This window comes from Carassius auratus, unplaced genomic scaffold (genome assembly GCF_003368295.1).
Source record: "Carassius auratus strain Wakin unplaced genomic scaffold, ASM336829v1 scaf_tig00217901, whole genome shotgun sequence".
NCBI classification, from domain to species: domain Eukaryota; kingdom Metazoa; phylum Chordata; class Actinopteri; order Cypriniformes; family Cyprinidae; genus Carassius; species Carassius auratus.
Genome location: NW_020529299.1, coordinates 1 through 61,626, shown reverse-complemented (window position 1 = coordinate 61,626; position 61,626 = coordinate 1). Strand labels below are relative to the sequence as shown.

Below are 61,626 nucleotides of genomic sequence, written 5' to 3'. Positions count from 1 at the left end.
TATTGTAAAGTGTTACTAAAAAAAAAAAAAAAAAAAAAAAAAAAATATATATATATATATATATATATATATATATATATATATATATATTGTTCTGTGAATGTGATTTTAAAGTCTATATGATTCGGATTAACCCTTTAACTGCCATATCCTTTAAAACCTCACTGCCAGAGGGATATTGTGAATGCATGTGCCCGCTGGGCACAGTTTACCTGATGCCACCGGGGTGGCGATGGCATTGGTGGCTTGAGCCCGCCATCGCTGCTTGCAGCTATATTTATTATTATTATTTTTTTTATTATTTTTTTTTTCCAACGTCTCGGGGGCTTTTGGGGGCCCTTAACGTGCTTAAAAAGTCTTGAAAATTGGCACACAGATTGGAACCTGCGGCCATTAGGGCCGGGCAGAGACTGATACACGGGCGTGGCACAGGGGCTCTACAGCGCCCCCTGGAATATGGAGGGCCATATATCATACATTCTTGCTCGTAGACGTATGAAACTCGGTACACATATAAATCTCATCAATCCAAACAACTTTTGTATTGCATATCATAGGCTCCGCCCAACAGGAAGTTGGCTATTTAAGGTTTAGTATTCAAATTTTTCGTCAAAGTTGTGGGGGCTTTTGGGGTCCTTAACATACTCAAAAACTCTTGAAAATTTGCGCACACTTTGGAATCTGTGGCCTTTAGGAGCCTGCAGAGGCTGGGACCCGGGCGTGGCACAGGGGCTCTACGGCGCCCCCTGGAACACAGTCAGAAATGTTGATGTATAGCTCACACATACTTGCACATATTCATATGAAACTCAGTACACATATAGATCTCATCGTGCCGAACAACTTTCGTTTTGCATGTCATAGGCTCCACCCAACAGGAAGTCAGCTATTTAGAGTTATGTTAAAAGCACATGCTCTGGAATTTGAAATACTTGTCATAGGTTTTTTTCTCGATTGCCGCCAAACTCGGTCAACATGATCTCAGGACACTGGGGATGAAAAATTGCCAGGGGATTTTTGATATCTCGAACGGTTTGCTCGTAGCGAGGCGTTGAATTTATGGCGAGAATTGAGAAACAGGAAGTGTCTAATACCATCCACATACATTTCCTGATTTCAATCAAACTTCATCAGATTATTCGTTGTATGATGTCGATCGCATATATGTGACTATTAGGAGTCAAAGTTATAGCGCCACCAACTGGCAGAAGGAAGTGTGTCATTTTCAAAATGATTTGAATTCAGCATCTTATTATTACTCGATTTGCTTCAAACTTCATCAGAATAATGTTAAAATACAGCCGATATAAATCTGCAAGGAGGATATTGATATCTAAAAAATTGTTGGCGTGGCAACATGTCAAACTGGAATACTTCTCAGGTGATTTTGAGGCAAATAACATACTTAGAATTTCACAAAACTCTGAACACACATCAGTATTTCTGATAGGAACTTAAATTGTGAATGGATTTTGGATAGCTTGAATGGTTTTGCCGTGGTGATTTTTTTAAATGACCTGACAAAGGGAATCATTATTGTATTTTTAAATTGCAGCTTCCAAACACGTCAAAGAATTTTTTCATATAGATGAAAAAGTCATTCTGAGGAAATATGCATAGTTTAACGACTTTACAACACTGTATGGATAACAGAAAATTAAAAAACTGTCAGACATCTCATCTAACTCTGTCCCTCAGTTTGAGTATATGTGCTTCAGACTTCCATTGTATGAGAGAAATAGCGCCCCTACAGGTTCAATTCCCGAACTTTTACTTTCATTTTTAAATCGGTTAAAAATACAAATAAATACTTAGATTTAATTCACACTGACAAGCTAAACCAACATATCTGATTATAACCGGTTCAGGGCTCATGGATAAATTATTTCTGGCCAGAGATACGTGAGAAATAGGAGAGATGAATCACCGCTGTGATCACGAGCGTCTGGAGTAAAGAGCTCAGAGAAAACGAATTTATTCCTGTTTTAAAGCTTTTAAAAATAAATTATTACAGCGATATCACACAATCAACCAATTAGAACACACCAAGAGCTAAATTCAGATGTTTTTGAACTGTTTGTGTGAAAATGAAATATTTGTGGCTGCCTATCTGAAATCACCGCCTCCGATCAGCGCGTACAGTGTCCAGCTCAAAACAAACGAATTTATTCTTGTTTAAGAGCTTTTTTAAATAAAATATTACCACAAATGCACACAATAAACCCACTGTAACACAACAAGAGGTAAATGCAGGTGTTTGTGACCTGTTTAAGTGCGCAAGACTATTTGAAAGCGCGACTGGCAGAATAACATATATCTCTCGAGCTGCAGATTCTGCCTTTCGTCGTACGAACGAACACATCACGGACAAGATTATTTTAAAACACATAATAGCTTGGCGACCATAAACGAAAACAGCCACGTGAACATAAACTGGATCTACTGGATTTGAATATTAAAGTGACCACATTTACCACTTGCTTCTGTCTTCAATTTTAATCTATATAAAAAAGGAAACTCATTCGACTTGGCTGCTTTTTTAATGTGTGCGTATTTATTTATTTACCTTTTTATACATTTTGTACAATTTCATAGTTTGTGTATTACAATTATAAAAACAAAAATGTAGCCACTCACATAGAAATAGCTTAGGCCTTAACCTTTTTCTGACAGTTTTAGGGATTTTTAAAAATCCTAAAAAAAAACTTATTTGTGCTGCAAATAATAATTTCAAACTCATTTGATACTGACCTATGACATCCTGTGACATTATATTTATTTGAATTTACATAATCTCATGTATGTAACAGTAAATCTGTTCAGCTCACAGATCAATACTAAGCTGTAATGCAAGCAGAACTTTCACAAATGCTTATGAGTCATTTAAGGATTTGATAACACTGTAAAATAATGTCTAATTTGTTAACATTAGAAAATGCATTGATAACACTTTATAATAACTGCACTCATTAGTAAATAGTCAGTTCATGCTTTATAAAGCCTTGTCCCAATATTAATAGTCAGTAGTAAGCAGTTTATAAATACAGCTATAAATAGCTTGTCCTTGGTTTATAAGCACATTTATTAAAAAGGAGAGTAAGTTATCTTCCTATGAAAAATAAAATATAAAAATAAACAAACAACAACACAGATTGATACAGAACTCAGAAATTTTATTGTGGATTTATGATAAAATCAGCCTGTAAATGAATTCATACTCCTCCTCATACTACTCCATACTCCTTTTTTAACATGAAGCCATATACTGAAGATGTTAAATTGTGAATGGGTTTAGGATAGCTTAAATGGTGTTGCCATAGAGATTTATTAAAGTAACATAAAAAATACAATAGTTATTTTACTATATCTTTAAAATTTTTCATTCTAACTCTTCATAATTTTTTATATAAGTAGAAGTCCTCATTTGAAGGAAGCACAGTAAGTTTCATAGCTTTATCATTTTCAAGAGCCGGCATAAAATTAAAAATATCATAACTTATAAATCAAGCTTGCAATTCTTAGTACCTATAATGGCCACCAGAGGGAGCTATAGGATTACTTTTAAATAATTATTGTAGAAACAAGTATGATTTAAATCATTTATAGAAATCTTTCAAAAAAAATGAATTGTATATATTTTACTGATAAAATGACCCTCACTTAATTAGAATAACAAGCTGAAGTATTTTGAACTGTATATTAAGAATAATTCTTTATAGGCTTTATGGACAGATAACGTTTTGAGTGACTCTTGAAGGTTCAGCACCACATCCTCTTTTACCACTGTTTAAAGAATTAATCTTACAGAACAGGTGTGAATGAATTTTGGATAGCTTGAATGGTTTTGTCGTGGTGATTTTTTGAAATAATAGTAAAAAAGGAACCAGTAAATGTCTTTTTATTTTTTTAAAGTGCAGCTTCTAAACACTTAAAAAAAAAATGTACACATAGAAGACCAGTCATTCTGAGGCATATTTCCTCAGAATGACTGGTCTCATGACAATAGTTTCATGACTATACAACACTATATGGATGATAGAAAATTAAAAAACTATCATACATCTGATGTCACTCAGTCCCTCTGTCACCGTGGGTAATGTGTGTGTGTGTGTGTGTGTGTGTGTGTGTGTGTTAAGTGAATTAGGTGTGAAACTATCAGTGAGCATTTAGTCTCCAGTGACAACATTTTACAGAACTGCCACTTTCCTGGAGTCTCAGAATTACTCGGTGTCAGGTTCTGAGAGACTTAAGATTCCAAAAAAATGATTTAATTAGAATACCATGAAGTATTGTGAAATACTATATATTAAGGCTTTATATATAGGCTTTATGAACAGATTAGAGAGACTCGTGAAGGACCAGCACCACCTCCTCTTGTTCGATGGTTTGAGGATTAAGATTTAGGAGCTCATTTTTATTCCACCTCCTTTCCTGAAAGTCTGTCTTGCAGAATTGACTAAAAATTAACCTTCACATTATTTCCTAATTATTTTGCAATTCTTTTTGTCAGTTCTTCTTGACCTGTTTTTCTCTTCCAGCTTTCCTGGACTATTGTATAGCACTCATAAATGATTAAATAAAAAATAATGGTAGTTATTAAGATTGATATGGTTTGGAATTGGTAAAATGTGCTTGGAAAAAAATCACAATAAAACAATGTTTTAATGTTTAAGTTTGGAATATTAACTGACATGAATGAATGCTATATAAATATTGTTCATGTTAACATAATGTTTATGAATGGAATCTTATTGTAAAGTGTTACTAAAGTTATATATATATATATATTGTTCTGTGAATGGGATTTTAAAGTCTAGATGATTCGGATTAACCCTTTAACTGCCATATCCTTTAAAACCTCACTGCCAGAGGGATATTGTGAATGCATGTGCCCGCTGGGCACAGTTTACCTGATGCCACCGGGGTGGCGATGGCACTGGTGGCTTGAGCCCGCCATCGCTGCTTGCAGCTATATTTATTATTATTATTATACTTCTCCAAAATTAATCGCATTTTTGAGGGCCTAAACATACTCGAAAAGTCATGAAACTTTGCACACACCTCAGAACTGGCGAAAATTTATGTCTGATGTGGGTTTCAGAAGTGGGTGTGGCAAAATGGCTCAACAGCGCCACCTATACACGTTCAACGGTGTGCGCCTCGAGCTACGTTTCATGTACATGTATGAAAATCGGTATACTCATGTAACTCTCTAATACCTACAAAAAAGTCTCTTGGAGCAAAATCCGAAACCCAACAGGAAGTCGGTTATTTCTAATATTATGAGCAAATTTTGTGTCATTTTTGTCATTTCCATGCGTTGTATTTTAACGAACTCCTCCAAGAGATTCATTCAGATCAACACCAAATTTGGTATGCCTAATCTAAACGCCTTTGCGATGTTAAATTGCGAAGCTTTTGAGTTTTCGTCTAAGGGCGTGTCAGTGGCGGCCTGGCGAATTTCGATGATTTGCCATGAAAAATGAAGTTGCTATAACTCAGACATACAATGTCCAATCTGCCCCAAAACTTCAAATGGTTGATAAGACTCTGAAACTGAATAGATTGACATGCCCATATTCAGTTATATTCATAGCGCCACCTATTGGCAACAGGAAGTGTCATATTTTACGCTGCGAAGAACTACTCCTAGAAATTTTATGACATCAATGTCTTTTTTGTGGTCAGTCTAATCTAAAGGCCTGTACGATGTTAAATTGTGAAGATCTTGAATTTTCGTTAAAGGGCGTGTCCATGGCGTCATGTCAAAGTTCGATGTCTCGCCATGGGAGTAGAAGTTGTTGTAACTCAGGCACAAAATATCAGATCTTGCCCAAACTTCACATGTTTGATAAGAGTACTGACCTGCACACATCTGGAGGCTAATATTCCATTGGGTGTGGCAAAATGGCTCGATAGCGCCACCTATACATTTTCAATGGAGTGCGCCTCGAGCTACATGTCATGTACATGTACGAAAATCGGTAAACATATGTAACACACCAATAGCTACAAAAAAGTATCTTGGTACGAAATCCGAATCCCAACAGGAAGTCAGTTATTTTTAATTTCCCCTGCAAAATTGGTGTTGTTTTGTCATTTTCAGGGGTTGTCATTTTTGTCATTTCCATGCGTTGTATTTTAATGAACTCCTCCTAGAGATCCATTCAGATCAACACCAAATTTGGTATGCCTAATCTAAAGGCCTGTGAGATGTTAAGTTGTGAAAATCTTGAGTTTTCGTTAAAAGGCGTGTCCATGGCGCCGTCACGAAGTTCGATGTCTCGCCATGAAAAAGGAAGTTGCTGTAACTCAGACATACAATGTCCAATCTGCCCCAAACTTCAAATGTTAGATAAGACTCTTGACCTGAACAGATCTACATGCCAATATTCAGTTTTGGTCATAGCGCCACCTATTGGCAACAGGAAGTGACATATTTTACACTGTGACTAACTATTCCTAGACATTTTATGACATCAATGTCTTTTTTGTGGTCAGTCTAATCTACAGACCTGTGTGATGTTTAGTTGTGAAAATCTTGAGTTTTTGTTAAAAGGCGTGTCCATGGCGCCGTGACGAACTTCGATGTCTCGTCATGGGAATAAAAGATGTTATAACTCAGGCATAAAGTGTCCGATCTTGCCCAAACTTCACATGTTTGAAAAGAGTACTGACCTGCACAGATCTGAAGGGTAATATTCCATTGGGTGTGGCAAAATGGCTCGATAGCGCCACCTATACATTTTCAATGGATTGCACCTCGAGCTACATGTCATGTACATGTACGAAAATCGGTAAACATATGTAACACACCAATAGCTACAAAAAAGTCTCTTGGTACGAAATCCGAATCCCAACAGGAAGTCGGTTATTTTTAATTTTCCCTGCAAAATTGGTGTTGTTTTTGTCATTTTCAGGGGTTGTATTTTAACGAACTCCTCCTAGAGATTTATTCAGATAAACACCAAACTTGATCAGTGTAATCTAAAGCCCTTTGCGATGTTAAATTGCGAAGGAATTGAGGTTTTGTTAAAGGGCGTGTCCATGGCGGCCTGGCGAATTTCGATGATTCGCCATGAAAAATGATGGTGCTATAACTCAGACATACAATGTCCAATCTGCCCCAAACTTCACATGTTTGATAAGACTCTTGACCTGAACAGATCTACATGCCAATATTCAGTTATAGTCATAGCGCCACCTATTGGCAACAGGAAGTGACATATTTTACACTGTGACAATCTACTCCTAGAAATTTTATGACATCAATGTCTTTTTTGTGGTCAGTCTAATCTAAAGACCTGTGTGATGTTTAGTTGTGAAGATCTTGAGTTTTTGTTAAAAGGCATGTCCATGGCGCCATGACGAATTTCGATGTCTCTCCATGGGAATAAAAGATGTTATAACTCAGGCATAAAATGTCCGATCTTGCCCAAACTTCACATGTGTGATAAGAGTCCTGGCTTGAACACATCTGAAGGCCAATATTCCATTATAATGATAGCGCCATCTGCTGGCAACAGGAAGATTGGCACACATATGGAATAAACTTTGATATGTTGCACTTATATTTATGAGTTTAAATGCATATTTCTCAACTTTCACCTTTTTACTAAAGCCACACGATGGCGGTGAGCCCGGGTGCGAGGGCCCGTTCATCGCTGCTTGCAGCTTTAATTAGGGCCCGAGCACCGAGGTGCGAGGACCCTCTTGTATCTGCTTTGTTTTTTATTATTATTCTTCTTCTTCTTCTTCTTCTTCTTCTCCCGAATGAATCGCATTTTTGAGGGCTTTAACATGCTCAAAAAGTCATTAAACTTTGCACACTCGTCAAACCTGGTGAAAATTTTCGTCTGATATAGGATTCAGAAGAGGGTGTGGCAAAATGGCTCGACAGCGCCACCTATACCAAGAAAATCAACAGCCTTCCAGCTATGTTTCACGTACATGCACGAAAATTGGCACACATATGTAACACACCAATACCTACAAAAAAGACTCTTGGAGCGAAATTCTAAACCCAACAGGAAGTCGGTTATTTGTAATATTATGAGCATATTTTGTGTAATTTTGGTCATTTCCATGGGTTGTATTTTAACGAACTCCTCCTAGAAAGTTCTTCAAATCAACACCAAATTTGGTATGCCTAATCTAAAGGCCTTTGCGATGTTAAATTGCGAAGATCCTGACTTTTCGTTGATGGGCGTGTCCGTGGCGGCCTGGCGAATTTCGATGATTCGCCATGAAAAATGAAGTTGCTATAACTCACACATACAATGACCAATCTGCCCCAAACTTCACATGTTTGATGAGACTCCGAACCTGAACAGATTGACATGCCCATATTCAGTTATAGTCATAGCGCCACCTATTGGCAACAGGAAGTGACATATTTTACGCTGCGACGAACTACTCCTAGAAATTTTATGACATCAATGTCTTTTTTGTGGTCAGTCTAATCTAAAGGCCTGTGCGATGTTCAGTTGTGAAGATCTTGAGTTTTCGTTAAAAGGCTTGTTCATGGCGCCGCGACGAAGTTCGATGTCTCGCCATGCGAATAAAAGATGTTATAACTCAGGCATAAGATGTCCGATCTTCCCCAAACTTCACATGTGTGATAAGAGTCCAGGCCTGAACAGATCTTCAGGCCAATATTCCACCGGGTGTGGCAGAATGGCTCTATAGCGCCACCTATACACTTTCAACGGAGTGCGCCTCGAGCTATGTTTCACGTACATGTACAAAAATTGGTACACACATGTAACACTCCAATACCTACAAAAAAGTCTGTTGGTACGAAATCCGGATCCCAACAGGAAGTCGGTTATTTTGAATTTTCCCTTCAAAATTGCTGTTGTTTTTGCCATTTTCAGGGGTTGTACTTTAACGAACTCCTCCTAGAGATTTATTCAGATCAACACCAAACTTGGTCAGTGTAATCTAAAGCCCTTTGCGATAATGAATTGCGAAGGACTTGACGTTTCGTTAAAGGGCGGGTCCATGGCGGCCTGACAAATTTCGATGTTTCGCCATGAAAAAGGAAGTTGCTGTAACTCAGACATACAATGTCCAATCTGCCCCAAACTTCACATGTTGGATAAGACTCTTGACCTGAACAGATCTACATGCCAATATTCAGTTATAGTCATAGCGCCACCTATTGGCAACAGGAAGTTACATATTTTACACTGCGACAAACTACTCCTAGAAATTTTATGACATCAATGTCTTTTTTGTGGTCAGTCTAATCTAAAGACCTGTGTGATGTTTAGTTGTGAAGATCTTGAGCTTTTGTTCAAAGGTGTGTCCATGGCGCCGTGATGAAGTTCGATGTCTCGCCATGGGAATAAAAGATGTTATAACTCAGGCATAAAATGTCCGATCTTGCCCAAACTTCACTTGTGTGATAAGGGTCCTGGCCTGAACAGATCTGAAGGCCAATATTCCATCGAGTGTGGCAAAATGGCTCAATAGCGCCACCTATTCCCTTTTCAACGGAGTGCGTATACACTTTAAACGGAGTGCGCCTTGAGCTATGTTTCACGTACATGTACAAAAATCGGTACACACATGTAACACACCGATATCTACGAAAAAGTCTCTTGGTACGAAGTCCGAATCCCAACAGGAAGTCAGTTATTTCGAATTTTCTCTGCAAAATTAGTGTTGTTTTGGCCATTTTCAGGGGTTGTACTTTAAAGAACTCCTCCTAGATATTTATTCAGATCAACACCAAACTTGGTCAGTGTAATCTAAAGCCTTTTGCGATCTTAAATTGCGAAGATCTTGAGGTTTCGTTAAACGGCGTGTACATGGCGGCCTGACAAATTTCATTGTTTCGCCATGAAATAGGATGTTGTTGTAACTCAGGCATAAAATGTCCAATCCTCCCCAAACCTCACATGTTCGATAAAAGTCCTGCCCTGAACACATCTGAAGGCCAATATTCCATTATAATGATAGCGCCACCTGCTGGCAACAGGAAGATTGGCACATATATGGAATAAACACTGACATATTCTACTTATATTTATGAGTTTAAGCGCATATTTCTCACCGTTCACCTATTAATTAAAGCCACTCGCTGCCGGTGAGCCCGGGTGCGAGGGCCCGTTCATCGCTGCTTGCAGCTTTAATTAGGGCTCAAGCCCAAAGGGCGAGAGGCCTATTGTTTTCCTTAGGATTATTTTTTATTATTATTATTATTATTAGGGCTCAAGCCTGGAGGGCGAGAGCCCTATTGTTTTCCTTAGGATTATTTGTTATTATTATTATTAGGGCTCAAGCCTGGAGGGCGAGAGCCCTATTGTTTTCCTTAGGATTATTTGTTATTATTATTATTATTATTTATTATTATTATTATTCTTCAAGGTTTCGGGGGCTTTTGGGGCCCTTAACATGCTTAAAAAGTCTTGAAAATTGGCACACACATTGGAACCTGCGGCCATTAGGGCCGGGCAGAGACTGATACACGGGCGTGGCACAGGGGCTCTACAGCGCCCCCTGGAATATGGAGGGCCATATATCATACATACTTGCACGTAGACGTACGAAACTCGGTACACATATAGAACTCATCAATACAAACAACTTTCGTATTGCATATCATAGGCTCCGCCCAACAGGAAGTTGGCTATTTGGGGTTTATTATTCATATTTGTCGTCAAAGTTGTGGGGGCTTTTGGGGTCCTTAACATACTCAAAAACTCTTGAAAATTTGCGCACACTTTGGAATCTGTGGCCTTTAGGAGCCTGCAGAGGCTGGGACCCGGGCGTGGCACAGGGGCTCTACGGCGCCCCCTGGAACACAGTCAGAAATGTTGATGTATAGCTCACACATACTTGCACATATTCATATGAAACTCAGTACACATATAGATCTCATCGTGCCGAACAACTTTCGTATTGCATGTCATAGGCTCCACCCAACAGGAAGTCAGCTATTTAGAGTTATGTAAAAAGCGCATGCTCTGGAATTTGAAATACTTGTCATAGGTTTTTTTCTCGATTGTCGCCAAACTCGGTCAACATGATCTCAAGACACTGGGGATGAAAAATTGCCAGGGGATTTTTGATATCTCGAACGGTTTGCTCGTGGCGAGGCGTTGAAATTATGGCGAGAAATGAGAAACAGGAAGTGTCTAATACCGTCCACATACATTTCCTGATTTTAATCAAACTTCATCAGATTATTCGTTGTATGATGTCGATCGCATATATGTGACTATTAGGAGTCAAAGTTATAGCGCCACCAACTGGCAGAAGGAAGTGTGTCATTTTCAAAATGATTTGAATTCAGCATCTTATTATTACTCGATTTGCTTCAAACTTCATCAGAATAATGTTAAAACACAGCCGATTTAAATCTGCAAGGGGGATATTGATATCTAAAAAATTGTTGGCGTGGCAACATGTCAAACTGGAATACTTCTCAGGTGATTTTGAGGCAAATACCATACTTAGAATTTCACAAAACTCTGAACACACATCAGTATTTCTGATAGGAACTTAAATTGTGAATGGATTTTGGATAGCTTGAATGGTTTTGCCGTGGTGATTTTTTGAAATTACCTTACAAAGGGAATCATTATTGTATTTTTAAAATGCAGCTTCCAAACACGTCAAAGAATTTTTTCATACAGATGAAAAAGTCATTCTGAGGAAATATGCATAGTTTCAAGACTTTACAACACTGTATGGATAACAGAAAATTAAAAAACTCTCAGACATCTCATCTCACTTTGTCCCTCTGTTTTAGTATATGTGCTTCAGACTTCCATTGTCTGAGAGAAATTGCGCCCCTACAGGTTCAATTCCCGGACTTTTACTTTCACTTTTAAATCGGTTAAAAATACAAATAAATACTTAGATTTAATTCACACTGACAAGCTAAACCAACATATCTGATTATTACCGGTTCAGGGCTCATGGATAAATTATTTCTGGCCAGAGATACGTGAGAAATAGGAGAGATGAATCACCGCTGTGATCACGAGAGTCTGGAGTAAAGAGCTCAGAAAAAAACTAATTTATTCCTGTTTTATAGCTTTTAAAAATAAATTATTACAGCGATATCACACAATCAACCAATTAGAACACACCAAGAGCTAAATTCAGATGTTTTTGAACTGTTTGTGTGAAAATGAAATATTTGTGGCTGCCTATCTGAAATCACCGCCTCCGATCAGCGCGTACAGTGTCGAGCTCAAAACAAACAAATTTATTCTTGTTTAAGACCTTTTTTAAATAAAAAATTACCACAAATGCACACAATAAACCCATTGTAACACATCAAGAGCTAAATGCAGGTGTTTGTGACCCGTTTAAGTGTGCAAGACTATTTGAAAGCGCGACTGGCAGAATAACATTGATCTCTCTGCAGGATTCTGGCTTTCGTCGTACGAACGAACACATCACGGTCAAGATTATTTCAAAACACATAATAGCTTGGCGAATATAAACGAAAACAGCCACGTGAACATAAACTGTTGAGAAATAAATCTGAAGTGGATCTACTGGATTTTAATATTAAGTGACCGCATATACCAGCTGCTTCTGTCTTCAATTTTAATCTATATAAAAAATGAAATTCATTCATCTTGGCTGCTTTTTTAATGTGTGTACGTATTTATTTATTTATTTATTTATTATTTTGCTCTAACAAGAATTAATCTATATTTAATTAAATCAATTACATTTTATTTTACATTTGATTTGTCCATTTCTGCATCTAAACGCCTAAAAACCTAAAACATGCTCTAGTATACTATTGTTAGCAATTTCTTTATCATCCAATTTATCTGGTGTACACACTTTTATTTTCATAATAAACTTGTTTGTTAGATTATACAGTTACAGTGGTCTATAATAAATATTAACAGGTTTTATTCAAGCTGTTTAGAATGATTGCAGTAGGCTAATATTTTTAAATGTAAATCCAAAAAAAAAAAAAAAATTAAATAAATAAAAAACATTGGAAAAGAATAACTTGTACTTTTTTATAGATTTTGTATAGTTTCATAGTTTATGCATTATAGTTATAAAAACAAACAAATTTAGCCACTCATATAGAAATCTTAGGCCTTATCCTTTTCTGACAGTTTTAGGGATTTTTAAAAATCCTAAAAAACCTTATTTGTGCTGCAAATAATAATTTCTAAAACTAATTTGATACTGACCTCTGACATCCTGTGACATGATATTTATTTGAATGTACATAATCTCATGGATGTAACAGTAAATCTGTTCAGCTCACAGATCAAGACTAAGCTGTAATGCAAGCAGAACTTTCACAAATGCTTGTAGGTCAATAAAATCATTACAAAACTTACAAATCATTTAAGGGATTTGATAACACTGTAAAATAATGTCTAATTTGTTAACATTAGCAAATGCATTGATAACACTTTATAATAACTGTACTCATTAGTAAATAGTCAGTTCATGCTTTATAAAGCCTTGTCCCAATATTAATAGTCAGTGGTAAGCAGTTTATAAATACAGCTATAAATAGCTTGTTCTTGGTTTATAAGCACATTTATTAAAAAGGAGAGTAAAGGGTCAGTTATCTTCCTATGAAAAATAAAAAAATAAAAATAAACAAACAACAACACAGATTGATACAGAACTCAGAAATTTTATTGTGGATTTATGATAAACTCAGCCTGTAAATGAATTCATTCTCCTCCAAGAAGACACAAGTAGTTCACACCAAATTTTTTTAACATGAAGCCAATATACTGAAGATGTTAAATTGCGATTGGGTTTAGGATACCTTAAATGGTGTGGCCATAGAGATGTATTAAAGTAACATAAAAAAATACAATAGTTATTTTACTATATCTTTCAAATTTTTAATTCCAACTCTTCATAATTTTTTATATACTTAGAAGTCATCATTTGAAGGAAGCACAGTAAGTTTCATAGCTTTATCATTTTCAAGAGCCAGCATAAAATTAAAACTATCATAACATATAAATCAAGCTTGCAATTCTTAGTACCAATAATGGCCACCAGATGGAGCAATAGGATTACTTTTAAATAATTATTGTAGAAACAAGTATGATTTAAATCATTTATAGAAATCTTTCAAAGAAAAATAATATGAATTTTATGTATTTTACAGATAAAATGACCCTCACTTAATTAGAATAACAAGCTGAAGTATTGTGAACCGTATATTAATAATTCTTTATAGGCTTTATGGACAGATACGTTTTGAGTGACTCTTGAAGGATCAGCACCACATCCTCTTTTACCAGTTTAAAGAATGTATCTTACAGTACAGGTGCGGATGAATTTTGAATGGCTTGAATGGTTTGTCGTGGTGATTTTTTGAAATAACAGTAAAAATGTAACCAGTAAATGTCTTTTATTTTTTTTAAGTGCAGCTTCTAAACACTTCAAAAAAATTTACACATAGAAGACAAGTCATTCTGAGGAAATATGCATAGTTTCATGACTATACAACACGATATGGATGATAGAAAATTAAAAAACTATCATACATCTGATGTCACTCTGTCCCTCTGTCACTTTGGGTAATGTGTGTGTGTGTGTGTGTGTGTGTGTGTGTGTGTGTGTGTGTGTGCGTGTGTGTGTGTGTGTGTGTGTGTTAAGTGAATTAGGTGTGAAAGTATCAGGGAGCATTTAGTCTCCAGCGCCAACATTTTACAGAACTGCCACTTTCCTGGAGTCTCAGAATTACAATGTGTCAGGTTCTGAGAGATCTAAGATTCCAAAAAATGATTTAATTAGAATACCATGAAGTATTGTGAAATACTATATATTAAGACTTCATATATAGGCTTTCTGAACAGATTAGAGTGACTCGTGAAGGACCAGCACCACCTCCTCTTGTCTGATGGTATGAGGAATATATTTTCCTGAATCCGGGATTAAGATTTAGGAGCTCATTTTTATTCCACCTCCTTTCCTGAAAGTCTGTCTTGCAGAATTGAATAAAAATTAATCTTCACATTAATTCCTAATTATTTTGCAATTATTTTTGTCAGTTCTTCTTGACCTGTTTTCTTTCTTCTTCTTTTCTGACCTCATGACCCAGTCAGCATTTTTGTACAATGGTCAAGTCTTAACTTATCCATTTCTGTATTGCATTTGTGTTTGATATTTCTCATGGGTATTTCATAATTTTCGACTTTGAGTTAAAACAATTTGAGTTAAAACTCTTTTTTAGCGCATTTCATCTGTAAAAGAAAACATGCCCAATAATTCTGCACACATGAATATAAGGAGTTTTTCTCTTCCAGCTTTCCTGGACTATTGTATAGCACTCATAAATGATTAAATACAAAATAATGGTAGTTATTAAAATTGATATGGTTTGGAATTGGTAAAATGTGCTTGGAAAAAAATCACAATAAAACAATGTTTTAATGTTTAAGTTTGGAATATTAACTGACATGAATGAATGCTATATAAATATTGTTCATGTTAACATAATGTTTATAAATGAAATCTTATTGTAAAGTGTTACTAAAGTTATATATATTGTTCTGTGAATGTGATTTTAAAAGTCTAGATGATTCGGATTAATCCTTTAACCGCCATATCCTTTAAAACCTCACTGCCAGAGGGATATTGTGAATGCATGTGCCCGCTGGGCACAGTTTACCTGATGCCACCGGGGTGGCGATGGCATTGGTGGCTTGAGCCCGCCATCGCTGCTTGCAGCTATATTTATTATTATTATTATTATTTATTATTATTATTTTTCTTCAAGGTTTCGGGGGCTTTTGGGGCCCTTAAAATGCTTAAAAAGTCTTCAAAATTGGCACACACATTGGAACCTGCGGCCATTAGGGCCGGGCAGAGACTGATACACGGGCGTGGCACAGGGGCTCTACAGCGCCCCCTGGAATATGGAGGGCCATATATCATACATACTTGCACGTAGACGTACGAAACTCGGTACACATATAGAACTCATCAATACAAACAACTTTCGTATTGCATATCATAGGCTCCGCCCAACAGGAAGTTGGCTATTTGGGGTTTATTATTCATATTTGTCGTCAAAGTTGTGGGGGCTTTTGGGGTCCTTAACATACTCAAAAACTCTTGAAAGTTTGCGCACAATTTGGAATCTGTGGCCTTTAAGAGCCTGCAGAGGCTGGGACACGGGCGTGGCACAGGGGCTCTACAGCGCCCCCTGGAACACAGTCATAAATGTTGATGTATAGCTCACACATACTTGCACGTATTAATATGAAACTCAGTACACATATAGATCTCATCGTGCCGAACAACTTGCGTATTGCATGTCATAGGCTCCGCCCAACAGGAAGTCAGCTATTTAGAGTTATTTAAAAAGTGCATGCTCTGGAATTTGAAATACTTGTCATAGGTTTTTTACTCGATTGCCGCCAAACTCGGTCAACATGATCTCAAGACATTGGGGATGAAAAATTGCCAGGGGATTTTTGATATCTCAAACGGTTTGCTCGTGGCGAGGCGTTGAAATTATGGCGAGAAATGAGAAACAGGAAGTGTCTAATACCATCCACATACATTTCCTGATTTTAATCAAACTTCATCAGATTATTCTTTGTATGATGTCGATCGCATATATGTGACTATTAGGAGTCAAAGTTATAGCGCCACCAACTGGCAGCAGGAAGTGTGTCATTTTCAAAATGCTTTGTATTCAGCATCTTATTTTTACTCGATTTGCTTCAAACTTCATCAGAATAATGTTAAAACACAGCCTATATTAATCTGCTAGGGGGATATTGATATCTAAAAATATTGTTGCCGTGGCAACATGTCAAACTTGAATACTTCTCAGGTGATTTTAAGGCATATAACATACTTAGAATTTCATGAAATTCAGAACACATATCAGTATTTATGATAACTAGACACTGGCAAAAGTTCATAAGAGGGCGTGGAAGAGGCACTCTATAGCGCCACCTTTTGTCAAAAGTGGGGGGGTTAGTTTTAGCTGCAGACACCAAACTCGGTGCAAAAATTGTTCTTATCAAGATGGACAACTTTCTAATTCACAGTCATCAGCTACGATCAACAGGAAGTCAGCTATTTTGATTTGAATGTGGATTTTTTTTTACATTTAGCTGTGAATTAATGCATACTGCTCAGAGGAGAGTAACACTATACACACCAAACTTTGTCTACATGATGCCAAAACATTTTAAACAACTTAAATTGCCAGAGGATTTTGGATAGCTTGAACGGTTTTGTCGTGGTGATTTTTTTAAATGACAGTAAAAATGGAATTATTAATTGTCCTGCATTTTTAAATTCCAAACACTTCAAAACCTTTTTTCATACAGAAAAAAAGTCATTCTGAGTAAATATGGATAGTTTCACGACTTTACAACACTGTATGGATAACAGAAAATTAAAAAACTGTCAGACATCTCATCTCACTCTGTCCATCTGTTTGAGTATTATGTGCTGAGACTTACATTGTCTGAGAGAAAATGCGCCCCTACAGGTGCAATTCCTGAAAGGGAAATTCGACTGAAAGGGAGGAGACTCTCTTTTAGTTTCATTTTTAAATCGGTTAAAATACAAAATAATACTTGGATTTAATTCACACTGACAAGCTAAACCAACATATATGATTATTATCAGGTCAGGGCTCATTAATAATGGATGTGTGGTCAGTGATACGTGAGAAACACGAGAGATGAATCACCGCTCTGAGCAGGAGCGTGTGGAATGACGAGCTCAGAAAAAACGAGTTTATTCTTGTTTTATAGCTTTTAAAATTAAAATATTAAAGCGATATTACACAATACACCAATTAGAGCACACCAGGAGCTAAATTCAGATGTTTTTGAACTGTTTGTGTGAAAATGAAATATTTGCGGCTGCCTATATGAAATCACTGCCTCCGATCAGCGCGCACAGTGTCACAAGTTCAAAACTAACAAATTTATTCTTGTTTAAGAGCTTTTTCAAATAAAATATTGTCATAAATGCACACAATACACCCATTATAACACAACACGAGCTAAATACAGGTGTTTGTGACCCGTTTAAGTGCGCAAGACTGTTTGAAAGCGCGACTGGCAGAATAACATATCTCTTGAGCTGCAGGATTCCGCCTTTCGTCGTAAGAACGAACACATCACGGACAAGATTATTTCAAAATATATAATAGCTTGGCGAATATAAACGAAAACAGCCACGTAGACATAAACTGTTGAGAAATAAATCTGAAGTGGATATACTGGATTTTAATATTAAGTGACCGCATATACCAGCTGCTTCTGTCTTCAATTTTAATCTACATATAAAAAAGGAAACTCATTCATCTTGGCGGCTTTTTTAATGTGTGTATGTATTTATTTATTATTTTGCTCTAACAAGAATTAATCTATATTTAATTAAATCAATTACATTTTATTTTACATTTGATTTGTCCATTTCTGCATCTAAACGCCTAAAAACCTAAAACATGCTCTATTATACTATTGTTAGCAATTTCTTTATCGTCCAATTTATCTGGTGTACACGCTTTTATTTTCATAATAAACTTGTTTGTTAGATTATACACAGTAACAGTTGTCTATAATAAATATTAACAGGTTTTATTCAAGCTGTTTAGAATGATTGCAGTAGGCTAATTTGTTTTTATGTAAATCCCAAAAAATAAATTAAATAAATAAAAAACATTGGAAAACAATAACTGTTGTACTTTTTTATACATTTTGTATAATTTCATAGTTTATGCATTATAGTTATAAAAACAAATAAATTTAGCCACTCACATAGAAATCTTAGGCCTTATCCTTTTCTGACAGTTTTAGGTTTTTTTAAAAAATGCAATCAGAACTTTCACAAATGCTGGTAGGTCAATAAAATCATTACAAAACACTTACAAATCATTTAAGGATTTGATAATACCAGTGTTAATTTCGTTGACTAAATATTTTCGTCATTATTTTCGTCACGAATATATTTTTGCCGACGAAAACGAAACGAAAACTAAAATAGAAGGCACTGATGGAGACTAAAACTATGACTAAATTGATTGACATTATCGTCAACGAATAAAGGACGAGACGAAAATAGACTGTGACGAAAATCAAATCAGCAGACGGGAGAGATGCGAGGAATGAGCAAAAGAACCGGCAAAACAGAACAGACTGCATGAGAGAAGAGAACCAATCAGAGCCTGACTTATTGAGACGTGAAGCGAAGGTTTTCAGTTTTTATGAGCTCCCGGGAAGTCGGCATTCGAAGAGGTGATAGGGACTTTAAGCAACAGCCTCTGGTGGAACGGCAACGCCATTCTGGCGTTGTATTGCGCCTGCGCGAATTTAACTGCTACTTTGTGACGTTCTAATTTAACGGTCTACTACGGGAGAACAGCTGATTTGCCTGAGTCGCTACAACGTGAGAGGTTAGGTAAATAAATGTTATGTTTTTAGACTTATTTACATCATACAATATTAAAAACTCCTCTTCTGACAAAAGATTGTCATTTAACGCCAAAAGCAATCCTTCTCTTGCTTTTTTAAATTATATATTTTTTTGGATCTCAATAAATGAATTAATGCTGCGTTGCGCTGTTCTGTTTTACCGTTGCTTAGTGACTTTTACGTTCTTGGCTACAGCGGTGTGACGGCAAACTTCCGGTCGCTGTAGCCGTTCCATTCGCAGCTGTTGCTTAAAGTCCCTACTGTCTAAAAGAGCGACAAAATGTCCACAGCTCACTTCACGTTTGACGACGAACAAAACAAAACAAAGTGTAAAGCACGCAGACCGCTCATTCGTGGCTAGAACACAACCAATTTGAAAAGACATTTACAGACGAGCCACCCGGACATTTTCTCAAATGTAATTTTACAACGATGTTCTTTTGTTTATTGAGCTAAGCAAAATTGGAATAGTGCAGTGCGTAGATGTTGTAGCATTAAATAGTACGAACTGAAAAGTACTGTAAAATAGCCCCTTCTTCAAATTAGATGCGAGCACAATACTAATACGTAATATCATGATAAATACATTTGATTAATACTAATGTTTAGTATATTTTATAATGTTCTACTTGTTGACAACATCACAAATATTTCTATATTAGTCATGTGAAACATGAATGTTCACATCCTTTCATTATACATACAAATCTAGCAATATTGTAGTATTTAAAACATACAATATTGCTAGACAAATGAATACCTTATAAAATCTTGTTACTTTTTTTATCCACCTAGCTGCCAACTTATTAAATATTTACTTTAAATGTATGCACTTATAGTTCAGCTCAGCTGTAAGCTTTAAGGTCCTGGACCTAACGTTATTTTTCTTTTATTGATGGTCAATTGGCAGCTAGTTATTGTTTACATTATCATGACAGTGTTTGTTGCTGCATAAAAGCTTTTGAATAGAAATAAAGACACAGTTGTGTTGAAATAAAGTTGAATTTGTGTTTTATATATTTTGTTTAAGTTTGTTTCCTATACCAGCTGTAAAAAATTGTCTAGTAAATCTGTTATTGATTTTAGTCTTATTTTAGTCGACTAAAATACCAAGCAATTTTAGTCGACTAAAATACCAAGCAATTTTAGTCGACTAAAATAAGACTAAAATTAAAACAAATCAGATGACTAAAACTTGACTAAAACTAAAAAGAATTATAGTCAAAAGACTAAGACTAAAACTAAATTAAAATTTTGTGTCAAAATTAACACTGGATAATACTGTAAAATAATGTCTAATTTGTTAAGATTAGCAAATGCATTAATAACACTTTATAATAACTGCACTCATTAGTAAATAGTCAGTTCATGCTTTATAAAGCCTTGTCCCAATATTAATAGTCATTAGTAAGCAGTTTATAAATACAGCTATAAATAGCTTGTTCTTGGTTTTATAAGCACATTTATTAAAAAGGAGAGTAAAGGGTCAGTTATCTTCCTATGAAAAATAAAAAAAAAAAAATAAACAAACAACAACACAGATTGATACAGAACTCAGAAATGTTATTGTGGATTTATGATAAACTCAGCCTGTAAATGAATTCATTCTCCTCCAAGAAGACACAAGTAGTTCACACCAAACTGTTTTAACATGAAGCCATATACTGAAGATGTTAAATTGCGAATGGGTTTAGGATACCTTAAATGGTGTGGTCATAGCGATTTATTAAAGTAACATAAAAAAATACAATAGTTATTTTACTATATCTTTAAAAATTTTAATTCCAAATCTTCATAATTTTTCATATACGTAGAAGTCATCATTTGAAGGAAGCACAGTAAGTTTCATAGCTTTATCATTTTCAAGAGCCAGCATAAAATTAAAACTATCATAACATATAAATCAAGCTTGCAATTCTTAGTACCAATAATGGCCACCAGATGGTGCTATAGGATTACTTTTAAATAATTATTGTAGAAACAAGTATGATTTAAATCATTTATAGAAATCTTTCAAAGAAAAATAATATGTATTTTATGTATTTTACTGATAAAATAACCCTCACATAATTAGAATAACAAGCTGAAGTATTGTGAACTGTATATTAAGAATAATTCTTTATAGGCTTTATGGACAGATACGTTTTGAGTGACTCTTGAAGGATCAGCACCACATCCTCTTTTACCACTGTTTAAAGAATTTATCTTACAGAACAGGTGCAAATTAATTTTGAATAGCTTGAATGGTTTTGTCATGGTGATTTTTTGAAATAACAGTAAAAAGTAACCAGTAAATGTCTTTTATTTTTTTTAAGTGCAGCTTCTAAACACTTCAAAAAATATACACATAGAAGACAAGTCATTCTGAGGAAATATGCATAGTTTCATGACTATACAACACTATATGGATGATAGAAAATTTAAAAACTATCATACATCTGATGTCACTCTGTCCCTCTGTCACTGTGGGTAATGTGTGTGTGTGTGTGTGTGTGTGTGTGTGAATTAGGTGTGAAACTATCAGGGAGCATTTAGTCTCCAGTGCCAACATTTTACAGAACTGCCACTTTCCTGGAGTCTCAGAATTACAATGTGTCAGGTTCTGAGAGATCTAAGATTCCAAAAAATGATTTAATTAGAATACCATGAAGTATTGTGAAATACTATATATTAAGACTTTATATATAGGCTTTATGAACAGATTAGAGTGACTCGTGAAGGACCAGCACCACCTCCTCTTGTCAGATGGTTTGAGGAATATATTTTCCTGAATCCGGAATTAAGATTTAGGAGCTCATTTTTATTCCACCTCCTTTCCTGAAAGTCTGTCTTGCAAAATTGACTAAAAATTAATCTTCACATTAATTCCTAATTATTTTGCAATTCTTTTTGTCAGTTCTTCTTAACCTGTTTTTTTCTTCTTCTTTTCTGACCTCATGACCCTGTCAGCATTTTTGTACAATGGTCAAGTCTTAATTTATCCATTTCTGTATTGCATTTGTGTTTGATATTTCTCATGGGTATTTCATAATTTTCGACTTTGAGTTAAAACAGTTTGAGTTAAAACTCTTTTTTTAGCGCATTTCATCTGTAAAAGAAAACATGCCTAATAATTCTGCACACATGAATATAAGGAGTTTTTCTCTTCCAGCTTTCCTGGACTATTGTATAGCACTCATAAATGATTAAATAAAAAATAATGGTAGTTATTAAGATTGATATGGTTTGGAATTGGTAAAATGTGCTTGGAAAAAAATCACAATAAAACAATGTTTTAATGTTTAAGTTTGGAATATTAACTGACATGAATGAATGCTATAAAAATATTATTCATGTTAACATAATGTTTATAAATGAAATCTTATTGTAAAGTGTTACTAAAGTTATATATATAGTTCTGTGAATGTGATTTTAAAGTCTAGATGATTCGGATTAACCCTTTAACTGCCATATCCCTTAAAACTTCACTGCCAGAGGGATATTGTGAATGCATGTGCCCGATGGGCACAGTTTACCTGATGCCACCGGGGTGACGATGGCATTGGTGGCTTGAGCCCGCCATCGCTGCTTGCAGCTATATTTATTATTATTATTATTATTTTTTATTTTTTTTTCCAACGTCTCGGGGGCTTTTGGGGCCCTTAACGTGCTTAAAAAGTCTTGAAAATTGGCACACAGATTGGAACCTGCGGCCATTAGGGCCGGGCAAAGACTGATACACGGGCGTGGCACAGGGGCTCTACAGCGCCCCCTGGAATATGGAGGGCCATATATCATACATTCTTGCTCGTAGACGTATGAAACTCGGTACACATATAAATCTCATCAATCCAAACAACTTTTGTATTGCATATCATAGGCTCCGCCCAACAGGAAGTTGGCTATTTAGGGTTTAGTATTCAAATTTTTCGTCAAAGTTGTGGGGGCTTTTGGGGTCCTTAACATACTCAAAAACTCTTGAAAATTTGCGCACACTTTGGAATCTGTGGCCTTTAGGAGCCTGCAGAGGCTGGGACCCGGGCGTGGCACAGGGGCTCTACGGCGCCCCCTGGAACACAGTCAAAAATTTTGATGTATAGCTCACACATACTTGCACATATTCATATGAAACTCAGTACACATATAGATCTCATCGTGCCGAACAACTTTCGTATTGCATGTCATAGGCTCCACCCAACAGGAAGTCAGCTATTTAGAGTTATGTAAAAAGCGCATGCTCTGGAATTTGAAATACTTGTCATAGGTTTTTTTCTCGATTGCCGCCAAACTCGGTCAACATGATCTCAAGACACTGGGGATGAAAAATTGCCAGGGGATTTTTGATATCTCGAACGGTTTGCTCGTGGCGAGGCGTTGAAATTATTACGAGAAATTAGAAACAGGAAGTGTCTAATACCATCCACATACATTTCCTGATTTTAATCAAACTTCATCAGATTATTCGTTGTATGATGTCGATCGCATATATGTGACTATTAGGAGTCAAAGTTATAGCGCCACCAACTGGCAGAAGGAAGTGTGTCATTTTCAAAATGATTTGAATTCAGCATCTTATTATTACTCGATTTGCTTCAAACTTCATCAGAATAATGTTAAAACACAGCTGATATAAATCTGCAAGGGGGATATTGATATCTAAAAAATTGTTGCCGTGGCAACATGTCAAACTGGAATATTTCTCAGGTGATTTTGAGGCAAATAACATACTTAGAATTTCACAAAACTCTGAACACACATCAGTATTTCTGATAGGAACTTAAATTGTGAATGGATTTTGGATAGCTTGAATGGTTTTGCCGTGGTGATTTTTTTAAATGACCTTACAAAGGGAATCATTATTGTATTTTTAAATTGCAGCTTCCAAACACGTCAAAGAATTTTTTCATACAGATGAAAAAGTCATTCTGAGGAAATATGCATAGTTTCACGACTTTACAACACTGTATGGATAACAGAAAATTAAAAAAACTGTCAGACATCTCATCTCATCTCACTCTGTCCCTCTGTTTGAGTGTATGTGCTTCAGACTTCCATTGTCTGAGAGAAATTGCGCCCCTACAGGTTCAATTCCCGGACTTTTACTTTCACTTTTAAATCGGTTAAAAATACAAACAAATACTTAGATTTAATTCACACTGACAAGCTAAACCAACATATCTGATTATTACCGGTTCAGGGCTCAAGGATAAATTATTTCTGGCCAGAGATACGTGAGAAATAGGAGAGATGAATCACCGCTGTGATCACGAGCGTCTGGAGTAAAGAGCTCAGAGAAAACGAATTTATTCCTGTTTTAAAGCTTTTAAAAATAAATTATTACAGCGATATCACACAATCAACCAATTAGAACACACCAAGAGTTAAATTAAGATGTTTTTGAACTGTTTGTGTGAAAATGAAATATTTGCAGCTGCCTATCTGAAATCACCGCCTCCGATCAGCGCGTACAGTGTCCAGCTCAAAACAAACGAATTTATTCTTGTTTAAGAGCTTTTTTAAATAAAATATTACCACAAATGCACACAATAAACCCATTGTAACACAACAAGAGCTAAATGCAGGTGTTTGTGACCTGTTTAAGTGTGCAAGACTATTTGAAAGCGCGACTGGCAGAATAACATATCTCTCGAGCTGCAGGATTCTGCCTTTCGTCGTACGAACGAACACATAACGGACAAGATTATTTCAAAACACATAATAGCTTGGCGACTATAAACGAAAACAGCCACGTGAACATAAACTGGATCTACTGGATTTGAATATTAAAGTGACCACATTTACCACTTGCTTCTGTCTTCAATTCGACTTGGCTGCTTTTTTAATGTGTGCGTATTTATTTATTTAACTTTTTATACATTTTGTATAATTTCATAGTTTGTGTATTACAATTATAAAAACAAAAATAAAATTAGCCACTCACATAGAAATAGCTTAGGCCTTAACCTTTTTCTGACAGTTTTAGGGATTTTTAAAAATCCTAAAAAAACCTTATTTGTGCTGCAAATAATAATTTCAAACTCATTTGATACTGACCTATGACATCCTGTGACATTATATTTATTTTAATTTACATAATCTCATGGATGTAACAGTAAATCTGTTCAGCTCACAGATCAATACTAAGCTGTAATACAAGCAGAACTTTCACAAATGCTTATGAGTCATTTAAGGATTTGATAACACTGTAAAATAATGTCTAATTTGTTAACATTAGCAAATTCATTGATAACACTTTATAATAACTGCACTCATTAGTAAATAGTCAGTTCATGCTTTATAAAGCCTTGTCCCAATATTAATAGTCAGTAGTAAGCAGTTTATAAATACAGCTATAAATAGCTTGTCCTTGGTTTATAAGCACATTTATTAAAAATGAGAGTAAGTTATCTTCCTATGAAAAATAAAAGATAAAAATAAACAAACAACAACACAGATTGATACAGAACTCAGAAATTTTATTGTGGATTTATGATAAAGCCTGCAAATGAATTCATACTCCTACTCATACTACTCCATACTCCTTTTTCAACATGATGCCAATATACTGAGATATTAAATTGTGAATGGGTTTAGGATAGCTTAAATGGTGTTGCCATAGAGATTTATTAAAGTAACATAAAAAAATACAATAGTTATTTTACTATATCTTTACAATTTTTCATTCTAAATCTTCATAATTTTTTATATAAGTAGAAGTCCTCATTTGAAGGAAGCACAGTAAGTTTCATAGCTTTATCAATTTCAAGAGCCAGCATAAAATTTAAACTATCATAACTTATAAATCAAGCTTGCAATTCTTAGTACCTATAATGGCCACCAGAGGGAGCTATAGGATTACTTTTAAATAATTATTGTAGAAACGAGTATGATTTAAATCATTTATAGAAATCTTTCAAAAAAAAATGAATTGTATATATTTTACTGATAAAATGACCCTCACTTAATTAGAATAACAAGCTGAAGTATTTTGAACTGTATATTAAGAATAATTCTTTATAGGCTTTATGGACAGATACGTTTTGAGTGACTCTTGAAGGATCAGCACCACATCCTCTTTTACCACTGTTTAAAGAATTAATCTTACAGAACAGGTGCGAATGAATTTTGGATAGCTTGAATGGTTTTGCCGTGATGTTTTTTGAAATAATAGTAAAAAAGGAACCAGTAAATGTCTTTTTATTTTTTAAAAGTGCAGCTTCTAAACACTTTAAAAAAAAAAAATGTACACATAGAAGACCAGTCATTCTGAGGCATATTTCCTCAGAATGACTGGTCTCATGACCATAGTTTCATGACTATACAACACTATATGGATGATAGAAAATTAAAAAAAAACTATCATACATCTGATGTCACTCAGTCCCACTGTCACTGTGGGTAATGTGTGTGTGTGTGTGTGTTAAGTGAATTAGGTGTGAAACTATCAGGGAGCATTTAGTCTCCAGCGCCAACATTTTACAGAACTGCCACTTTCCTGGAGTCTCAGAATTACTCGGTGTCGGACTCTGAGAGACTTAAGATTCCAAAAAATGATTTAATTAGAATACCATGAAGTATTGTGAAATACTATATATTAAGTCTTTATATATAGGCTTTATGAACAGATTAGACTGACTCGTGAAGGACCAGCACCACCTCCTCTTGTTCGATGGTTTGAGGAATATATCTTCCAGAATCCAGGATTAAGATTTAGGAGCTCATTTTTATTCCACCTCCTTTCCTGAAAAGTCTGTCTTGCAGAATTGACTAAAAATTAATCTTCACATTAATTACTAATTATTTTGCAATTCTTTTTGTCAGTTCTTCTTGACCTGCTTTTTTCTTCTTCTTTTCTGACCTCATGACCCAGTCAGTATTTTTTGTACAATGGTCAAGTCTTAACTTATCCATTTCTGTATTGCATTTGTGTTTGATATTTATCATGGGTATTTCATAATTTTCGACCTTACAGTTTGAGTTAAAAGTCTATTTTAGCGCATTTCATCTGTAAAAGAAAACATGCCTAATAATTCTGCACACATGAATATAAGGAGTTTTTCTCTTCCAGCTTTCCTGGACTATTGTATAGCACTCATAAATGATTAAATAAAAAATAATGGTAGTTATTAAGATTTATATGGTTTGGAATTGGTAAAATGTACTTGGAAAAAAATCACAATAAAACAATGTTTTCATGTTTAAGTTTGGAATATTAACTGACATGAATGAATGCTATATAAATATTGTTCATGTTAACATAATGTTTATAAATGAAATCTTATTGTACAGTGTTACTAATATATATATTGTTCTGTGAATGTGATTTTAAAGTCTAGATGATTCGGATTAACCCTTTAACTGCCGTATCCTTTAAAACCTCACTGCCAGAGGGATATTGTGAATGCATGTGCCCGCTGGGCACAGTTTACCTGATGCCACCGGGGTGGCGATGGCATTGGTGGCTTGAGCCCGCCATCGCTGCTTGCAGCTATATTTATTATTATTCTTCTTCTCTACGATGAATCGCATTTTTGAGGGCCTAAACATGCTCGAAAAGTCATGAAACTTTGCACACACCTCAGAACTGGCGAAAATTTATGTCTGATATGGGTTTCAGAAGTGGGTGTGCCAAAATGGCTCAACAGCGCCACCTATACACGTTCAACGGTGTGCGCCTCGAGCTACGTTTCATGTACATGTATGAAAATCGGTATACACATGTAACTCTCCAATACCTACAAAAAAGTATCTTGGAGCAAAATCCGAAACCCAACAGGAAGTCGGTTATTTCTAATATTATGAGCAAATTTTGTGTCATTTTTGTCATTTCCATCCGTTGTATTTTAACGAACTCCTCCTAGAGATTCATTCAGATCAACACCAAATTTGGTATGCCTAATCTAAAGGCCTTTGCGATGTTAAATTGCGAAGCTTTTGAGTTTTCGTTGAAGGGCCTGTGTGTGGCGGCCTGGCGAATTTCGATGATTCGCCATGAAACAGGAAGTTGCTATAACTCAGACATACAATGACCAATCTGCCCCAAACTTCACATGTTTGATGAGTCTCCTGACCTGAACAGATTGACATGCCCATATTCAGTTATAGTCATAGCGCCACCTATTGGCAACAGGAAGTGACATATTTTACACTGCGATGAACTACTCCTAGAAATTTTATGACATCAATGTATTTTTTGTGGTCAGTCTAATCTAAAGGCCTGTGCGATGTTAAGTTGTGAAGATCTTGAGTTTTCGTTAAAATACGTGTCCATGGCACCGTCACGAAGTTCGATGTCTCGCCATGGGAATAAAAGATGTTATAACTCAGGCATAAAATGTCCGATCTTCCCCAAACTGCACATGTGTGATAAGAGTCCTGGCCTGAACACATCTGAAGGCCAAAATTCCATCAGGTGTGGCAAAATGGCTCGATAGCGCCATCTATACACTTTCAACAGAGTGCGCCTCGAGCTATGTTTCACGTACATGTACAAAAATCGGTATACACATGTAACACACCAATACCTACAAAAAAGTCTCTTGGTACGAAATCCGAATCCCAACAGGAAGTCGGTTATTTAGAATATTCTCTGCAAAACTGGCGTTGTTTTTGCCATTTTCAGGGGTTGTACTTTAACGAACTCCTCCTAGAGATTTATTCAGATCAACACCAAACCTGGTCAGTGTAATTTTAAGCCCTTTGCGATGTTAAATTGCGAAGATCTTTAGATTTCATTAAAGGGCGTGTCCATGGTGGCCTGACAATTTTCGATGTTTCGCCATGAAAAAGGAAGTTGCTGTAACTCAGACATACAATGTCCAATCTGCCCCAAACTTCACATGTTAGATAAAACTTCTGCCCTTAACAGATCTACATGCCCACATTTAGTTATAGTCATAGCGCCACCTATTGGCAACAGGAAGTGACATGTTTTACGCTGCAACAAACTACTCCTATAATTTTTTTGAGATTAACATATATTTTGTGGTCAGTCTAATCTAAATGCCTGTGCAATGTTAACTTTTGGAGATCTTGAGTTTTTGTTAAAGGGCGTTTCCATGGTGCCATGACAAAATTTGATTTTGCCACAGCAAGAGAAGTTGTTGTAACTCAAGCATAAAATGTTCAGTCTTCCCCAAACTTCACATGTTTGATAAGAGTCCTGGCCTGAACACATCTGAAGGCCAATATTCCATTATAATGATAGCGCCACCTGCTGGCAACGGTAAAATTGGCACATATATGGGATATACTTTGATATATTCCACTTATATTTAGGACATTAAATGCATATTTCTCAACGTTCACCTTTTTACTAAAGCCACACGATGGCGGTGAGCCCGGGTGCGAGGGCCCGTTCATCGCTGCTTGCAGCTTTAATTATTATTATTATTATTATTATTATTATTATTATTATTATTATTATTATTATTATTATTCTTCTCCAAAATGAATCACATTTTTGAGGGCCTAAACATGCTCGAAAAGTCATGAAACTTTGCACACACCTCAGAACTGGCGAAAATTTACGTCTGATATGGGTTTCAGAAGAGGGTGTGGCAAAATGGCTCAACAGCGCCACCTATACACGTTCAACGGTGTGCGCCTCGAGCTACGTTTCATGTACATGTATGAAAATCGGTATACACATGTAACTCTCCAATACCTACAAAAAAGTCTCTTGGAGCAAAATCCGAAACCCAACAGGAAGTCGGTTATTACTAATATTATGAGCAAATTTTGTGTCATTTTTGTCATTTCCATGCGTTGTATTTTAACGAACTCCTCCTAGAGATTCATTCAGATCAACACCAAATTTGGTATGCCTAATCTAAAAGACTTTGCGATGTTAAATTGCGAAGCTTTTGAGTTTTCGTTAATGGGCGTGTCCGTGGCGGCCTGGCGAATTTCGATGATTCGCCATGAAACAGGAAGTTGCTATAACTCAGACATACAATGACCAATCTGCCCCAAACTTCACATGTTTGATGAGTCTCCTAACATGAACAGATTGACATGCCCATATTCAGTTATAGTCATAGCGCCACCTATTGGCAACAGGAAGTGACATATTTTACACTGCGATGAACTACTCCTAGAAATTTTATGACATCAATGTATTTTTTGTGGTCAGTCTAATTTAAAGGCCTGTGCGATGTTAAATTGTGAAGATCTTGAGTCTTCGTTAAAAGGCGTGTCCATGGCGCCGTCACGAAGTTCGATGTCTCGCCATGGGAATAAAATATGTTATAACTTAGGCATAAAATCTCCGATCTTCCCCAAACTGCACATGTGTGATAAGAGTCCTGGCCTGAACACACCTGAAGGCCAAAATTCCATCAGGTGTGGCAAAATGGCTGGATAGCGCCACCTATACACTTTCAACAGAGTGCGCATCGAGCTATGTTTCACGTACATGTACAAAAATCGGTATACACATGTAACACACCAATACCTACAAAAAAGTCTCTTGGTACGAAATCCGAATCCCAACAGGAAGTCGGTTATTTAGAATTTTCTCTGCAAAATTGGCGCTGTTTTTGCCATTTTCAGGGGTTGTACTTTAACAAACTCCTCCTAGAGATTTATTCAGATCAACACCAAACCTGGTCAGTGTAATCTTAAGCCCTTTGCGATGTTAAATTGCGAAGATCTTTAGATTTCGTTAAAGGGCGTGTCCATGGCGGCCTGACAAATTTCGATGTTTCGCCATGAAAAAGGAAGTTGCTGTAACTCAGACATACAATGTCCAATCTGCCCCAAACTTCACATGTTAGATAAAACTTCTGCCCTTAACAGATCTACATGCCCACATTCAGTTATAGTCATAGCGCCACCTATTGGTAACAGGAAGTGACATGTTTTACGCTGCGACAAACTACTCCTATAATTTTTTTGAGATTAACATATATTTTGTGGTCAGTCTAATCTAAAGGCCTGTGCAATGTTAACTTTTGGAGATCTTGAGTTTTTGTTAAAGGGCGTTTCCATGGCGCCATGACAAAATTTGATGTCTTGCCACAGCAAGAGAAGTTGTTGTAACTCAAGCATAAAATGTTCAATCTTCTCCAAACTTCACATGTTTGATAAGAGTCCTGGCCTGAACACATCTGAAGGCCAATATTCCACTATAATGATAGCGCCACCTGCTGGCAACGGTAAGATTGGCACATATATGGGATATACTTTGATATATTCTACTTATATTTAGGACATTAAATGCATATTTCTCAACGTTCACCTTTTTACTAAAGCCACACGATGGCGGTGAGCCTGGGTGCGAGGGCCCGTTCATCGCTGCTTGCAGCTTTAATTATTATTATTATTATTATTATAGCTTTAATTAGGGCCCGAGTACCGATGGTGTGAGGACCCTCTTGGAATTGCTCCGTTTATTAGGGGCCAAGCACCGAAGGTGCGTAGGACCCTCTTGTTTTTGTTGGCGTTCTTATTAGGGGCCAAGCACCGAAGGTGCGTAGGACCCTCTTGTTTTTGTTGGCGTTCTTATTATTATTATTATTATTCTTCCGACTGGGCGTCTATGGCAGCCCATAGAACCGAATGCGGGAAAGTTGTAATGGTTTGACATTCTGATAGAGGACAGTGCCAACATTAAGTACACCAATTTTGGTGTGTCTAAGTCAATCCCTCTAGCGCCACCAACTGTCCAAAATTTCACTTTAATTTTGTTAATAACTTTTTAACCCTAAGGCCAATCAACGAAATTCTTTTTTCCTCTAATTTCTGAGCTCATGCCGATTCGATTGCACCCTACGAAGTCATTTCCGTCATAGAAATATGACCGCCATTTTGAATTTCTTTAAAAACCTACTTTTTCGAACTCGTCCTAGACGGTTTGTCCGATTCACACGAAAATTGAACCATATCATCCTCAGGCAGTGCTGACCAAAAGTTATGCAAATCAAATTGATTCGTCAAACCGTTTTCGATAAACGCTCTAACAAATTTTATGTAGTGCTTACAAAAACAGTCGTAAGGCTGTATCTCGGCAACGACTTATCCTATTCAGACCAAACTCGGTACATGTCATAACAAGCATGACCTGAGGCAACATGCTGTGATTGGGCGCAGCGCCACCTACTGATCCGGAGATATGAAAAACTGCTATTTTTGCTTATAACTTCTGAACAGTTTGTCCAAAAATCATAACATTGGTCTTGTTAGATTCAGGGCAACATGCCGAGTCGACTGATATCCAATTTGACCATTTCGGCCATTTTGACTGTCGGCCATTTTGAATTTTGTGCTAAAATGCTGTATTTTAAGAACGCATCAGCAGATTGTTACGAAACTTGGTATGGTTCATCAGCACAATGTCCTGAAGGAGCGTGAGAAGTTTCAAAACAGCGCCACCTAGTGGTGATCTTCTTTTTTTAAATGCTTATAACTTTGGGTGTGGTTGACTTATTTTCACGAGACTCATCAAATTGGACTCCTGAAACCTTACCGAGTCCTATGATACCAAACATGCTAGGTTTTGCCTTTCGGTTTGTGTAGCGTTGTGATTTAGCGCTTAAAAAACATTTGGCTATATCTTCGAAACCGCTTGTCTGATCGAGACGAAACCACCGTCAGAAGTTCGGAAACATAGGTCGATAGCTATATGCCAATGCCCAAATGCCAAAATATTGATAGTAAGGGGTAGTAATATTCAATCAAAGTCAAGAGTCAGTCATTTTTTACGTGCTTTTTCATATAAATGTCTATAACTCTGAAGTGAATTGAGATATTTTCACCAAAATTGACACACATATGTATGGGCTCACTCTGAGCACACATAAAAAAAATGGTGGGACTGAGCCTCTTGGTGGCGCTATAATAGAACAAAACATGAAATTCTCATTGACTTCAATACAGTTTTGTGAAATAAAATGCTATACTAAACAAATGCATTGGTGTAATATTACGAAACTCAGAATGTGCCAACAACACCATCCCCTGAAGGTATTCAAAATATTTTGAAACAGCGCCACCTAGTGGTCAAAAGTTATAACTCAATTTACGTAAAGGCTAATAACTTTTGAATAAATCTGGCTATTGACATGACGCTGGTCTTTGTAGATTCCTTGGGTCAAGTCGAGAACATAGATACAAAGTTTTCCTTATTTGGCTGAACTTCCTGTCCGCCATTTTGATTAATGTTGAAAACCTACTTTTTCGAACTCCTCCTAGACCGTTTGTCAGATTTTCACCAAATTTGACGTGGCTCATCTTCAGAACATGCTGGCAAAAAGTTATGGATTTCGTGTCGACATACGAAACGGTTCTCATTTAGCGCATCAACAAATCTGCTTGAAGGGTGCCAAAATGCATTTGAGGCTGTATCTCTGCAAAGCTTTGACATATTTGCACCAAACTTTGTATGTGTCATCGACACCTCACACTGACCGTTCCAAACTAATTTGGTAACAGCACCACCTATTGGTTACACGTGATAAGCCAATAAATCCTATTACTAGTTGTTGTGTTGATTGTTTTCAAGCCATTTTGCCTAAAATAATCTTAAAACTGTCTTAATTACTCATTCCTGCCGTTCGTCTGAAGCTTGCTTCTGTAGTGCTTGGCCCCGTTATTGCTGCTTGCAGCTATATTTATTATTATTATTATTATTATTCTTCCGACTGGGCGTCTATGGCAGCCCATAGAACCGAATGCGGGAAAGTTTTAATGGCTTGACATTCTGATAGAGGACAGTGCCAACATTAAGTACACCAATTTTGGTGTGTCTAAGTCAATCCCTCTAGCGCCACCAACTGTCCAAAATTTCACTTTAATTTTGTTAATAACTTTTTAACCCTAAGGCCAATCAACGAAATTCTTTTTTCCTCTAATTTCTGAGCTCATGCCGATTCGATTGCACCCTACGAAGTCATTTCCGTCATAGAAATATGACCGCCATTTTGAATTTCTTTAAAAACCTACTTTTTCGAACTCGTCCTAGACGGTTTGTCCGATTCACACGAAAATTGAACCATATCATCCTCAGGCAGTGCTGACCAAAAGTTATGCAAATCAAATTGATTCGTCAAACCGTTTTCGATAAACGCTCTAACAAATTTTATGTAGTGCTTACAAAAACAGTCGTAAGGCTGTATCTCGGCAACGACTTATCCTATTCAGACCAAACTTGGTACATGTCATAACAAGCATGACCTGAGGCAACATGCTGTGATTGGGCGCAGCGCCACCTACTGATCCGGAGATATGAAAAACTGCTATTTTTGCTTATAACTTCTGAACAGTTTGTCCAAAAATCATAACATTGGTCTTGTTAGATTCAGGGCAACATGCCGAGTCGACTGATATCCAATTTGACCATTTCGGCCATTTTGACTGTCGGCCATTTTGAATTTTGAGCTAAAATGCTGTATTTTAAGAACGCATCAGCAGATTGTTACGAAACTTGGTATGGTTCATCAGCACAATGTCCTGAAGGAGCGTGAGAAGTTTCAAAACAGCGCCACCTAGTGGTGATCTTCTTTTTTTAAATGCTTATAACTTTGGGTGTGGTTGACTTATTTTCACGAGACTCATCAAATTGGACTCCTGAAACCTTACCGAGTCCTATGATACCAAACATGCTAGGTTTTGCCTTTCGGTTTGTGTAGCGTTGTGATTTAGCGCTTAAAAAACATTTGGCTATATCTTCGAAACCGCTTGTCTGATCGAGACGAAACCACCGTCAGAAGTTCGGAAACATAGGTCGATAGCTATACGCCAATGCCCAAATGCCAAAATATTGATAGTAAGGGGTAGTAATATTCAATCAAAGTCAAGAGTCAGTCATTTTTTACGTGCTTTTTCATATAAATGTCTATAACTCTGAAGTGAATTGAGATATTTTCACCAAAATTGACACACATATGTATGGGCTCACTCTGAGCACACATAAAAAAAATGGTGGGACTGAGCCTCTTGGTGGCGCTATAATAGAACAAAACATGAAATTCTCATTGACTTCAATACAGTTTTGTGAAATAAAATGCTATACTAAACAAATGCATTGGTGTAATATTACGAAACTCAGAATGTGCCAACAACACCATCCCCTGAAGGTACTCAAAATATTTTGAAACAGCGCCACCTAGTGGTCAAAAGTTATAACTCAATTTACATAAAGGCTAATAACTTTTGAATAAATCTGGCTATTGACATGACGCTGGTCTTTGTAGATTTCCTTGGGTCAAGTCGAGAACATAGATACAAAGTTTTCCTTATTTGGCTGAACTTCCTGTCCGCCATTTTGATTAATGTTGAAAACCTACTTTTTCGAACTCCTCCTAGACCGTTTGTCAGATTTTCACCAAATTTGACGTGGCTCATCTTCAGAACATGCTGGCAAAAAGTTATGGATTTCGTGTCGACATACGAAACGGTTCTCATTTAGCGCATCAACAAATCTGCTTGAAGGGTGCCAAAATGCATTTGAGGCTGTATCTCTGCAAAGCTTTGACATATTTGCACCAAACTTTGTATGTGTCATCGACACCTCACACTGACCGTTCCAAACTAATTTGGTAACAGCACCACCTATTGGTTACACGTGATAAGCCAATAAATCATATTACTAGTTGTTGTGTTGATTGTTTTCAAGCCATTTTGCCTAAAATAATCTTAAAACTGTCTTAATTACTCATTCCTGCCGTTCGTCTGAAGCTTGCTTCTGTAGTGCTTGGCCCCGTTATTGCTGCTTGCAGCTATATTTATTATTATTATTATTATTATTATTATTATTATTATTATTATTATTAGGGCTCAAGCCTGGAGGGCGAGAGCCCTATTGTTTTCCTTAGGATTATTTATTATTATTATTATTATTATTTTTTTTTTTTATTTATTAGGGCTCAAGCCCAAAGGGCGAGAGGCCTATTGTTTTCCTTAGGATTATTTATTATTATTATTATTATTATTTTTTTCCAACGTCTCGGGGGCTTTTGGGGCCCTTAACGTGCTTAAAAAGTCTTGAAAATTGGCACACAGATTGGAACCTGCGGCCATTAGGGCAGAGACTGATACACGGGCGTGGCACAGGGGCTCTACAGCGCCCCCTGGAATATGGAGGGCCATATATCATACATTCTTGCTCGTAGACGTATGAAACTCGGTACACATATAAATCTCATCAATCCAAACAACTTTTGTATTGCATATCATAGGCTCCGCCCAACAGGAAGTTGGCTATTTAGGGTTTAGTATTCAAATTTTTCGTCAAAGTTGTGGGGGCTTTTGGGGTCCTTAACATACTCAAAAACTCTTGAAAATTCGCGCACACTTTGGAATCTGTGGCCTTTAGGAGCCTGCAGAGGCTGGGACCCGGGCGTGGCACAGGGGCTCTACGGCGCCCCCTGGAACACAGTCAGAAATGTTGATGTATAGCTCACACATACTTGCACATATTCATATGAAACTCAGTACACATATAGATCTCATCGTGCCGAACAACTTTCGTATTGCATGTCATAGGCTCCACCCAACAGGAAGTCAGCTATTTAGAGTTATGTAAAAAGCGCATGCTCTGGAATTTGAAATACTTGTCATAGGTTTTTTTCTCGATTGCCGCCAAACTCGGTCAACATGATCTCAAGACACTGGGGATGAAAAATTGCCAGGGGATTTTTGATATCTCGAACGGTTTGCTCGTGGCGAGGCGTTGAAATTATGGCAAGAAATTAGAAACAGGAAGTGTCTAATACTTTCCACATACATTTCCTGATTTTAATCAAACTTCATCAGATTATTCGTTGTATAATGTTGATCGCATATATGTGACTATTAGGAGTCAAAGTTATAGCGCCACCAACTGGCAGAAGGAAGTGTGTCATTTTCAAAATGATTTGAATTCAGCATCTTATTATTACTCGATTTGCTTCAAACTTCATCAGAATAATGTTAAAACACAGCCGATATAAATCTGCAAGGGGGATATTGATATCTAAAAAATTGTTGCCGTGGCAACATGTCAAACTGGAATACTTCTCAGGTGATTTTGAGGCAAATAACATACTTAGAATTTCACAAAACTCTGAACACACATCAGTATTTCTGATAGGAACTTAAATTGTGAATGGATTTTGGATAGCTTGAATGGTTTTGCCGTGGTGATTTTTTTAAATGACCTTACAAAGGGAATCATTATTGTATTTTTAAATTGCAGCTTCCAAACACGTCAAATAATTTTTTCATACAGATGAAAAAGTCATTCTGAGGAAATATGCATAGTTTCACGACTTTACAACACTGTATGGATAACAGAAAATTTAAAAACTGTCAGACATCTCATCTCACGCTGGCCCTCTGTTTGAGTATATGTGCTTCAGACTTCCATTGTCTGAGAGAAATAGCGCCCCTACAGGTTCAATTCCCGAACTTTTACTTTCACTTTTAAATCGGTTAAAAATACAAACAAATACTTAGATTTAATTCACACTGACAAGCTAAACCAACATATCTGATTATTACCGGTTCAGGGCTCATGGATAAATTATTTCTGGCCAGAGATACGTGAGAAATAGGAGAGATGAATCACCGCTGTGATCACGATCGTCTGGAGTAAAGAGCTCAGAGAAAACGAATTTATTCCTGTTTTAAAGCTTTTAAAAATAAATTATTACAGCGATATCACACAATCAACCAATTAGAACACACCAAGAGCTAAATTAAGATGTTTTTGAACTGTTTGTGTGAAAATGAAATATTTGTGGCTGCCTATCTGAAATCACCGCCTCCGATCAGCGCGTACAGTGTCCAGCTCAAAACAAACGAATTTATTCTTGTTTAAGAGCTTTTTTAAATAAAATATTACCACAAATGCACACAATAAACCCATTGTAACACAACAAGAGCTAAATGCAGGTGTTTGTTACCTGTTTAAGTGTGCAAGACTATTTGAAAGCGCGACTGGCAGAATAACATGTATCTCTGGAGCTGCAGGATTCTGCCTTTCGTCGTACGAACGAACACATCACGGACAAGATTATTTCAAAATACATAATAGCTTGGCGACTATAAACGAAAACAGCCACGTGAACATAAACTGGATCTACTGGATTTGAATATTAAAGTGACCACATTTACCACTTGTTTCTGTCTTCAATTTTAATCTATATAAAAAAGGAAACTCATTCGACTTGGCTGCTTTTTTAATGTGTGCGTATTTATTTATTTATCTTTTTATACATTTTGTATAATTTCATAGTTTGTGTATTACAATTATAAAAACAAAAACAAAATTAGCCACTCACATAGAAATAGCTTAGGCCTTAACCTTTTTCTGACAGTTTTAGGGATTTTTAAAAATCCTAAAAAAACCTTATTTGTGCTGCAAATAATAATTTCAAACTCATTTGATACTGACCAATGACATCCTGTGACATTATATTTATTTGAATTTACATAATCTCATGGATGTAACAGTAAATCTGTTCAGCTCACAGATCAATACTAAGCTGTAATGCAAGCAGAACTTTCACAAATGCTTATGAGTCATTTAAGGATTTGATAACACTGTAAAATAATGTCTAATTTGTTAACATTAGCAAATTCATTGATAACACTTTATAATAACTGCACTCATTATTAAATAGTCAGTTCATGCTTTATAAAGCCTTGTCCCAATATCAATAGTCAGTAGTAAGCAGTTTATAAATACAGCTATAAATAGCTTGTCCTTGGTTTATAAGCACATTTATTAAAAATGAGAGTAAGTTATCTTCCTATGAAAAATAAAAGATAAAAATAAACAAACAACAACACAGATTGATACAGAACTCAGAAATTTTATTGTGGATTTATGATAAAGCCTGCAAATGAATTCATACTCCTACTCATACTACTCCATACTCCTTTTTCAACATTATGCCTATATACTGAGATGTTAAATTGTGAATGGGTTTAGGATAGCTTAAATGGTGTTGCCATAGAGATTTATTAAAGTAACATAAAAAAATACAATAGTTATTTTACTATATCTTTACAATTTTTCATTCTAAATCTTCATAATTTTTTATATAAGTAGAAGTCCTCATTTGAAGGAAGCACAGTAAGTTTCATAGCTTTATCACTTTCAAGAGCCAGCATAAAATTTAAACTATCATAACTTATAAATCAAGCTTGCAATTCTTAGTACCTATAATGGCCACCAGAGCTATAGGATTACTTTTAAATAATTATTGTAGAAACGAGTATGATTTAAATCATTTATAGAAATCTTTCAAAAAAAAATGAATTGTATATATTTTACTGATAAAATGACCCTCACTTAATTAGAATAACAAGCTGAAGTATTTTGAACTGTATATTAAGAATAATTCTTTATAGGCTTTATGGACAGATAACGTTTTGAGTGACTCTTGAAGGTTCAGCACCACATCCTCTTTTACCACTGTTTAAAGAATTAATCTTACAGAATAGGTGTGAATGAATTTTGGATACCTTGAATGCTTTTGCCGTGATGATTTTTTGAAATAATAGTAAAAAAGGAACCAGTAAATGTCTTTTTATTTTTTTAAAGTGCAGCTTCTAAACACTTAAAAAAAAAAATGTACACATAGAAGACCAGTCATTCTGAGGCATATTTCCTCAGAATGACTGGTCTCATGACCATAGTTTCATGACTATACAACACTGTATGGATGATAGAAAATTAAAAAAAACTATCATACATCTGATGTCACTCAGTCCCACTGTCACTGTGGGTAATGTGTGTGTGTGTGTGTGTGTGTGTTAAGTGAATTAGGTGTGAAACTATCAGGGTGCATTTAGTCTCCAGCGCCAACATTTTACAGAACTGCCACTTTCCTGGAGTCTCCAGAATTACTCGGTGTCAGGCTCTGAGAGACTTAAGATTCCAAAAAATGATTTAATTAGAATACCATGAAGTATTGTGAAATACTATATATTAAGTCTTTATATATAGGCTTTATGAACAGATTAGAGTGACTCGTGAAGGACCAGCACCACCTCCTCTTGTCAGATGGTTTGAGGAATATATCTTCCAGAATCCAGGATTAAGATTTAGGAGCTCATTTTTATTCCACCTCCTTTCCTGAAAAGTCTGTCTTGCAGAATTGACTAAAAATTAATCTTCACATTAATTACTAATTATTTTGCAATTCTTTTTGTCAGTTCTTCTTGACCTGCTTTTTTCTTCTTCTTTTCTGACCTCATGACCCAGTCAGTATTTTTTGTACAATGGTCAAGTCTTAACTTATCCATTTCTGTATTGCATTTGTGTTTGATATTTCTCATGGGTATTTCATAATTTTCGACCTTACAGTTTGAGTTAAAAGTCTATTTTAGCGCATTTCATCTGTAAAAGAAAACATGCCTAATAATTCTGCACATGAATATAAGGAGTTTTTCTCTTCCAGCTTTCCTGGACTATTGTATAGCACTCATAAATGATTAAATAAAAAATAATGGTAGTTATTAAGATTTATATGGTTAGGAATTGGTAAAATGTGCTTGGAAAAAAATCACAATAAAACAATGTTTTAATGTTTAAGTTTGGAATATTAACTGACGTGAATGAATGCTATATAAATATTGTTCATGTTAACATAATGTTTATGAATGGAATCTTATTGTAAAGTGTTACTAAAGTTATACATATATATTGTTCTGTGAATGTGATTTTAAAGTCTAGATGATTCGGATTAACCCTTTAACTGCCATATCCTTTAAAACCTCACTGCCAGAGGGATATTGTGAATGCATGTGCCCGCTGGGCACAGTTTACCTGATGCCACCGGGGTGGCGATGGCACTGGTGGCTTGAGCCCGCCATCGCTGCTTGCAGCTATATTTTATTTTATTTTTTCTAACGTTACGGGGGCTTTTGGGGCCCTTAACATGCTTAAAAAGTCTTGAAAATTGGCACACACATTGGAACCTGCGGCCATTAGGGCCGGGCAGAGACTGATACACGGGCTTGGCACAGGGGCTCTACAGCGCCCCCTGGAATATGGAGGGCCATATATCATACATACTTGTACGTAGACGTACGAAACTCGGTACACATATAGAACTCATTAATACAAACAACTTTCGTATTGCATATCATAGGCTCCGCCCAACAGGAAGTTGGCTATTTAGGGTTTATTATTCATATTTGTCGTCAAAGTTGTGGGGGCTTCTGGAGTCCTTAACATACTCAAAAACTCTTGAAAATTTGCACACACCTTTACAACTGGCAGCAGGAAGTGTGTCATTTTCAAAATGCTTTGAATTCAGCATCTTATTTTTACTCGATTTGCTTCAAACTTCATCAGAATAATGTTAAAACACAGCCGATATAAATCTGCTGGGGGGATATTGATATCTAAAAATATTGTTGCCGTGGCAACATGTCAAACTGGAATACTTCTCAGGTGATTTTGAGGCATATAACATGCTTAGAATTTCATCAAACTCAGAACACATATCAGTATTAGTGACAGCTAGACACTGGCAAAAGTTCATACGAGGGCGTGGAAGAGGCACTCTATAGCGCCACCTTTTGTCAAAAGTGAGGGGGTAATTTTAGCTACAGACACCAAACTCAGTACAAAAATTGTTCTTATCAAGACGGACAACTTTCTAATTCACAGTCATCAGCTACAACCAACAGGAAGTCGGCTATTTTGATTTGAATGTGGATTGTTTTTTACATTTAGCTGTGAATTAATGCATACTGCTCAGAGGAGAGTAACACTATACACACCAAACTTGGTCTACATGTTGAAAAAACATTGAGGAACTTAAATTGTGAATGGGTTTTGGATAGCTTGGATGGTTTTGTCGTGGTGATTTTTTAAAATGACAATAAAGATGGAATTATTAATTTTCCTGCATTTTTAAATTCCAAACACTTCAAAACCTTTTTTCATACAGAAAAAAAGTTATTCTGAGTAAATATGCATAGTTTCATGACTTTACAACACTGTATGGATAACAGAAAATTAAAAAACTGTCAGACATCTCATATCACTCTGTCCATCTGTTTGAGTGTGTGTGCTTAGACTTCCATTGTCTGAGAGAAATAGCGCCCCTACAGGTGCAGTTACCGGACTAAAAAAGGGAGGAGACTGTCTTTTGGTTTCGATTTTAAATTGGTTAAAATACAAATAAATACTTGGATTTAATTCACACTGACAAGCTAAACCAACATATATGATTATTATCAGGTCAGGGCTCATTAATAATGGATGTGTGGTCAGTGATACGTGAGAAACACGAGAGATGAATCACCGCTCTGAGCAGGAGCGTGTGGAATGATGAGCTCAGAAAAAAAGAGTTTATTCTTGTTTTATAGCTATTAAAAATAAAGTATTGCAGCGATATCACACAATTCACCAATTAGAGCACACCAAGAGCTAAATTAAGATGTTTTTGAACTGTTTGTGTGAAAATGAAATATTTGCGGCTGCCTATCTGAAATCACTGCCTCCGATCAGCGCGCACAGTGTCACAAGTTCAAAACTAACGAATTTATTCTTGTTTAAGAGCTTTTTAAAATAACTTATTGCCATAAATGCACACAATACATTCATTATAACACAACACGAGCTAAATGCAGGTGTTTGTGACCCGTTTAAGTGTGCAAGACTATTTGAAAGCGCGACTGGCAGAATAACATGTATCTCTCGAGCTGCAGGATTCCGCCTTTCGTCGTAAGAACGAACACATCCCGGACAAGATTATTTCAAAATACATAATAGCTTGGCTAATATAAACGAAAACAGCCACGTGAACATAAACTGTTGAGAATTAAATCTGAAGTGGATCTACTGGATTTTAATATTAAGTGACCGCATATACCAGCTGCTTCTGTCTTCAATTTTAATCTATATAAAAAATTAAACTCATTCATCTTGGCTGCTTTTTTAATGTGTGTACGTATTTATTTATTATTTTGCTCTAACAAGACTTAATCTATATTTAATTAAATCAATTACATTTTATTTTACATTTGATTTGTCCATTTCTGCATCTAAACGCCTAAAAACATAAAACATGCTCTATTATACTATTGTTAGCAATTTCTTTATCGTCCAAGTTATCTGGTGTACACGCTTTTATTTTCATAATAAACTCGTTTGTTAGATTATACACAGTTATAGTGGTCTATAATAAATATTGACAGGTTTTATTCAAAATGTTTAGAATGATCGCCGTAGGCTAATTTTTTTAATTTAAATAAATAAAAAACATTGGAAAAGAATAACTTGTACTTTTTTATACATTTTGTATAGTTTCATAGTTTATGCATTATAGTTATAAAAACAAACAAATTTAGCCACTCACATAGAAATCTTAGGCCTTATCCTTTTCTGAAAGTTTTAGGGATTTTTAAAAATCCTAAAAAACCTTATTTGTGCTGCAAATAATAATTTCACACTAATTTGATACTGACCTCTGACATCCTGTGACATGATATTTATTTGAATTTACATAATCTCATGGATGTAACAGTAAATCTGTTCAGCTCACAGATCAAGACTAAGCTCTAATGCAAGCAGAACTTTCACAAATGCTTTTAGGTCAATAAAATCATTACAAAACACTTAAAAATCATTTAAGGGATTTGATAACACTGTAAAATAATGTCTAATTTGTTAACATTAGCAAATGCATTGATAACACTTAATAATAACTGCACTCATTAGTAAATAGTCAGTTCATGCTTCATAAAGCCTTGTCCCAATATTAATAGTCAGTAGTAAGCAGTTTATAAATACAGCTATAAATAGGTCATTTATTAAAAAGGAGAGTAAAGGGTCAGTTATCTTCCTATGAAAAAAAATAAATAAATAAATAAACAAACAACAACACAGATTGATACAGAACTCAGAAATGTTATTGTGGATTTATGATAAACTCAGCCTGTAAATGAATTCATTCTCCTCCAAGAAGACATAAGTAGTTCACACCAAACTTTTTTAACATGAAGCCATATACTGAAGATGTTAAATTGCGAATGGGTTTAGGATACCTTAAATGGTGTGGCCATAGAGATTTATTAAAGTAACATAAAAAAAATACAATAGTTATTTTACTATATCTTTAAAAATTTTAATTCCAACTCTTCATAATTTTTTTATATACGTAGAAGTCATCATTTGAAGGAAGCACAGTAAGTTTCATAGCTTTATCATTTTCAAGAGCCAGCATAAAATTAAAACTATCATAACATATAAATCAAGCTTGCAATTCTTAGTACCAATAATGGCCACCAGATGCAGCTATAGGATCACTTTTAAATAATTATTGTAGAAACAAGTATGATTTAAATCATTTATAGAAATCTTTCAAAGAAAAATAATATGAATTTTATGTATTTTACTGATAAAATGACCCTCACTTTATTAGAATAACAAGCTGAAGTATTGTGAACTGTATATTAAGAATAATTCTTTATAGGCTTTATGGACAGATACGTTTTGAGTGACTCTTGAAGGATCAGCCCCACATCCTCTTTTACCACTGTTTAAAGAATGTATCTTACAGTACAGGTGCGGATGAATTTTGAATGGCTTGAATGGTTTTGTCGTGGTGATTTTTTGAAATAACAGTAAAAAAGTAACCTGTAAATGTCTTTTATTTTTTTAAGTGCAGCTTCTAAACACTTCAAAAAAATGTACACATAGAAGACAAGTCATTCTGAGGAAATATGCATAGTTTCATGACTATACAACACTATATGGATGATAGAAAATTAAAAAACTATCATACATCTGATGTCACTCTGTCCCTCTGTCACTGTGGGTAATGTGTGTGTGTGTATGTGTGTGTGTGTGTGTGTGTGTGTTAAGTGAATTAGGTGTGAAACTATCAGGGAGCATTTAGTCTCCAGTGCCAACATTTTACAGAACTGCCACTTTCCTGGAGTCTCAGAATTACAATGTGTCAGGTTCTGAGAGATCTAAGATTCCAAAAAATGGTTTAATTAGAATACCATGAAGTATTGTGAAATACTATATATTAAGACTTTATATATAGGCTTTATTAACAGATTAGAGTGACTCGTGAAGGACCAGCACCACCTACTCTTGTCCGATGGTTTGAGGAATATATCTTCCAGAATCCGGGATTAAGATTTAGGAGCTCATTTTTATTCCACCTCCTTTCCTGAAAGTTTGTCTTGCAGAATTGACTAAAAATTAATCTTCATATTAATTCCTAATTATTTTGCAATTATTTTTGTCAGTTCTTCTTGACCTGTTTTTTTTTCTTCTTCTTTTCTGACCTCATGACCCAGTCAGCATTTTTGTACAATGGTCAAGTCTTAACTTATCCATTTCTGTATTGCATTTGTGTTTGATATTTCTCATGGGTATTTCATAATTTTCGACTTTGAGTTAAAACAGTTTGAGTTAAAACTCTTTTTTAGCGCATTTCATCTGTAAAAGAAAACATGCCTAATAATTCTGCACATGAATATAAGGAGTTTTTCTCTTCCAGCTTTCCTGGACTATTGTATAGCACTCATAAATGATTAAATAAAAAATAATGGTAGTTATTAAGATTGATATGGTTTGGAATTGGTAAAATGTGCTTGGGAAAAAATCACAATAAAACAATGTTTTAATGTTTAAGTTTGGAATATTAACTGACATGAATGAATGCTATATAAATATTGTTCATGTTAACATAATGTTTATAAATGAAATCTTATTGTAAAGTGTTACTATACAGTATTGTTCAAAATAATAGCAGTACAATGTGACTAACCAGAATAATCAAGGTTTTTCGTATATTTTTTTATTGTTACGTGGCAAACAAGTTACCAGTAGGTTCAGTAGATTCTCAGAAAACAAATGAGACCCAGTATTCATGATATGCATGCTCTTAAGGCTGTGCAATTGGGCAATTAGTTGAATTAGTTGAAAGGGGTGTGTTCAAAAAAATAGCAGTGTGGCATTCAATCACTGAGGTCATCAATTTTGTGAAGAAACAGGTGTGAATCAGGTGGCCCCTATTTAAGGATGAAGCCAACACTTGTTGAACATGCATTTGAAAGCTGAGGAAAATGGGTCGTTCAAGACATTGTTCAGAAGAACAGCGTACTTTGATTAAAAAGTTGATTAGAGAGGGGAAAACCTATAAAGAGGTGCAAAAAATGATAGGCTGTTCAGCTAAAATGATCTCCAATGCCTTAAAATGGAGAGCAAAACCAGAGAGACGTGGAAGAAAACGGAAGACAACCATCAAAATGGATAGAAGAATAACCAGAATGGCAAAGGCTCAGCCAATGATCACCTCCAGGATGATCAAAGACAGTCTGGAGTTACCTGTAAGTACTGTGACAGTTAGAAGACGTCTGTGTGAAGCTAATCTATTTTCAAGAATCCCCCGCAAAGTCCCTCTGTTAAAAAAAAGGCATGTGCAGAAGAGGTTACAATTTGCCAAAGAACACATCAACTGGCCTAAAGAGAAATGGAGGAACATTTTGTGGACTGATGAGAGTAAAATTGTTCTTTTTGGGTCCAAGGGCCACAGGCAGTTTGTGAGACGACCCCCAAACTCTGAATTCAAGCCACAGTACACAGTGAAGACAGTGAAGCATGGAGGTGCAAGCATCATGATATGGGCATGTTTCTCCTACTATGGTGTTGGGCCTATTTATCGCATACCAGGGATCATGGATCAGTTTGCATATGTTAAAATACTTGAAGAGGTCATGTTGCCCTATGCTGAAGAGGACATGCCCTTGAAATGGTTGTTTCAACAAGACAATGACCCAAAACACACTAGTAAACATGCAAAGTCTTGGTTCCAAACCAACAAAATTAATGTTATGGAGTGGCCAGCCCAATCTCCAGACCTTAATCCAATTGAGAACTTGTGGGGTGATATCAAAAATGCTGTTTCTGAAGCAAAACCAAGAAATGTGAATGAATTGTGGAATATTGTTAAAGAATCATGGAGTGGAATAACAGCTGAGAGGTGCCACAAGTTGGTTGACTCCATGCCACACAGATGTCAAGCAGTTTTAAAAAACTGTGGTCATACAACTAAATATTAGTTTAGTGATTCACAGGATTGCTAAATCCCAGAAAAAAAATGTTTGTACAAAATAGTTTTGAGTTTGTACAGTCAAAGGTAGACACTGCTATTTTTTTGAACACACCCCTTTCAACTAATTGCCCAATTGCACAGCCTTAAGAGCGTGCATATCATGAATGCTGGGTCTTGTTTGTTTTCTGACAATCTACTGAACCTACTGGTAACTTGTTTGCCAAGTAGCAATAAAAAATATACTAAAAACCTTGATTATTCTGGTTAGTCACATTGTACTGCTATTATTTTGAACAATACTGTATATATATATATATATATATATATATATATATATATTATTCTGTGAATGCGATTTTAAAGTCTAGATGATTCGGATTAACCCTTTAACCGCCATTTCCTTTAAAACCTCACTGCCAGAGGGATATTGTGAATGCATGTGCCCGCTGGGCACAGTTTACCTGATGCCACCGGGGTGGCGATGGCATTGGTGGCTTGAGCCCGCCATCGCTGCTTGCAGCTATATTTAGGGCCCGAGCACTGAGGTGCGAGGACCCTCTTGTATCTGCTTTGTTTATTATTATTATTAGGGCCCGAGCACCGAGGTGCGAGGACCCTCTTGTATCTGCTTTGTTTATTATTATTATTATTATTAGTGGTGCTTGCCGGAGGCAAGGCATCACTATTACTATCTCACATACTTATTAGTGGTGCTTGCCGGAGGCAAAGCACTACTACTATTATCTCACATACTTATTAGTGGTGCTTGCCGGAGGCAAGGCATCACTATTACTATCTCACATACTTATTAGTGGTGCTTGCCGGAGGCAAGGCATCACTATTATTATCTCACATACTTATTATTAGTGGTGCTTGCCGGAGGCAAAGCATCACTATTATTATCTCACATACTTATTAGTGGTGCTTGCCGGAGGCAAGGCATCACTATTACTATCTCACATACTTATTATTATTCTTATAGATCCGTACAAATTTCGGCGCGTAACTAGTCCCGCAGTTTTAGTCACAGACCAACGAAACAGGCGTCAAATCGTGCGCCCTAATCGGGAATGGTGTGCTATGACTTTTATAAGCGATCGGGCGTACGATGTTCGCACACCGGGCGAAAAAACGGGCGAAAAATCGCATAGACAATGCATTGCGGCCAACTTTGACGGGTCGTAGCTCCGAGAGAGAATTTCGCAGAAACACGTGAATCTCCACATTTGGAGAGGCTATCAGGCTGTGCGAGAACATACCCCGCAGTGGGGTATAAGTTGTACCCCTGGGGCGCAAGAGCCCCCCAAAATTGCCCCTAATACAAAGTATAGGGAGGACTTTTCCTGCTATGGGACATTACATAGGGATTTTGTATTGAACATAACTCTGGATCACAATGTCATAGAGACAAGGGGGTGGGCTCATTTTAATCAGGCAACCAATCAGTCTCTCAGGATCATTGTGAAGTTATCAAGCCACGCCCTAGCAACCATAGAGAGCGCCATAGCAACAAGCTCCATAGACTTCCATTGAAAAAGATCAAATGAATAACTTTGGATAGAAGTGTCATAGAAACATGAGGGTGGCCTCGTTTGACTTGGGCAGCAAACGGCCAATCATGTATCCCCTTCAAGACAACCTAGCCACGCCCTAGCAACCATTAAGAGCTACCTAGCAACCTAAATCCAAAGATAGATATCTTAACATCTGAAAGACATAAAAGCATGGGGGTTGGTTTATATTAGCAAGCAACCATTGGAGTATCATCATTGGCAGCTGCCAGGCCACTCCCTAGCAACCAAACACAGTACCCTAGCAACCGTTTTGCAAGATCTATATCTCTGCATCAGAACATCGTAGAGGCATGGGGGTTGGTTTATATTGACAAGCAGCCTTTGGAGTATCACCATTGGCAGCTGTCAAGCCACTCCATAGCAACCAAATGGAGTACCCTAGCAACCATTTTGCACGACCTATATCTCTGCATCAGAACATCGTACAGACATGGTGGTTGGATTTTTTGACTCATGCTAGCACACTGGACTTCCAACATGCTATTTATGCTAGCAGTGATTAGCTACATGCTAATAGTGATTAGCTAAGTGCTCAAATGGGCTAAGAACTCTATAATAACTACATAGTGACCATCTGTGACAACTACCAACCACCTAGTAACATCATAGCAACCACCCAGGAGACCATAGCAACTGCCTAGCAACCAGCCAAAACACCCTAGCAACCGCCTAGCAACACCTTAGCACCCACCCCAAGTACCTTAGCAACTGCTTGTAAAGCCGGTTCTTTGATTATCGGTAAATGTTTGCTAAATGTTGCGGCACTTAATATACAGAGCTGTAGTTCGCTAACAAGCTACGCAATATCGCGTTCATATCCGCATGCAATTCATCTGCAATTATGAACGCGATATTGCGTAGCTTGTCAGCGAACTACAGCTCTATATATTAAATGTCGCGCCATTTGAAAGCAGGTGATGGACATTTACTGCTAATCACAAAACCGGCTTTACTGACGAGACACGCATGACAATCAAATGCGATTAATCGTGCAGCCCTAATATCAACCCCCAATAATGCCCTAGTAACTATATAGGAACCACCAGAATACAATCACAACCACCTATCAAACCCATAGTAACCACCTAGCAACCACTGAAATCACCCTAGCAACCACCTAGCAACCACTCAGAACACCGTAGCAACTGTCTAACAATCACAAAGACTTCCCTAGCAACAACATGGTAACCGTTCAGCAACTACCCAGATTACACTAGCAAAAAGCTACCAACCACCCATAAAACCACACTCAATCACTTAGCAGCAGCGATACAACATATTCTACAGCATCACTGAGCAGTGTATGTGGCAGTGGGAGAAGGATGGAAGCTTAACAAGACAAGAGCCTCATTATGTACCAGTGCATGAATTTAATTTGTTTACTGGTTATGATGAGGACATGATGGGATTAATTTATTGGACGAGGTAAATTACATATTAAATATCTATAATGTGGCATGTTATTAGTATGTAAAATCTTAAATAAATCTAAAAAAAAAAAAAAACTAAAAAAGGTGTCTATATATTATATTTTAAGTGTGTATCATTGCATTGCATATGTATATCATTATTTTAAATTAAGGTAATGGTTGTAATTACTCTTATGATCTTAAAAACAAAGACAGAAATATTTTAATTTAACGGCTATAACAGTTTGATAGTATTGATTTTAAAGTGCTCATTATTTAAGAATGCTATTGACTCAGGGTGATCTTAAAAACAAATATTTAAATTTAACTGTGTTTAATTTTTTAATATGTGAAACCTTTAAATTTATTCATATAGCTGATGCTTTTATCTAAAGCAACTTACAATTGCTATATATATGTCAGATCACACGCCTCTGGAGCAACTAGGGGTTAAGTGTCTTGCTCAGTGACACATTGGTGTCTCACAGTGGATTCAAACCCAGGTCTCTCACACCAAAGGCATGTGTCTTGCTGCACCTACACTACCCCCAAATTAAATTATCTTTTTTTTTTTTTTTTTTTTTTTTTTTTTTTTAAAATAAGGCTTGGTGCACACATTCAAAGAAAAAAAATCCAGTCTCCATGGGCTCTCTCTTCTATACGTGGATTGAAGATAAACGCTGCATGACTATTGGCTGCGCAGCTGAAGTTTGCGTGCTGATTGGCTGAGTAATACTGTGATAGAGCGACACAGATGTCAGATGTTCTAGAATTCTCCCTGAGGTGAGTAGCGCTGGTTTACTTTTCTAACGTCTGCCTTTAATAACGAATTTTAAGAAATAAAATATGTTGCCCAAGTGGTGTATACTAAAATAATTCGGAATATTAGCGCAATATTGCATGAACAAGAGTGCCTTTTTAAGGTATTTTAGCAGAGGTTAGTCATTGATGTTAGGCCGCTGGAGATCGCTGGTACCTTTTCCTACATGAATGCTTTTAGGCCAGTATTGGGACAGTTTTTCTTAATATTAACCGTCTATTTAAGAAACACATTTGTTTGAGGTGACTGAAGCATTAAATCCGTGAGGCCTGATTAATGCTGCGTGTTGATCGTGATTAATGCACATACTTTCTTCGCTTCAATAAACGTCTATATTGTGGGTTTTCACTGGAACAGGAGGTAAAAATAGACCGAGCTCTGAAACTGCACACAGACCGCCGTGTCTGACACGCTAGTGATGGCGAATCAGCTCACAATCACATACGGAGTCCGTGTGAGGTACATAACGGGACTTAATCCGTTTATCTCGGTCGCGAGGTGAGGCCGGTTTCCCGAGCGTAAAAGAGCGCTGAACCTTTTTTTTTTTTTTTTTTTGGGCCGCTTGTTTCCTGCATTTTAGGACAGTACTTCATAGTTTTAACCGTCTAATTAAGAAATACATTTGTTTTAGGTGACTGTGACGCATAAAAAATCTGCGAGGCCTGATTAATGCTGCGTATTGGGTGTGTTTAATGCACCCATACCTCCTGTTCCATAAACGTCTATATAGTGTTTTTTTTTTCACTGATCCACGAGGTTATATAGACCGAGCTCTGAAACTACACATATACCGCTGTGTCTGACACGATAGTAATGGCGATTTGGGTCAAATTCACACACGGAGTCCGTGTGAGGTACATAATGGGACTTATCCATTTCCTCTAGGTCGCGGGGAGCGGCCCGGGTTTACGCTTTGATCGTAAATGAGCGCGAAATCTTTTTTTTTTTTCACAGAAAATGTTGAGTTTAGAGGCGGTGTCAGCTACACTTTTTTATGTACTTTTTTCATAATTTATATTATCGGAATATAATTTTAAAGGTAATGTTTAATGGTTTTAAGTCAGCAGGTTGAAGTGAGAACTTTAAGTTTGAATCGTGGACCATTTGTGCTATCCATTCATTAATTATTTATCCATTCATTTATGTAATGAATGCGTCAGGGAGGAGAGACGGTGTTTAAAGCTTATATGATCTATTCATGTGCACCAAATTCAGAGGAAGAGCAAGTTGAAGTTGTGTTTTGTTTTTCACCAATGTGCATTCATTTGATGAGAAACAGTTTAAACGTTTGGTATTGTATTGTAAGATATCATTACAATTTAAAATTATTGTTTTCTTTTCTTTAGATCATATAAGTTATAAATCAGAAATTATGTAATTATTACTAATAAACGTAGATTATTATCAGTGTTGAAAAAAGGTTGTGCTGGCTTATTGTGTAAAATTGTGATAAACTTATGCATTTTTTTTCAGCTTTCTTTGAATACAAAGTTAAAAATGTAAAAATCTCATGTTACATTTTTAAATACTGTCACTTTTGATCAGTTCATGTCTGCTTAATAGTTGATAGATGATAACATGGCACTGACAAATGGAGCGCACTATGATAATTCAGTTTGCATTAACCAAAATAAATTAAATGTAAAAATAATATAATAAAAAGTAAATCTAAGATGTAATAATAATTTGCAGTATTACTGTTTTTACTGAATTTATGATGTTTTTGACATTCACGTTATATCTCTGATCTAATGTGTTTTCTGTGTCCTGATATATTTGTCATATGTCTGTTAATATCTGTGATTGCAAGTATATAAAAATTTTAATCAATGTTTATATTAAGAATAAAATTAGATTTTTTTTTTATGATTTAAGTCATAAGAGGTATATTCAAAGTCGTTGACCTGTGTTTTGTTGTCATTAACTGTCCCTGTTATGAGCTGTCAAGCATTAATTTATACATTTTTTTTTTTTAATTCTTTCTTTCTTTAGATTGATCATTGAGCTTTATCTCCTGAGCAATTCTTAAGGTTTGTTTGCATTTTTTGGTTGTTGTACATTTAAAGGTTCACTATGGAGAAATAAGAAAATGTGAAATATTGTAAATCAGAGACGTTGTAGTTTATGGGGTTAACAGATTTTAAACAAGTTATATCTGACATTTTATTTTTTATTTTCAAATTACAGCATTACAGGCACTACTGACTCTCCACTGTACAATATTCAGTAAGTATTTTTATGTATTTATTTATTTATTATATGGATAAAATATGAACAGGTGACAAAGCAATATTAATGTTATACTACTGAGTCACTGATGCAGTATAGCACTTCAGAACCGGTGACTAGCATGTGGAGTTTTGTGAAATTCACTGGGGAATGTTGTAGACCTCAATGACTTTATTTGCTTGTAATTTTTCACAGTCAATGAGAGACTGATGAAATTATTCATTTGGTGGGGGAACCAATCCTTTTAAGTTGTTATAAGTTATAGATGAACAGTTTTTCCTTCCTTAAAGATAGAACCAGTTTATGGACTGCATTCAAAGTTGCATACTCTCTGAATAGATACACTGTAAAAAAATCTAATGAGCTATTTTATTTTTATAAAAAAAAACTAAGGTAACAATATTACACACAATTATTTTGAGTAGTTTTTCAGGCTTGATTTTATAATGGAATCTACCTGAATAAATCATGTGAAATCTCCTGAATTAATTAATCTATGACACAACAAATTGAATATAATTATGGAAATGTGCTCATTAATTTTTAAGTTTATTCTCAAAAGTCTGTGACTTTAAATGAGGTCTGTTTGTATTCTGTTATTTTATACATTTACAAGACTGAAACTACTTGAGAAATGCTGGGAAGTACTGCACTTGCACTAGCAAAGCTACTGCTCATTAAACAAAAAATAAAGCCTTCGAGGAGTGGTATCCATAACCACAAGCTCTACTCTTCTGCACAATGGTAACGATTGCACTGTGCAATGGAAACGTCATTGTAACAGCATCTCTTACAAATGTCAAACGTAACTGAACATTAAACAAAAAATTTGCTTTCCATTTCCAGCCACATGCAAAGCATGCTGGGAACTAACAATAACATCTAAAACAAAACTGCAAAATTGAGCTTATTCTCTAAAAAATAAACAGGCAGTCTTCTTTCCTTAATTATTTTAGTTTAATCAGTTCCCCAATTCAAGCACCAAACTGAAAAAGTCTCCTTAAAAAAATTAGGAAAACTTATCTCTTGGTTTTATTAGTAAAAAGTCCTCACTATTTTGTATGCAACACTGAATCACAATTTCTTTATTGAAATCCACACATTATTTTTAATTATCTACTTAATTTCGTTAATGAAAATTACAAGACCCATGATTAATTTTTTATAGTATATTTAAGTATACATACTATATAATTATAGTATACTGAAGTAATAATTTTGCTATCAATTAAAAAATTATCTAACATGTGTGGTATACGCAGATGTATTACAGTCATGTGAGCTACAGCATCAAGTTACAATACAGTTCACAATTTCCCTACTGTGGGCTCATGGGATAAATTAAACTAAAGAATCTCAGTAGAAGTGGTAGGTCATTCAAGTACTTTTCATCTACTACTTTTCACTCTACTATATAGTAGAGAAGTATGCAAGTTTGGATAATTCCCTAAACCAAAAATAAAAAAAAGCTTTCTGCCTGTCAATCATTTAGGTTTTGTCATATTGTTTGGCAGTCAGTATATTATATTGACAAAAGATTATATTTAGCTACTTTTGTGTTTTACAACACTGAGGAATCTCTTTGTCCAATCACTTACAGTAGCATTAGGTTTGGAATATAATTTCTATTGAAAATCTTACTGTATTGAAAAAACATTTATGGATGCCTTTGCATATTATGTATGTTTTGCAGACCATTTATTCAGAGCACAGCCTGCATTTTTCTCTGCAGCTGAACCCCTGGTTAGTGTGAAAAATGCCTAAATGATGAAATGTCATTTTATTTTTATTATTATTATCAGTATAGTAGCCTAATATGTTTTTCTTTTCCAGGTTTTGGATTTTCTCCAAGCAGCAGTTCTTCTGAATTGTTCTTCCCACCCATTAACCCCAACCCATCCTTCCCCTTCCCTCCCCTCACCAACCCCCCACCCACTCACCAAAAAAAAAAAAAAATCATTTTCAAAACTACTTTGATTTGTGTTCAAATACTCCTGTTCTTTTAATACTAGGTGTTTAATCTGCTATTGTTTTTTTTTCTTTGGAAATAAATTAAGTATTTTAATATTACATTCATAATTTGTTTTATCTGCTTCTGTTCTTTTATTTGAAAAGGTGTATTAGCTGTATTTGTAAGTCATTCTTTTTCTTGTCAATTAACTTGTTTTTTTCTTGAGAATACTTTGCAGGTTGTATCGCTTCAGCCTTTCGTGAAGTAAGTGACTGAAAATATCTTGTAAAAAATGCTTATTGAATACAGTACTTTTTGATTGTAGCATAAAGACCATTTTAATTCATCTGCTTAATACTAATAATAATAATATTAATAAAAACAATCAGAACAGATGATCTTGACGTTAAACTTGGATTATTAAATTAATTTAGCTAAAAAAGGTTGAGTATTATGATCATAAAATTGCCAAAGGCTGTAATCTAACTAAATTAACTTATTCTAATGTGAAGTATGTTTGAAAATTAAGCACTTCTTTGTTTGCATACATACAGCATGTTAACCAAGTTATTTTTAATTAATGTCCTAGTCAGATATGTCAGGGATTATTTTATATCATGTCATTGGTCTGTATCCTCATATTTTTCTTTTGTTCTTTTGAAGGATGCCTCGGAAAGGTAGGAGATCCCGGGCTCAAAAAGTTCGTTGGACAAAGTTAGACCTGACAGAAAAGACAAGCATCAGTAGAGGTGTTGCTCAGGTTTCTGATGGACAGCAGTATGAAGATGGAGACAACACATCTAGAGTTATATCCGTGCAGGCGTCTCACTGCCAGAGTGATGCAAGGTATGATGTTTTCTCACGAAACACTCAGTGCACATGTGTAGCGCTGACATTCCTTGCGTACCACAGTGAGGGAACTTCGTTCGAACAGCCTGATCTTGACAGGGTGCTAGAGCAAGGGGATGCTTTGTATGTTGGCATTAAAATGCAGCTTATGGCTGAAGGAAGATTCCGACAGGATCTTCTAAGCATGGCTGAAGTACCTGTGAGCATCTCGACTTTTAACCACAACTACACCGTCCAAAAGTCAGAAGTGGTGATGGGGTATCTAAGAGACAGAGGAACTCAGGAAATGGACGCGTGGTGGATTCCTCTTGATGAAAGACTTCAGTGTCTCTCAACAGATGTCAGCCATGCACTGCTTATTGTTTCTCCAGAGTGCTTTGCTGTCTTCAGAGACAGATCTGGAAGATATGGATATTTTGATTCCCATTCCAGAACTGCCGAAGGTTTTCCACATCCTACCGGTGATGGAACGGCAGTTATGCTTACTTTCACCAACCTGCATGACATGATCAACAGATTACTTGAACTTTTTTGGAATCGTGGTCCTCAAGCTTGCTATGAATTCATGGCCGTTTCATTTGAAATGGAGCAACAGTCTGAGGAACCATGCTCATCAGCGGCATGTGTCTCACCATCTCAAGTAACCTCACCTCTGCCAAAAATACAAACTGCTGACATCAGAATCCCTGAAAATGTAGTTCAGATAGATGACAAAAACCAAAGTGTCATAAAGGTTTTAAAAACAAACAAGCAGCGAAGAAGAAAGCAAATACGTAAAATGGCAAAACAGTGTGCAGGAACAGAGGACAAAACTTCACATTTTGAAATTCGAGAACGTAAAAGAAGAGTCTATGAGAAAGAGAAGTATGCCACCAGTTTGCAGTTTCGAATTAAGAAAAGGAAGTTTAATCAAGATCCTTTTGTCAGAAACAAAAAGAGGGAGTACCTTGTCAGAAGGTACCACACTGATGCTGTTTTCCAGAAGAAAATGAAGGAATACATGGCCAGGAGGTACCACACTGATGCTCCTCTCCACAAGAAAAAGAAGGAATACATCATCAGGAGGTACCATACTGATGATGTTTTCCAGAGGAAGATGAAGAACTACATGGTCAGAAGGTACAAGATGGATGATCTTTTCCAAAAGAAAATGAAGGACTACATGGCCAGAAGATACGCAGGTGATTCAAAGTTTAGGTCACATCACATTCTACGTTGTACTTTCCAGAAGAAACAGAAGTGTCTTACTGATCCTGGATTCCACATTCTTCACAAATTGAGATGTGCATTAAGGATCAAGAGAAAATACAAGCCATACATTCGTTTCAGCCAGAATACACCCATTTCTGATGCGACAAACCAGCCTGTATCCAACAGCTTGATTCAGAAGGCCATATCTGCATTTCGGTGTCAAAGTCTGCACGGTCCAACTTACATCTGCACAGTCTGTCACAGGACCCTTTTTCCAAATCAGGTCAAGATGTGTAATAGAACACGATACATCAAAAATGTTCATATTACAGCCTTTTGCTTAACCGGGAAATATGTTCATGCTTGTGACAGTGCCTGCTCAGTTCCTTGTGCAGTTCCAGATGAGCGAAGACAGGAGTGGATCTGCCACACCTGTGACAGCCATCTGAAGAGAGGATCCATGCCTTCTATTGCAGCGGCAAACAGACTTGAATTGCCACCCATCCCTGCAGAACTGCTTGAGCTGAATGTTCTTGAACGACAGCTTATCGCCAAAATTGTTCCTTTTGCAAAAATAGTTGCATTGCCAAAAGGACAGCAACGATCGGTTTATGGTGCTGTTGTGTGTGTGCCCTCTGAGGTGGAGAAAACAGTTAACTGTCTCCCAAGGCCTAACAGTGAGTCCCAGCTCCTACAGGTGAAGCTGAAAAGACACATCAAGTTCAGAGGATACCAACACTTCCATACAGTGAATATGCACAATGTGCTAGCAGCATTAACAAAACTGAAAGCGATGCATTCAGAATATAGGGACATCTTTATAAGTGATGCTGCCACATTTGAATTTCTCCCTAATGATGAGCTGCATGACACAGAGGAGAAACAGGAAGTTGTTGTCTCTGAACAGGATGAGCAGCATGTCAGCACAGAAGAAAAGGATGAGCTCAGGCCTGGCCTCACTCTGGACACATGCATGCAACCACTCGACATTGGACAGGACTTGCTGTCGTACGGTGAGGGAATCTTCAGCATTGCGCCTGCTCAAGGGAAAAAGCCAGTCGGATTTTTCAAGGTTCCCAAATTGGAAGCCATGGCCTTCCCCGTACAGTTTCCCACTGGACAGAACACAATTGATGAGGCACGACAAGTTGCATTATCACCAAGCATGTATTTCAATGCTAGACTGTTCTGCGTTGATACTCGTTTTGCCAAAGACCAGAGTTATCTCTTCTTTGCGCAGTTTGTCACTGAAACGCACATGGCTAGAAACAGCATGTCTATCCAGTTGCGAAAGGGCAAACCCGTTACAAAAGATGGACGTAGAATCTCCAACAAGCTTCTTCAGGATGATCTTGAGGTCGAAAGACTGGTCCACAGCCGTGACGCAACAAGGTTTATGCAACCCCTGAGAGGCACTCCATCTTATTGGGAGAAAACGTTGAGAGATCTACAGGCCATGATCAGGCAGTTAGGGAATCCTACTTTTTTTTGCACATTCAGTGCAGCCGAAATGCGATGGCCAGAAGTGATAACGGCAATCAAGGCTCAGCAAGGTGAAGAGGTCGTCTTTTCAGAGCTTGACTGGACGACGAAATGTGAAATCCTCCGAAGTAACCCCGTCACCGTCATGCGGATGTTTGAAAAACGAGTGGATGCATTAATGAATCATCTGCTTTTGTCACCTGCTCAACCCATCGGCGAAGTCGAGGATTACTTTTATCGCGTGGAGTTTCAAGCCAGAGGAAGCCCACACATTCATCTGCTGGCCTGGGTAAAAGGGGCACCTGAATTTGAAAATCAGTCCGACCAAGTAGTGTGTGACTTTATTGACCGTTACATAACCTGCCAGTTGCCGGACCCTACCACCGATCCCGAGCTTCATCAAATTGTCACCGAAGTTCAGCTTCACAGCAAGAAGCACTCCAAATCTTGCAAGAAAGGAAATGTGTTGTGTAGATATGGGTTCCCTAAACTTCCCATGTCAAGCACCACCATCACCCGTCCACGACCACAACGTCCTGAGGAAGATGAAAACGAAGAACAACACCACCAAGAGAGAAAGAAGAGAAGACAAGACGCTCCACAACGTCCTGAGGAAGATGAAATGAAGACCAACACCAACAAGAGAGAAAGAAGAGGAGACAGGACGCTGCTCGAAAAGCAATGAAAGAAGCCAGGACTAAACTCAAGCCAGTGTGGGACTGCTGAACGATCCCCAGGCCTCCTTTGACAAACTTGTCAGACTTGCTGACCAAATGTAATCTGTCCATGGCATGATTACGTAAATACGCTGAGGCACTGTCACTTCAAACGTGATTTTGCTGAAGCGTGATCCAAAGGAGGCTTGGGTGAATGGATACAACCCAGATTTGCTGAGGGCATGGAACGCCAACATGGACATACAGTTCGTTCTTGACTCTTTCAGCTGCATCATGTACATGTTGTCCTTACATTTCCAAGCCAGAACACCGAAATGAATGATTACCTGAAGACCGTGATCAAGGGTGTTCGGGAAACCAACGTAAACGAAGAGGACGAAATGAAGCAGATAATGCAGGCCTACTTCCAAACACCGGCAAGTGAGTGCTCAGGAGTCTGTGGCACGGACATGCGCTTACCATTGAAGAAGTGTTCACGAAATGTTGTGTTTATACCGACGGATGATGATTGCCCTGAGGATGAGTTTGCCCCGTAGTGTCCTACACAGGCAAAGATCCTGATTCAGAGGATGTCTGGGATGTCAGGTATTATAGAGAAATACAGAGGCAAGGCCTCGAACACTGGAGTTTGAAAAGATGTGCCTTTGCAGACTTTGTGTCTAATTACCGTGTTGTGTATGGTCGGCAAACTAAAGGAAGAATGTCCTCCACTCCTCAACGATATGGGATTCATTCAGAAGAGAACTGTTGGTAAGGCTGCAATTGTCAGGTATGCTCGCTTTTCGGAGGAGAAAGCAACCGGAGAAGTTTTGCGGAACAATGGGTAAAACTTTACGTTGCCACATCGTGTCACGAACAGCTGAAACCTCAAGCGGTTTCCAACGTATCAGGAGTTTTACAAAAGGGACTTGTAGAACTCCCGTCACACCCCAATTTCCGATTCCCTGTCCGTGGCTTAGTTAAAAGCACAACAGAAGAAGTTTGAAAAGCACGGCAAAAAAGTGACGAAGCATATGAACAGCTGCAGCGGGAAAGACCATCTGAGAATGCTTGGTGTGCTTTGCCCCTGAAATCGACGTTGATCGGATGGAGTGTATTGCAGAACAACAAGAGTCCATCCAGAAGAAAATGAACAGGATGATGTTCCAGAATACCAGATTCGTCGTGAAGATGGAGACGGAGTCGTACCACAGATTGAGGCACCACAGATGACTAATGAATATCTGAGGAAGATGTTTAGGAGTCTAAATGAGACGCAGGCAGCAATTTTTTACACTGTCCGCCAGTGGTGTCAAAAGCGTGTGTGGGGTCACAATCCAGAGCAGTTTTTTTACTTTTTGTCAGGCGGTGCAGGTTGTGGGAAATCGCACGTCATCAAGTGCATACACTCGGAAGCAACTAAGATTCTGCGACAACTCCCTCGACTCCGGGAAGAAGGGGATCTCTCCGTGCCCACGGTGTTGTTGTCTGCGTTTACTGGAACTGCAGCATTCAACATCTCTGGAAAAACGCTGCATTCCCTTTTAAAACTGCCAAGGAGTCTGAAGCCACCTTATCAAGGACTTGGGAACGCCCTTGATGAAGTGAGAGCAGGATTACGCGACGTGGAGATTCTTATCATCGACGAAATATCCATGGTTTCAAAGGATCTGTTCACATACGTAAACTGGAGATTTCAGCAGATCAAAGGCAACAAGAAACCTTTTGGAGGAATATCTTGCCTCGTCGTAGGGGATTATTATCAACTGCCACCGCTTGGTAAAGCCAAACCGCTCTGTGTGTATGAAGAGGATATGCTGGACTTCTGGAAGGACCATTTTCAAATCATCACACTCACAGAGATCATGCGGCAGAAAGAAGACCTCGCTTTCGCTGAACTGTTGAACAGACTACGAGTGAGGCAGAAGACAGAAGCTCTCAGGGAAGATGATCGAGCTTTGTTATTCCAGGCTGTGAAGAAGCCAGAAGACTGTCCACGTGATGCTCTACACATATTCGCCACTAACAAAGAGGTTGACAAGTACAATACCCGAG

The 61,626-nt window shown here is 36.7% G+C and overlaps 1 protein-coding gene across 1 annotated transcript; it reads left to right on the top strand.

The window, feature by feature from the left end:
* The first annotated feature begins 51,100 nt into the window (after positions 1–51,100).
* LOC113104031 (uncharacterized) lies at positions 51,101–59,600 on the top strand. The gene is made up of 6 exons (XM_026266034.1): positions 51,101–51,176; positions 53,206–53,243; positions 53,401–53,439; positions 55,136–55,185; positions 55,276–55,657; positions 56,057–59,600. The coding sequence occupies exon 6, from the start codon at positions 56,058–56,060 to the stop codon at positions 59,598–59,600; it is 3,543 nt and encodes a 1,180-aa protein (XP_026121819.1). The 5' UTR covers positions 51,101–51,176; positions 53,206–53,243; positions 53,401–53,439; positions 55,136–55,185; positions 55,276–55,657; position 56,057.
* The last annotated feature ends 2,026 nt before the right edge of the window (positions 59,601–61,626 follow it).

Excerpts from the sequence above, each read along its gene's own strand:
- LOC113104031 (XM_026266034.1), top strand. The coding sequence starts at position 56,058 with ATGCCTCGGAAAGGTAGGAGATCCCGGGCTCAAAAAGTTCGTTGGACA.